A 72,089-nucleotide genomic window follows, 5' to 3' on the forward strand; every position below is an offset into this window, starting at 1 on the left:
AAATAAGTCATATTTTTGGTTCATTTAATAGTTAAAACAAATTTACATGATTGCAATCAGTTGATAAAACATTGTCCTTTACAATTATAAAAGCTTGCATGTCAGCAGACTGGGGTAGATCCTGCTGAAATCCTATGTATTGAATGAATAGAGAATCGTTTTAAATCGGGAAAAAAATAGTTTTTGAATTGAGTATCGTGTTGAATTGGAAAAAAAAAAGATTTTGAATCGAATCGTGACCCCAAGAATCGATATTGAATCGAATCGTGGGACACCCAAAGATTCGCAGCCCTACTGTTTAGAAATGGTCACATGTACCTTACTACCTTGCAGGTTAAAAATAATAAATAACTATGTCTGTCTATCTGTGTTGGCCCTGCAATGAGGTGGTGACTTGTCCAGGGTGTACCCCGCCTTACGCCCTATTGTAGCTGAGATAGGCTCCAGCGCCCCCCGCAACCCCAAACGGGATAAGCGGTAGAAAATGGATGGATGGATACATCATAATATTCATACTAACATTTAATATAGGGATTAGGGCTCTAATTGCGGCGCATGCTCCCAATTGGGGAGCAAATTGTCAGCTAGCTACTGTATTATAAAGTTAAAGTACCAACGATAGTCACACACACACTATATGTGGGGAAATTATCTTCTCCATTTGACCCATCCCCTTATTAAGGACAAGTGGTAGACAATTAATGATTAATCTACTTGTTCATTTACTGTTAATATCTGCTTACTTTCTCTTTTAACATGTTCTATCTACACTTCTGTTAAACTGTAATAATAATTTATTCTTCTGTTGTTTGATACTTTACATTAGTTATGGATGATCCCATACGGACCGGTACTTTTCAGAGGCGGTATAGTACCGAATATGATTCTTTAGTATCGCGGTACTATACTGATACCAGTATACCGTACAACCCTACATTGAAACAATTAAAGTTAAAAAGTTAAAGTCCCAATGATAGTCACACACACACACACTCGGTGTGGTGAAATTATCCTCTGCATTTGACCCATCTCCATGTTCACCCACCGGGAGGTGAGGGGAGCAGTGAGCAGCAGCGGTGGCCGCGCTCGGGAATAATTTGGTGATTTAACCCCCAATTCCAACCCTTGATGCTTAGTGCCAAGCAGGGAGGCCAAGGGTCCCATTTTTATAGTCTTTGGTATGACTTGGCCGGGGTTTGAACTCACAACATTCCAGTCTCAGGGCGGACACTCTAGGCAAGGCAAGGCAAGGCAAGGCAACTTTATTTGTATAGCGCTTTTCATACACAAGGCAGACTCAAAGTGCTTCACAGACAACAAAGTGAAATGAAAGAAAATAAAAGCAAAATTAAAATGCAGACAATAAAAATAAAAACAGTGCAGACGTTAAAAGTTAAAAGATTAAAAGATTTAGCTGAAAGCTAAGGTGAACATAAAAGTCTTCAGTCTAGTTTTAAAAGTAGTGAGAGTTGGGGAGAGTCTGACATCTTCAGGAAGTTTATTCCAGCTATGTGTTGCATAGTGACTGAATGATGATCTCCCTTGATTTGAGTTTACTCTTGGAACCGCTAACAGATTGGTCTCAGAAGATCTTAGTGATCTAGAGGGCGTATATCTAAGGTTATTATTATTTGAAATTCTTAATATTGCACAATAACAAGATACCAAAAGGACCAGTTTAAGTTTTAGTGAGGGGTCACTACTCCTTCTCTTCATTAGTTTGGGGGTCTTATGTCTGAAAAACATTGAAGACCCCTGCATGAATTGTTTACGTGGACCCTAACTTATTCGCGTGTTACCGTTTAGTGGTCAATTGTACGGAATATGTACTGAACTGTGCAATCTACTAGTAAAAGTTTCAATCAATCAATCAATGCATTAGTTGTTTAAAGGCCTACTGAAATGAATTTTTTTTTATTTAAACGGGGATAGCAGATCCATTCTATGTGTCATACTTGATCATTTTACGATATTGCCATATTTTTGCTGAAAGGATTTAGTAGAGAACATCGACGATAAAGTTCGCAACTTTTGGTCGCTGATAAAAAAAAGCCTTGCCTGAGCAAGTAGCGTGACGTCAAAGGTTGAAAGGCTCCTTAGATTTCCCCATTGTTTTCAATGCAGCGAGAGCGATTCGGACCGAGAAAGCGACGATTACCCCATTAAGTTGAGCGAGGATGAAAGATTCGTGGATGAGGAACGTGAGAGTGAAGGACTAGAGTGCAGTCCAGGACGCATCTTTTTTCGCTCTGACCGTAACTTAGGTACAAGCTGGCTCATTGGATTCCACACTCTCTCCTTTTTCTATTGTGGATCACGGATTTGTATTTTAAACCACCTTGGATACTATATCCTCTTGAAAATGAGAGTCGAGAACGCGAAATGGACATTCACAGTGACTTTTATCTCCACGACAATACATCGGCGAAACACTTTAGCTACGGAGCTAACGTGATAGCATCGGGCTTAACTGCAGATAGAAACAAAAAAAAATAAGACCCCTGACTGGAAGGATAGACAGAAGATCAACAATACTATTAAACCATGGACCTGTAAATACACGGTTAATGCTTTCCAGCCTGGCGAAGGTTAACAATGCTGTTGCTAACGACGCCATTGAAGCTAACTTAGCAACGGGACCTCACAGAGCTATGCTAAAAACATTAGCTATCCACCTACGCCAGCCAGCCCTCATCTACTCATCAACACCCGTGCTCACCTGCGTTCCAGCGATCGATGGTGCGACGAAGGACTTCACCCGATCACCGATGTGGTCGGCGGCTAGCGTCGGATAGCGCATCTGCTATCCACCTCGAAGTCCTCCTGTTTGTGTTGCTGCAGCCAGCCGCTAATACACCGATCCCACCTACAACTTTCTTCTTTTCAGTCTTCATTGTTAATTAAACACATTGCAAAAGATTCACCAACACAGATGTCCAGAATACTGTGGAATTTTGAGATGAAAACAGAGCTTTTTGTATTGGATTCAATGGCGTCCGAATACTTCCTTTTCAACGATTGACGTCATGCGCATACGTCATCATACATAGACGTTTTCAACCGGAAGTTTAGCGGGAAATTTAAAATTGCACTTTATAAGTTAACCCGGCCGTATTGGCATGTGTTGCAATGTTAAGATTTCATCATTGATATATAAACTATCAGACTATGTGGTCGGTAGTAGTGGGTTTCAGTAGCCCTTTAACATAGTGTTTCCTAACCATAGGGCCCAATGTTGGGCCGAGAGCTCCCCCAAGTGGGCCGCCAAAAAATATCTGTTTCTCAGCTGTGGTCCGTATGGGCAGCAGGGGTACTCAGTTGTAATACACTTTTCCATCACTTGTGGCAGTAATGACAATCTCAAACAAACAGAAGAAGTCTGGAACTAAAGTCATAGAGAAGTTTCTTCAGCGCAACAAATATGACTGAAGTGGTGAAGCTGTATTTTCATTTGCACTTAAATTTTGTTGACAGTTTAAAAAACACATTATCATTAATTTAGTTGGAATTTATTTTTTGCATTGCATAATTGTGTGCAAGTTTTAATCAGTTTCTTCTTTTGCGGTATATTTGATTAGTATCTATTTTGTAATCAACCTGACCCTAAGCCTTGATAATCTTCGTGATTAACATATGCTTTTATATCATTTGACAAGGTTTAGCGTGTTAAACTGTAAGTAGGTTAGATATAATTATTGAATAAGATTAAAATCAAGAGTAAAATTACTAATTCAGTGAAATATTTGAGTGGGCTTTGGGCCCCTCTGTAGTGAAAAGGTTGGGCCCCGAGGTCTAAAAGGTTTAGAACCCCTGGTTTAACAAATCATATCTAGTTTTAAAGCATGCAATTACATTTTGTTTTCCCAGAAAATTAAAGTTTGTAGCGTAATACTGTATATGAAAGATGCATATAGTAGATATAAAATATTTATTCCTTTCATCAGTGTCGATTTGTACTTCTCCCCATATTGCCATCATGTATAATATAGCTCTTCAACCAAATATGATTAGTCATCTATATAATTAGAAAGTTGACACAATAAACACACTATTTAGTTGTGAGTGGTTGATTGGCAACACTAAATTGGCCCTAGTGTGTGAATGTCAGTGTGAATGTTGTCTCTCTATCTGTGTTGACCCTGGGATGAGGTGGCGACTTGTCCAGGTTGTACCCCGCCTTCCGCCCGAATGCAGCTGAGATAGGCTCCAGCGACCCCGAAAGGGATAAGCATTAGAAAATGGATGGATGGATGGTAAAATAGTTGAAATCCCGCTCAGAATGTAATGAGATTATGAACCACTGCAATACTGAATTGCTATATGGCTGTGAAAACTGAGCATTATTATAGTTGTAAAACATTTTTGTGCAGTGCTTTCAACTAAAGGGCCTTGGATTGAGCAGGCATACAGCCAATAAACAGTCTGAAGCAATACTGAAACCATAACAAAATCTCAACACCCAGGATGTCTCACACAACTTAAACATCATGTTTGTTAAACAATTTGAATTTTTTATTGATAACCTGTACATAAACCTTCATGTAACCACACAGCAGTGTTTATATGTACAGTTATTAAAGTATGTGACTGTATATAGATCAGTGGAACAGATAAAGTGCAACATCCAGAGGTGGCAGGTTGATGTGTTTACATGAAACATTAATATACAGTATATAAAACAGGGATGCAATAAATAAAATAAATATAGATTTGTTATTCAGTATTATTGTCTTAAAACAGGGCCAAATCCGTGCCAAAAATGATACCAAACCGACCCGCGAGTTGACCCAGTGCCATTTTTTGCAGCATATGCCTAAAGATACTATGGAGAAAATGTTATGGTAGATTATTACTTGGATTTTACTGAGGTCACGTCCGGCTCTTGTCCCGCCCAATTAAATATGTGTGGTGGTCAAATTAGCTCTGTTCTCAACGGGTACTAGGCGCCATTTTGCCTTTCTCGAACAATAAAATGCCCTATGCTTGCGTTGTTTTCGGCTGTACGAATCCTTCAAATTGCGAAAAAGATAAACATTTCTTCCTCGGGCGGAAGAGTGCATGATTTTACGAAACGACGACGAGAAAAGCCTGCAGCTCACACTCCAGTCCAAGGTAGCAGAGTCGAAGAATGCATGAGTTTGCAGTGATCACTTTGTTAAAAGTTTGTTTGATATACTTTTGACGTTTATTATTTCGAATTCAAGTATCATTTTGATATTATTTGTTTTAACCACAGGTTTTGCTATGAGTGTTTCGAAAAGCACCAACTCGGCGAGTCTAAAAGAAAGCAAGTGTGAGCAAAACCTGAAAGAGTTAAGTTTTTACCAAAAACAGCAATCATAAATGCATCTTCCAGCACATACACCATGTTGATATCTTGTTATATTTTGATAAAGACAGGGAAAAATATGCTACTCGTAAACGGCGCGTGCAACAGCAACAAACATTCCAGTAGACGCAAAGTTAAATCCTGAAATGCAGCCTTACCCGAGCAAAAACAATTCATATTTATCCGGTAGAGTCTTGATACCAATTTCCCTGACCCAGCCACACACAAAGAAGTTGTAGACCTCCATGCTTTTCCAAGTTTCTATCTGTTTTGTCGCGTAAAATGGGGTCTGAAGCACAATAGTCTAATATGTCTGGGAAGGCGACCAACGTATAATCCTTGATATCACTTGACAAATCTTTTTTTGATTAAGTATAAGGATAGATTCAATTGCATATTTTGCATTTTTGCTCGTAGATTTAAGCCTCTTTTGTGCTCAGTTCGCGCGCTGATTGCTGTACCACAGCCATCTCGGCTGGGTTGGCCACCACCGCCTTTCACTTCCGGGAAGAAGTCACATGTCGGAATTAAAAACAACACAGTAAAAAATAAAAAACTGGGATCTCTCACGCCATAATTTTACAACAAAATTGACAGTGTTTTTTTTTTACACAGAATTATTGTACCACTGTTATTATTATGGTAAAATTCTGGCAACTGAGCTGCCAGTTTTTTTGTTTTCTTCTACCATGATATCTATGATTGTTTTTACAGTGCATTACTGTAAATGGAAAAACGGTAGCACTTATGTTTTAACAGTAAAATCGAAAAATGTTAGTATTTTACAATATCTACTGACTTTTTTTTACAGTGTAGAGCCTTGTCATATATGCATATAGATGATCTTAGACTAGCTTTTTACCAGTTTGTCTAAAATGCAGAGCACTCTTGTAACCCTGACACAAGCAAACAAAAGTCCATTGGAGAGGACACTGGTTTTCAAGACAAAATAAGAAAAATATGCCCGGCCCCCCCGGGTCGTTAGCTTTCTGGAATTTTGGCCCGTAAAACAATTTAGTTGAATATCCCGGTCTTATAAGTATGAGAGTGAGGATAGCTCGTGCAGCAACAGAGCGAAGGACGGACGATCCACTGGTTTCTAGGATTGAAAAAGATGGGGAAAAGAATCAGTGCATGCATATTATTATTTTCATGTGTTTTGTAGCGCACATTGGATTCATGCTCCCACCTCTTTCCAACACCATTCCATGAGCATAGAAACAGACTCTGGTGCCAACTTGGGCTTTAGCAGCCTCATGCCAGCATTTAGGGACTCCACCACCTCAGCGTTGGTGCGGTTCTCATAAGGAATGCGACCCTCTGTGTACACTTCCCACATGAGAACACCTAAAGTATAAACAAACTGATTTCAATGTGATTTTAATAGATGGTCATCTTGGAAAAGTTATGTCAGTGTGTTCTAAAGCTATTAACTACAGCAAAGTATGGTGCACAGATGTGAAACTCCAAAGTTGAGGGCCATTTCTGGCCCGCCACATAAAACTTGCAAAAGCTTGGAAATAATGTGCATCAATGAAGCACTTAAATGTTTTTGATCTTTCAATTCTGACAGGGAAATATGAACTTCAAGCAGTTGCATATCTTGTAAACTTAATTATCGGATCATTAATCCAAGTTATTCCAAACATTTTTCGTTATCAAAAATAAATACAAAAAAATCTGTTTGTCACCTTGATTTTTGATTAAAAAGCGAGTTATCAATCATTCTGTTAAAATAATCAAAAGCATATACATTTGTGTAATTATATCATTCAGTTATTATACATTTATATTCATATATACAGTATTTCCTGTCACAATTGGCCCTCTAAAAGGTAGCCATAACTGCAACGCGGCCCGCAATGAAAACAAGTTTGACACCTCTGAATTATAGTGGATCCCAGCATATTTACAATTCAGCATTTGCATACTTACAAATGATCAGATATATATATATATTTTTTTTTAATGTTTTTTCTCTGAAAATAGGCAGGTCTTTTTACACATAAACATCTCATTCATTCTAAAAACGTGGTAGTCAAGATTAAAATATACAGCATAATAAAACAGCATACATAACGTGACGTACAAGATGCAGGGCCCCTGTGGTAAGGAAGTTTCTACAGTCAATTTATTTACAATCTGACCTCAACACTTACAGTTGTAACTGGAATTATAACAGGCAAGAAATGTGGAATTTGTAGACACATCTTGGAGAAACGCCTACTCCGATGACCCAGCGTCTGCTAGCCTATTTAGACGGAAATGGAAGCGGCCTCACAACAGACGGAAGCATGGTTAGCGCCAGCATTATGACCAGGCTAAAGGCCAGACCCTACATTTGATTCTATCTGTTCATCTTCAATGATTGATCTTAACGTGCATCTTAGTTGTAGTTTTCATTACCAATTTGGAGGTGTTGAAATTGCCTTGTAAAATTGCTAATGCTAATGAGTAGCATGTTTATGGCAAAGCCAGTGTAAATTAGAATCAAGCTAGCACATTTTTAAAAAGTGGAGCCTTACTTTACGTTTGAGCGTTTTCTATCAGGCATACCTACTTTGTCGGCATTGAAAATTAAGGAAGTTTGGCTAAGTCCGCTCTCAGTGCTGCTTAAATGCTTGTTTGAGTGTTGAGTGTTTGACCCTGTATCTGGACGTGACGTCATGGGCAACAAAAGGTATCAAAGTATGGCACTATTTGATTTTACATGATACCTGGTAGTACCAACGGAATTTTGTCGGTACCTATAAAAGTACCAAATTAGGTACCCATACCCAACTGCGGTGCCTCGATGCAGCAGTTTACAGTAATCCAAGCTTTATTAAAGAGTCAAAAATAGACATCTTTATCGGTGCCTCAATTATTTTATTTGAACATAACCTCCGTGAATAACGGGGCTCTACTGAAAATGTCTGAAAATTGTTTAAAATCTTGTAAGTGACCTCATTTATTTTCTATTACGACTAATACATACAGTATGTCTGCCATAACAATATGAGGTCAGACAATCCTTACCAAAGGACCAAATATCAGACTTGCTGCTGAACTTGCAATATCGGATAACCTCTGGTGCTGACCACTTGACGGGAAACTTGGAACACAGGGAACTTGTGTACTGATCATCAAGCACATATCTACAATACACGGGATAAGGATGAATCAAACAGGTAAGACAAATTGTGTTTTATCGTAACAAAATGAATTTTGGCAAATACTCCACCTTGTCATGCCAAAATCTGACAATTTCACCACATATTCCTTTGAAACTAAGCAATTCCTGGCAGCCTATAACAGAGAAGAGGGGAGATTAGGGACATTCTGCAAAACACAAACGTCCCAAAAAAATATATTATTTTAACACTCAAAACATGCATGTCGGGATAATTGGATTCATACAGTTAACTGTCCATTGGTGTGACTGTGAACTCAAAGGCAACTGGGATAAGCTCCAGATCACTAATGACCTTACTGAAGACAAGCAGTGTAGAAAGTTGATAGATGGACGGCATTATTTTACCAGATCTCGGTGGATAAAGTTAGACATCTCCAGATAGGCCATCCCTTCACTGACATTCAAACACATCTCCAACATTGCATTCTGGGATAAAGCCCCCTTTTTGTTTCGCAGGTAGTCTGACAGACAGCCATTGTCCATGAACTCCAACACCAAACACATAGGAGAACGCTGGGTGCATACACCATAGAGCTGGACTAGCTTTGAGTGGCACAGTCTCCTGATTGGACATGCACAATTACACATGACATCAGATGATTATTACTTATGAATAAGTGCATCGATAATCTCACTTACATCATGATCCTTGCCTCTTCTTTAAATTCTTCATTTGACATGCACTCTTGTTTTATGATTTTCAGCGCCACCTTCTTCTCCCTCCATCTCCCTTGCAGCACCAATCCGAACTGTCCCCTGCCAACTTCTTGACCAAAGTCCAGTTCTTCAGGGTCCACCTCCCACTCATCTGTTGAATATTTGAACATGTGTTTTAAAAAGCTAATCGCAACAGATGTTTAGTGCATGTAGTGACCATACAAATGAGGGGTGCTCAAAAATCGATTCACATCCAAGTTGCAATTCTTATTAATTTCGATTCTAAATCTATTCATAGTTAAGGAATCAATTGAAAAAAACAATCAATATGTAAAAGTAATTCTACAGTAAGGTCCAGAAGCATTTAGACTGACATTTGATTTCTTTAAATTAGATATTTGCCTAGTTTACAGTGTGTACAACCACATTGGATTTGAAAAAAAAAAACTACAATATATATATATATATATATACACACACACATACTATATATATATATATATATATATATATATATATATATATATATATATATATATATATATATATATATATATATATATATATATATATATATATATATATATATATATATATATATATTTTTTAAGAATTAAGAATTAAGAGTCAAGCCAAGTGGAGCTTTTGTTAACGTGCCCTGTTTTAAAAAAGGTTTTATGATATTGTTAAACCAAATAAAATGTTGCGAGAATCGGTTCGAATGGAGAATTGTGTTGGATCGAGAATCAATCCTGAATCAAATCGTTAACTCATGCATCAGAATCGGATCGAATCTGTTACTTTCTGTTCTCGGGGCATTTCAGAAAACACCAGCGAGGGTAGTGAGCAAAAAGACTTTAATCTCACACTTGGTTATGACAACAAAAAGAGAATGATATATATATATATATATATATATATATATATATATATATATATATATATATATATATATATATATATATATATATATATATATATATATATATATATATATATATATATATATATGTCTTAATTAGATTATCCAAAAAATAGTGCTCGATACCGTGGTAGAGCGTAATATGTATGTGTGGGAAAAAAATCACAAGACTATTTCATCTCTACAGGCCTGTTTCATGAGGGTTTTCCTCAATCCTCAGGAGATTTAAAATCTCCTGAGGATTGAGGAAAACCCTCATGAAACAGGCCTGTAGAGATGAAATAGTCTTGTGATTTTTTTCCCACACATACATATATATATATATATATATATATATATATATATATATATATATATATATATATATATATATATATATATATATATATATATATATATATATATATATATATATATATATATATATATATATATATAGCGTGTGACAACATTGTAATAAAAATGCATTGGTCACTTATTGACTTGTAAATAAATAAAATACTGTTCCCATATAATTTCTGCAAAAGTAGGACACCAGGACCAACTGAAAGCTTAAAACCACTAGAGGGCAGGAAAAGCAACCTTACCAAAACCTAAGTGTAGTACAGTAGTAGGAACTTTTTTTTGTTCTACATTTTTTTATATTACCTTGAGACGGACCAGCAATTGCCTGGGAGCAGCCACCTGCTTGAGTGACAGGATGTCTCAGACGTGTTATCAGACCTGTCAAATAACAAACACACACACACACACACACTGTACGATAAGACACTTATAATATCAAATCATGATTATTTTTCCCCCCAAAAGTCTTAGATATGAGCGGCATTAGTAACCCAACATAGCTCTTTGAATATTGCAAGTAGAAAAGAAAATCATAGCAATTACCCGCAGCGTTGTGTTGGTGATAGTGGATCAGCTCAGGAATAGAGTGAAACAGGTACTTCTCTGCTAAATAAAAAGTAGGCTCTCCTGTCTTCGTCTGTCGAATTTGGTAATGTTTCACACCTGGATTTTTCTCCCTGTTAGAGCTAAAACGATATGTTTAAGAGATGCATTCCTTTTTGAGTTATTACAAATTTAGGGATGTTAAAGGTCAAATTTACCTAGATGCTTTGGTGAAGACTGACACTGTGTAGACACCAGTCTGTCTTGAGTTCCGAACCATGAATGCACCCTCCTTTGCCTAGAAATGTAAAACACACAAAAATGAAAATGAAAAATTACATCAATTATTTACAGGTATTAAAAGTCGATATTGTTTATCATCACACAACAACATTTGTCACAGTCAACTTGAACAGTCATTGAGCAAATGTATAAGTGGTACTAAACCAGTCTGTTTGCTTGCATATTTGATTAATTCCGCGGAAACAAGTGCCCACACAAGGAGTCCCACTGTTGATGACTCAGTCTTTACTTTTTTTTTTTGCACAGTACGACTGCAAATGAAGTGACCACGGGGTCAAAAAACGTTGCAAGTTCCAACACGTTGATAAAAAAGTGAGAAACAATATTGAACAGTATTTTCAATAAAGGTAAACATGCATTTGATTAGTCATGTATGTTGCATTATTTGTTGCATGTAAAACTATAATTGTTATGTATAAAATGTTTAGTTAATAATTTTGGGTGTATTCGTGCATTCCGCCTGAATGCAGCTGAGATAGGCTCCAGCAACCCCGAAAGGGACAAGCGGTAGAAAATGGATGGATGGATGGATGGAATTTTGGGTGTCTGGAACAGCTTCATGTGATTTACATTATTTGTAGGACTGTCAAAGTTAACGCGTTAACACGTGATTAATCACAAAGAAATGATCACATAAGTGAAATATATCCATTTATATAGCGCTTTTTTCTGGAGAGACTCAAAGTGAAGTAAATGAAAATGCAGATTAATCACGCAATTTATTTTAACCGCACATAATAGAGATAGGCTCCAGCGCCCCCCGCGACCCCGAAGGGAATAAGCGGTAGAAAATGGATGGATAGATAATGGTACATGAAAGGCGACGCAGGTTACTACATACTGTCAGTGTTAAGGTCAATGCATACGTCAGTGTAAAGATTAGATTACATTAGATTAGATTTCTTTATGTTTACCCGCAGGTAAATGTGGCTCGCAATGAAAGACTTTCATACAAAACAGTATAATAAATAATTAAACAGTAAAAAAGCTACACAAATTGTCATCATCCCCATCATCATTCTCTGCTGCCTCATAAAGTGCATTTAACATGTAAAGTGGTATTTTCAAGTCTGTGGCATAAAGTGCATAACTGGCACTCTTCATCATATTTTCATCATCATTATCAACATAAGCAACATCCTCAGCATCAGCATGATCATCACCAATATCAACATCAGCAACAGCAAAATCATTATCAACATCAGCATCATCACCGACACAACCATCATATAAGGATCACCTAGTTCTGTTAAGATGTATGATGGCTGCAGGCCCAAAACTAGACCTGTTAAGAGGATTGAGGAGACTCCACAAGTGGGCTCAGTGGCAAATTTCACTTCAAAAAACACACCTATGAGGCTTTAGATAATCCTGTTACCAAGTTTTGAGCATATAACCAACCTCCAAGTAAAAAAATACCTCATATACCAAGTAAAAAATGTTTAAAAAAATAAAATTGTGTATGACATTCTGACAATTAAATAGCATTTGTGTCAACATATTGGGCTATATTTTGAGAAATTATCCAAGAAGGTAATTTACTTAATCGTTTAACAGCAGTAATTATTCCTCTGCCTTATTTCAGTTTTCATACGACTCAATCTTTGTTGGACTTTTTGGAGCGGATCACTAACAAAAACCGAAGTATCACTCTAGTAGGAACAGTTTTATAAAAATTGCACATGTGATCATTTTCAGATTTTTTTATGTGGTTGCTATTATTATCGTGTACTGGAGAGGAAACACACCAAGGAAAATGTTTTTGTATAGCCATCATCGATCTAAATAGAACTAGAAAAGGGAAATTCCAAAGTGTGGGATATGTTTGATAATAAAGCGCCAAATAAGGTAATGTGACTGTTCTTTTACTGTTTGCTATTTGGCCCTTTGACTTGAGTTGCACATTTCATATCCGTGCAAATTATATTAAAAAAAAACCCAACTACATTGGCTAACTTATTAATTTGATTTGCAGGTCAAATGTAGTGACTTTTTAATCTAGTAGATGGCACACAGTGTCTGTCCAGTGTCAATACAGCTAGTGAGTGTGTCAAACACTCACTGAGATATAATTTACACATCACTACTATTCACTAACTACTAGTCCAAGATGCCAAGATCAGCGTCAGGTCTGTGGGAGAAAAAAATCATCTATAACCATTTGCTCTTGCATAAATTGTCTGTATGATCGATTCTTAGTTGCTCACACCTTTTGAGAAGCAAAAACCAGTCAAGACTTGTGCAATTCTTGGGACATGTGTCAAATAAACAGACTATTTAAAAGGCTGATCACATGAGACAAAACATCAGGTATAACGACAGCCTAAAAAACAACTGCATGTGTCCAGGCTAGAGCTGTCTTTTAGTTAATTGGGTATGCTTTAAGTTGCAAACAAAAATTTGAGTAAACAAGCATCCCGCCATTTGGTGTAGCAAATGTCACTACTTGCTAGAAGTCCGTCGTATAGGGGGAAAGGTGATGACACTTCTAAGGACCCACAGCCCACACACAGGCCCCAGCAGCCTCTATGACAATATGAATTTAATTTAATTTAGTGTTGCCAATCCGCCTATCCACAGGTGCATGTCTTTGGGGGTGGGAGGAAGCCAGAGTACCCGGAGGGAACCAACATGCATGAGAACATGCAAACTCCACACGGAAACACCCCAAGCCCAGAAATCGAACCCAGGACCTTCTTATTGTGAGTCCCAACCACTGTATCAAAGTGCTGCCCGTAGGATTACTAATATTTCATAATATACAAATGAATACTCTGATTTGTTAAGTGGATAATCATAAAAAAGGAAACAAATTGGGTGTATTACACCAGGCACCGTCAAGAACACTGAAAAACAACAAAATTAAAGGTGGCAATGACTGGGATTGAAGAGTGTTTTGTCGATGTCTGCTACCCATCGATGTCTGCTCCCCAACACTACTTAGCATGCGCGCAAACACAAATGTTTCACACATTTGCCTCGAACAAAAAGCAGCGGCCTTGTGTACGAGTAAGTAGTGATTTTAAATTATGTTTCTTTCATGGCATTTTCTGTACAGCAAGCATACAGACAATTACAGCGTGAGAAAGTTCACATTATATGTTAATATTCATCAAAAGCTCAAACAAAAAGCAGTTGCCTTGTGTACAAGTAAGCAGTGTTTTTGATTTATGTATCTTCCATTGTATCTTCTGACCAGTAAGCATGAAGACAATTACAGACATTTTTTTTCCCAGAGGAAACAGACAAATTCGACAGAACAGGGGCCCACAACGATTTTCTATCAGGGGGGCCAACATTTCTAAAAATGGCCCTGATTGCTAGCATTAGCTTATACCTAGAGATTGACACAACTTTGTTTTCCAAGTAGGGGAAGGAAGAAAGTGAGTGTGAAGGGCAGTGTTGAGATAAAGAAATGGATGATAATTATTGAATTAAAGAACAAAATCATCAAAAACATGACAGAGCGTGTCGCTAGCTAACTTGGCAAAGTGGTTTGAGTGTATTACTGCTCGTCAGAACCATACTGAAGCAGAATGACTTGATAACAGCAGCAGCAAAGCATGTTAAAATGATATCCAAACAGCATGAAAATATGGAGAAGCTCAAAGGAAATACTGTAGAAGTCCACTCTTCGAGGTAAATTCAGTATATTATTTTTACAATATTTCATAAAACTCTTGTAGTTGTTTGTACTACATTTTATTGTATTGCTTTCATACAATATTTCTTATCTAGAAAATGTGTTTTTCGTTTTTAAAAAGCATGTCACATATTTAAATTGTGCTGTTTTCAATAAAACTGATTTCAAATCATTTCAATGGGTGGCGTTGATTTGAGATACTCATGTTTGAGTTAAGATCATAAATTGAGGTACTACTGTGCTTCAGGGAGAATATTTCTTGCACAATTAATCTCGTCCCTCATGCGTGCACAACTTCCCTGCAGAAAATGCATCATCGCAGGAACAATTGTGGTTGCACAAACATTGTGCATCCTGGGAAAACGATCCGCGCATTAACATGCGACCCCGACGTGACAGTAGCTAGCACGTCGGCTGCTGAGGTTCTGGCGCCACTCACGTCCGCCTTCTCGATAGCCACGGATGTGGCCATTCTGTGGTCGCCCGCCTCGCTGCTGCAGCGGCATTTGATGTTAATGCGCGGATCGTTTTCCCAGGATGCAGACGGAACTCCGGAGGCAGTGTGCAGGTAGGAGAATGATTTATTCTTCATGAATCAGGAAAAAATACAGAAATACAGAAGAGTGTGCCGATTGCACCGGATGCTAAGGAAATAGCTAACAGGAAAAGCTTAGCATGGAAAACAAGCAAACCAATGGCAAAGCTTAGCTCAGGAATCAAACGGAAAACACACGTAACGTATTGCGTAGCACAAACAAGACAGCCAGACTGAGTGTGGAGAAAAGCAGGAGTAAGTAGCTCTCTGATTAGTGCCCGGGAGCAGGTGAGCATCCCGAACATTAATCACAGGCAGGTGAAAATAATCAGCACCCATGGCAACCAAGAACACATAAACCCTGTGGTGTTGCAACAGGACTAAGTGAGTCAAACTAAAATAAAACATGATCCGGGCAACGGATCATGACAACAGCACTTTCGCAGTCGTAACCCTAATTATTAATCTGTGGAGACGGCATGTAAAAATTATTCATTGTAATTGTTTTTACCTCTTTGATTAATATGTCTTCGGCTTCTTCTCTGGTCATGTTCTTGCTGTACCATCTTTGAAAAGACACAATGAAAAAAAAAATCACCTTTAAAGTCATTTCACACAGATTTTCCCAGCCCATGTTACACACAGGAAGAACACGGCTCATGTAGAAACAACTCAAATGAGAATCAGAAGAAGTGGAAAACACAGACATCAAATGAGACTTACTCAAATCTCTCAAAGTTGTTTCCTGAATTTTCGATTACGTGTGTGCTGGGCACTAAACCAGTGTTCCTAGTGACATGGAGGGAAGATTGAATCAGTCTCACAGATAAAATGATAAACAACACAATATCTGAATAGTTGTGTGTTACCCCATTTTATCTTGCACCTTCCACCAGTCAGGGTGGAAGGTGTCAACCAGCGTGTACACCTTGTCTTTCTGAAGTGCCAACTCTTTGTTTGTAAGTGGTGTGTAGTTCTGCAATGCAATGACCGTCTTTTGCAATGCACCATGCAATTCTGCCTAGTAGAAAACATTGCGAACATGTATTGTGTTGAGCTCTATGATGTATAATTAAATCTATCAATTGTATTTTATAGTTATAATTTTTTTCTATTATTTGATTTTGTATATCTTAAAATGGAACGTTGAGCGAGTTGCAAGCAGCCATTTTAACGCATACAAAAAAAAACATGTAGAATACACACTGCTCAACCTATCAATAATTCAGTACTTCAACAGCATCTGTATATTAATTTTGTTACAATGAAAGGGGTACCTCTGCATCTGGGATTCCAGGAAGTGGCTTTTTTGAGGCTGGGGAGAATTCCAAAACATGATAATTAAAATCTGCATGCTACAGTAAGTTGTTGGATGCTTACGAGGCTTGTGAAAATGTCCAAATTTGGAATGTCAAATCAATTCATTTGAATGACTGGAATTTAAATTGAATTGACTTGAAATGGCATTAAGTTTTATTGCAATTCAGACAAATTCCTATAGCCAAGTAACAGAGATGATTTGTTTCATTTAACAAACGTTTTAGCCTAAATACTAAAAACTACATTATGCTCTCAATTTTGACTACCGGTACTTGAATGAAGAAAATCATTCTGAGGAATCAAGTATTTTTCTAAGTTATAATGCATCAAATTAAATGATCTGTTTTATAGGAGATGCTTTTATTCTTAGTTTAACATTTGTTTAAGGGCTAATTTAAATATGATGTGTACATGAGATCCATAGTAATAATATTTTTATGAAATCTGTAACCTAGTCATCTACGGAATGAATATACTTTAAAGCATGAGTGTGTAAATTCTCAAAAATTACGAATTGGAATTTCATGGAATTTAAATTTGACTTTCTTCAATTCGAGTTGTATTTGTAATTCTACTTTCTGCTTGTAACCTGAATTCAAATTCTTGAAATTTAATTGGAATTTTGGAGACGTTTTCAATCCAATCTGGAATTTTTCCCAAGCCTTTTATTGACCAAATATCAGCTAACAAATTCTAATCGATGTTAATTGGGCAATATGGAGAATTCAACTTTATCACAATAACAACAACATTATTTAATAGTATTTCCTAAGCATGGCTACAATAAGACTATAGTATAAATAATAATACAAACCATAACCCAGTGGATCATATGCATGACAACCCTTAGCCAGTTTATTTGACTGGTGGCAACATCTCCATTTTCCACACATCCAAAATTGTGGGTGGTATTTTTCAACCAACGTGTTATTCTTTGTCTCTAATATCAGCAACAAGAAAAATTATTCATTAAGCACAGGATCTGCTAAAAACTTTCTTTGACAACCTAAACATATTGTTGGAAACCTCCTCACCTTCTTTAAGAGCTTGAACCCACCTCAGACGACAATCATTGTCTGGAGCAAAAATGTAGAGGAAATGGTTGTCATGAAAAACCTGTTGATGTTAATATTTGAGAATATTACGTTATCACACGTTGGTTTTATTGTAAATATTCTGATGTTGATTGTTCATCTAACAAAGTATGGACCTTACCTGAAAGGGGTACTTGAAGGAGCATGGTATGGGGAGATCAGTAAACACTATTTCGACGCACTCAATGCTGCATAACCTGATGCAACCTTTAAGTACAGGTTTTTTCTAAAAAAAAAAACAACAACAACCATAACATCAACTTTTCTTTCTATGCCCACTGAGAAAAAAATTTGTATCCAAATAATGGAATGATGATTTAAATGACCAGCAGTATTATTTAAAAAAAATCTGTATAATACTTACTCCTGGGCGACACTCAGAATACATCAATTCCTGTGTGTCCAGCACAAAAAATCTTTCTTTGTAGTTGCATGGAGATGTTATTTTCTTTTGCTGGGATTTTTTGATCATTGTCCCATTCAGAATCACCCGAGGGAACATGATAACATTGACAACAATACGAGAACAATGAGTGAGACTGCGGCAACGCGACCGATTGTCGACACCGTGACGTTTCCGGTTGTTTCACTCAGTAAACCACATCCTGCCTCCAAGAGATGGGTTAATGCATTCTGCACGCACATGGGTATAGTATGTGTTTGCAGTTTGCATTTGGGTAAGACATACTCATAAACACAGTCATTTTCATAGACTGCACAAATACCAATCACATACCTTTGCAGTCACAATAGGTCAGTGTTTCTCAAATGCAGGAAAATGTTTCATTATTTATGTTTACACACTAGAATGACACACAATCGCGCAGGGAGGTGGCAACATGTCTAAAATCTAATCAACAGCAGTGTTTCCCACACATTCATTTATTTGTGGCGGCCCGCCACGAAAGAATTACGTCCGCCACAAATATTAAAAAAAAAAAAAAAAAAAAAATGTTTGTCCTTTCCAGCTTCTCAGGCAAATCATATAGTTGATGTAGATGCCCATATAGGCTGTTCAGATTTACTTTACAAAAGAGAAGTGTAGGATACTTCTCTTGTTGCCTTATTTGTATTTGACCACTACTGTTTTCTGTTTATTTGTTACTGACTGTGGCAGGACACCTCTGCCTCTGTTTCACTTTATGTTGCTGGTAAATAATATGGTTGTAGTAGTAGACTAAAGTTACATTATTTAGTATGCACTAATTAAAGGGGCAGAGCTTTAAGAGACATTTTAGCTTTTAGATTTTATAAGATATATTTTTTGTAAGAACCACAATTAATAAATATATTTCAGTGAATAACTTATTGTTCAAATCTGTATATAAATATGTACATAAAGTGTTGTAATTATATTGTAAAATGGATGGATGGATGGATGGACGTTTAAAACAAAACGGTTATTATTAATTAGTAAGTATACATTTTTTTAGCCTTTTTAGAGAAAATCATATCATTGTAGTAAATTATGCAAATTACTCGGTGATGTCATGGTGGCCACGCCCATAGCCACGCCCCCACCGCCACAGGTATCTTGGCAGTTTATGGGAAACACTGAACAGGCTCCTTATTCTACCCAGCAGAAGTAATAAGACAGGCACAAGACATTGATACAATGTTGGTTATACATACATGTCCTTTAAAACTGACTTTGAAACAACATTGCAAAATAGTTGTATTTGTAAATCGAGACAGCGTTGATGTCTAACGTTGGATCCACGTTATTGGCTGGGAAATTACCAAATATCAACGGTCAAATCAACGTCACAACCTGACATTGAATAAACGTTGTCAAAAAGCATGTTGTTTCAACGTTTTATTTGTGATGTAAAGTATTGGTTGGAAAATGACCAGAATTCAATGGTCAAATGAATGAATGAATGAAATAAGTTTATTTCGGTCATATGATCAACCATTAACCATTTTGTGTGACAGTACAGTACAAATTATACATATATAACAATCATACACATTTACACACAAAAAGAAAAGAAAAAAAAAAAGCATGACCGAAAAAGGAATAGGCTGAAGCCAAGGCTTATATTTGCCTATCCTATACCTTCACTGAAAATAAGATTACCTGGAACATCAACATTAAAAAGAAAAAAAAAATCAATGGGATGAAAGTAATCGTTGCTATATTTTATAATTTTCAATTATTTCACCTTTCAATGTTTTCTTAAACCTTAACAAAGAAGTACATGTCTTCAACTCATCACTGAGCTTGTTCCACCATTTAACTCCTAAAACTGAAATACATTTGTATTTTGTATTTGTTCTTGCTTTACATATTTCGAAAACCAATATCCCCCGTAAATTATAGTTTACTCCTCTTAATTGAAATAACCTAAGAATACAAGCTGGAAGGCTGTTGTTCTTTACTCGAAACATAATTTCCATTGTTTTTAAAAACACAATATCTGAAAATTTTAACACATTAGAACTTATAAATAATGGATTGGTATGTTCATAGTAGCACGCTTTGTGTATTATTCTAATGACCCTTTTTTGAAGTTTAATTATTGGGTCTACGTTTGTTTTATAAACATTTCCCCAAACTTCAACACAATATGTTAAATATGGAAAAATAAAAGAATAATATAACATATGCAAACATTTCTTATTCAGCATGTGTTTTACTTTATAAAGAATAGCAATGGATTTGGATATTTTTCCCTTTATATATTCAATATGCGGTTTCCAACATAATTTATGATCAATTATTATTCCCAAGAATTTAGTTTCATATACTCTATCAATTTCCACTTGATTTAATTTTAATTTTGCTTCACAGTTTGTCCTTGCACCACTAAACACCATAAACTTAGTTTTCTTATCATTTAATGATAACTTATTAATATCAAACCATTTTTTTAGCTGAATCAACTCAACCTCTATTATCCTCAACACTTCCTTCAAGTCTTCTCCTGAACAATATACATTTGTATCATCTGCAAACATAATAAATTTCAATTTATTAGACACTGAACAAATATCATTTAAATATAGTATAAATAACTTAGGTCCCAATACCGAGCCTTGTGGCACCCCACAAGTTACTCTTCTTGGCTGTGATTTAGTCTTATTAATTTCCACATATTGAGATCTATTGCTTAAATAACTACTTAACCACTGTTGTGAAACACCTCTTATGCCATAGTTTTCCAATTTTTGCAGAAGTAAGGAATGATCGATTGTGTCAAAAGCTTTACATAAGTCAATAAATACTCCAACGGTGTGTTGTTTCTTTTCTATTGCTGTAGCTACGTTTTCTACAAAGTCCATCACTGCTAGGGATGTAGATCGATTACTCCTGAAGCCATACTGCTGATCATTCAGTAGCTCATGTTTGTCAATGAACTGATCAAGTCTATTTACAAATAATTTCTCAAGAATTTTTGCAAATTGAGGTAGTAGAGACACAGGTCTATAATTTGAGACCATGTGTTTATCACCATTTTTATAAATTGGAATAACTTTAGCAATTTTCATTTTGTCAGGAAAAGTTCCAGTTGATAAAGATTTATTACATATATAAGTAAACGGCTTCAGGACACAATCCACCACTTCTTTAACAAGTGACATATCCACGTTGTTACCATCGACAGATTTTTTGTTTTTAAACTTTCTGACCACTTCTAACACATCACTTTCACAAACTCCGCCAAGAAACATTGAATTTTTAATGTCAGATACACGCTTGAACTTTTTCTCATCATTCATATTAAAATGTATATTTTTTGCCAAATTTGGGCCAACATTCACAAAAAACTTATTGAATTCCTCAGCTATTTCTTCTATATTTTCAATAATTGAGTTGTCATCTTTTACCAGATAAGCTGTAAAATCCTTTTTGCTAGATTTTTTAATCATTGTATTAAGCACATTCCAGGTTTCAATGATATTATTTTTATGTTTATGCAGCAATTGTTCATAATAGTTTTTTTGTTGCAGCCTCATGATACATGTCAATCTGTTTTTATACTTTTTATATTTGTCCTCATTTTCTATTGTTCGATGCTTAATAAATTCCTTGTAAAGCCTTTTTTTTTTTTTTACAGGCTTTTACTAAACCCCCTGTTATCCATGGTTTCTCCCTCTTTTTAGTGTTTTGCTTATATTCTCTCAATGGACAATGATGGTCATAAAGTGTCAGAAATATATCCAGGAATGTATCGTATGCTTCATTAGTGTCCTCCACAAAAACATTTTGCCAATCCTGATTTAAAAGATCAGCCTTGAATGCCTTAACTGCTTCTGGTGATTTTATTCTAACAAAGTTATTTATTTGTCTTTTTGTTTGTAAGTTTGTCTCCTTGTTCATTTGCATCACTGTAAAGACAGGCAAGTGATCACTTACATCAGTCACTAAGAGTCCACTTTTTCTATTCCCATCAAATACATTTATAAAAATATTGTCAATCAGTGTTAAGCTGTCCTTTGTTATTCTGCTAGGTTTTACAATTAGTGGAAAGAAACTCAAGCTGAACATAAGATTAACAAAATCAGTGGTTTTCATGTGATCATTAAATTTCATCAAATCAATGTTGAAGTCACCACAAATCAAGATCACCTTATCATTATGTCTTTCATATAACTCAAACATTTTCTTATTAAATTGATCAATGCATGATCCTGGAGTTCTATAAATACAACTAATTAATATGTTTTTGGATCTTTCAACACTGATTTCAATAGTTACACATTCCATCAGATTGTCAATAGCAGTTGTCATGTCAGCAATCAGCCTACATTTGAGAGAGGACATCACAAACAATACAACACCTCCTCCCCTTTTGTTCATCCTGTTTTGCCAAAACATTTCATATCCCTCTAATCCATCCAGTAATTCCTTACTATCACTCAACCAAGTTTCTGAAATTGCTATTATGGTAAACCTTTGCTGTATTTGTTTAAGATACTCTTTAATTTTGGAAAAGTTACTGTAAAGACTCCTGCTGTTGAAATGAATCACAGAAAAGCCTTCCATTTTAACATTTGAATTAAACTGTTCATCAGTATAATACTCACAGTCCACTTTAGAGTCCTGATAGAAGTGAATATCTGGGTCAATGTTATTTTCTAACTCATAGCATTTATGATCATGATAGTCAAAAGACTTGAATTTTGTGCAGCTCATTTGTTCTTCCATCATGTTGCTTGTCCACACTGTTTCTCTGCACACAGTACACAATAAACAAGGAACATTTCCCCACTATTCCACTTGTTTATCATCATCATCTTTTTCATTGAAATCAACGTCAGAACCCAACATTGAATAAACATTGTCAAAAAGCATGTTGTTCCAATCTAATCTAATCTAATCTAATCTTAATAATTCCGTTCAAAGGGGGTTGTGAGAATTGATTTGTCCCCCAGGGTTGTCATGAAAGATATTAACCGGGAAGGATCGCAATTAGGTCATTGCATGAGATGCAGTAGTGGAAGTTTATTTTGAACATGCTGACAAAGTTACATCAAAATCCAAATGATTTACAATTCCCAGTTCAACATGTTCGAAAGGAAGTATAGGAAGCAAATCTTATTTAATCATACTCCTTCATCATATCACCTCCCAGAAAATACTAGTTGGTATGTTCCCATCTGTGCTCTAAATGCAGTGCTCTAAGAAAAAGGCTCAAGACATAAGAACCCCAGAATGAAGTCAAAATGCACCATGACCTCTGCAGACGAACCCAAACCCCGAACTCCAAAGTACACCTGTCCTGCCTCCAGTTCTCCCAGCATAATCCTGCGGTGTTCTGTCATATTTGGCTGCTTCCTTAAAAAAGGCTACCAATAGCGTAACTCGATAGTGGGGTCTATTGAATTATGCTACCACGTCATGTTTGCCGCCAAATTTTGTTTTACGAGCACGACTCGTCGTAGTTCGGTGGTGCTAACGCAACTTTAGTTTTTTTACTGAAAAATTGTTTGCGTCAATGTGAAGTTCATCACGCTGTATTTGTTTTCATGCTTACTGTCCCTTATACAATGTGAACTTTCTCATGCTCTAATTGTCTACATGCTTGTTGGTCAGAAGATACAATGAAATAAACATCACTACTTATTTGTACACGAAGAACACGAGGCAGTTGCTTTCGATGATGAACAAAGAAAGATACAACCAAAGTAAGAATCGACAAAAAAAATTTTTTACAGTTCTAATCATAATTTGCATTTTTAACTCACTTTTTGTGTCTCCCACTACGTTATTACTCTCTCCTACATCGCCCATTGTAATCAATTATGCAAATGAGCCAAAGATGGCATCGAGAAACTTCTAGCAACTTTTATGAGAATCAATAGTTACTTTCTTTAAAGAGGAGTTGGCAACACTGGAAGATCAAAAGAGATCAGAATAGATTGAGGACAGTGAGGACGTAGAACAGATGGAGAAGAGATACAAACTGAAAACACAGATGCAGAGGGTGAGACAGAAGAGCCAGCAGAGATCAAATTCATCCATTTTCTACCGATTGTCCCTGTCGGGGTTGGGGCTGGAGTCTATCCCAGTTTTATTCTAGGCAGAAGGCGGGGTACACCCTGGACTAGTCGCCACCTCATTGCAGGGACAACACAGATAGACAGACAACATTCACAAACTAGGGACAATTTAGAGTTGCCAATCAACCTATCCCCAGGTGCATGGAGATGATTTCAGTTTCTAATTTCTGGTTAATTAAGACTGGCGTTAGGAGGCCACAGTGCACGGAGAACTGAGTGAGGTGAGGACATCAGTCTTAAGTACAAACCGACATTACAACAGGCCAAATCAGTGTTAAAAAAAGGCCAACTTTTTTTCAAACGCATAATGCCACTAAAATTTCACGCTTTTCATTTTATGAAAATTGGCAGCCATGTCTTAGCTGTTTAAAAATATACCAGATCAGTAAATTTCAATAATTGTGAAATAATGAATAGAGAGTTTTTATGTTCTCTACAGCCGACATTATGGAGTATTCTAACGATATAAGTTGATGTACTGTATTGAAAATGCGCACTTAGTTACACTAAACACAGTAGGTTTTTTGGTTTGCAGTTGTAGTACTGTGGAAAAACTTGGTCATAGTCAAGCACTTTGAATTAAACAAAAAGATAGTCACTGAATGTCAAGAACATTCAATAAATAATTTGTAATATACAAACAGTTACAGTCATGTTGTAAATGTATGCATGTTCGAAATAAACTCTTACCATAACCAGTATGTTAGTTAGTTGCGAACATATACAGGAAGTGACGTTTAAATATGGTGCAGTGACGTGTCACGTATAACGACCAATCAGTGCTTTAGATTTTTCCGACATACTGACCAATCCAAATGACGAAATGGGGTCACGAGAATATCTCAACCAATAGAATCCTCGTAGTCATTCTCCATGTCCGCTTTAGGGTAAGCAGTTAGATGCACTCTGTCCTGTCACACAGCGTTCACAAAATTCCAACAAAGTCTTACAGTTGCCTGACATAAAGAGCCATTTCGGAGGTATGTAGGGCTATCTCTATCTCATTGTCGGTCTTGTGGAGTATTCTTAAGTTTGAAGAGCAGGCGTCACTATGTAGCGACAACGACATGTAGCTTGCTGCTAACGCTAGCTGCGTTTACTGAGCCTGGTGCGTTCTAATAATGTTTGGCGCTTGGGAAGAAGAAATGGCCTTAAAGTGTTTTCAGGGCTCGGGGGGTATATTGCTAATCATCCTATATGACGTTGTAAATTACCTTAAACTACTTTTGGAAGTGGCGTACAAAACGCCCGTCGGTTTTACCTAAATGCGGTGAAACACAGTAGTATCGTAATTACAGAACTGCATTGAATGCAACACTGACTTACATCAAAACCATCATGAGTGACTTTTAATTCAAACACTCTTGAGCTTAACGTCCTCAATGTACATTATCCATCTTCTAGCTCATGTCCCTCAGTAGGGATTGCAGGTGTGCTGGAGCCTATCCCAGCTACACGTCGCCACCTCATCGCAGGGTGGCGATGAGATAGACAGACAAGCAAACACACTCACATTCACACACTAGGGCCAATTCAAGTGTTGCCAATCAGCCTACACATAGGTGCATGTCTTTGGAAGTGGGAGTAATCAGCTGAACACTACCTTATTAAATACATTTACAATTGCTTGTATTCCGTTACGTGACTTCTTCCCGCAAGTGAAAACCAGCAGTGGTCAACCAAGCCAAGTAGCATGTGGATTATCTGAGTACTAAAGAGTCTTAAAACTTCCTGCGAAAAGCAGATACGAGCAACAAATCAAACTCTGCACTGGAATAGATCTCTATATTTTCGGAAAAAAAAATTCCGAGTGATATCAAGGATTATACGTCAGTCGCGTTCCCAGATATATCGAACTATGGTGCTCCTGACACCATTCTATATGACAAAACAGATGAAAAGCATGGAGGTCTACAACTTCTTTGTATGTGGTCGGTTCAAGTAAATTGGTATCAAGACTCTCCCGGATAAATATGCGTTGTTTTTGCTCGGGTAAGGTTGCATTTCATGATTCAATTTTGCATCTACTGCCATGTTTGTTGCTGTTACACGTACCGTTTACGAGTAGCGTGTTTTTTCCCGTCTCTATCAAAACATAACTATAGATGTCAACGTTTTTTCTGTCCTGAAAGCTTCTTTATGCTTTCTTTTATTTAGACTCGCTGGGTTGGTGCTTTTCAAAACACTTGAAGCAAACATTTAAGAAATACAAATAATATCAAGATAATACTTAAATGGGAAATAAATAAGATTAAAAGTATGTCAAACAAACCTTTAACGAATTGATCACTGCAAGCTAATGCATTGTTCAACTCTGCTCCCTTGGACTGGAGTAGGAGCAGCATGCTTTTCTCGTCTTCGTTTTGTAAAACATTTTGGATTACCTGTCGAGGAACTCTGAAAAATATGTTATCATTTTCGCGATTTGAATGATTCCTACAGCTGAAAAAAACACAGGCATAGGGCATTTTTTCCTCGTAAAAATGCTAAATGGCACATTGTACCAATTAAAAACAGAGCTAGCTTGACCCCCATGCATATTTAATTGGCAGGACATGAGCCGGACGTGACGTCAATAAAACCCAAGCGATAACAATAGTGTCACCTTACAGCAATATGTGCTAGACAATTTGGGGGTGGTGGAATGCTTATGAATATGGCCAGATTACATGTTGCTTACTTTTTCAGACAAGCATCATGGGAGAACCACAGCAGGTTAGCGCCCTGCCTCCTCCGCCTATGCAGTACATCAAGGAGTACACGGATGAAAATGTCTGCAAGGGTCTGGCACCTAAACCGCCTCCACCTATCAGAGACAGCTACATGATGTTTGGCAACCAGTTCCAGTGTGACGACCTGATCATTCGGCCTCTGGAGACCCAAGGCATCGAGAGGCTTCATCCTATGCAGTTTGACCATAAACGTGAGCTCAAGAAGCTGAACATGTCTATCCTGGTGAACTTCCTTGACCTTCTGGACATCCTCATTAAGAGTCCTGGCAGTATAAAGCGAGAAGAGAAGCTGGAGGACTTGAAACTTCTGTTTGTTCACATGCATCACCTGATAAATGAGTATAGGCCACATCAAGCCCGGGAGACGTTGAGGGTGATGATGGAGGTGCAAAAACGACAGAGACTTGAGACAGCAGAGCGGTTCCAAAAACACTTGGAGCGGGTGGTTGAGATGATCCAAGGCTGCCTTGCCTCCCTGCCCGATGACTTACCACAGATGGAGGAATCTGACAGTGCTGGGAATGGGACCAGGACTGTGGCTGCAGGGAGCAGTGTTGGCCCCTCTGGGCAGGGACCCAGGCTGAAAACAGAACCCATGGAAGTCGAGGAAGCAGGAGCAAGCTGTATGGCAGCTGTTCATCAGAACAAGAGTGCAACTATAGTAAAGCAGGACAAAACATGGGACAAAGACGCTGCCATGTGCAGTATTATTGATAAAATTGCATAGGTTTTCTTTAGTGTGGACTTTTTTTGTAAACCTGAACTGTAAATGTTTTTAAATATGCTATGTTGTCATTGGACTTGAATACCACTTTACTTTAGAATTTATTTTATTTAAGAGAATTGTTTGTATTGTTTCATGGCCTCAGGAAAGACATTTATCCATCCATACATACATTTTCTGTAATTATTGTCCTGTGGAGGAAACAAATAATTACACAGGAATAGGGTGGCCAACTTCCCTTTGTTTGTAATAAATCCAATAAAGATGTGTCCAGATGCAATGTCAAAAAATGATTTGTTTCTAAAATATCAATGTCGTAATTTGTATTATGCAGAAATACAGCATTAATTTGATTCTGCCACATTTCTTTCCATCTCAACTTACAGCAATACAAAAGTCAAAATGAGATCAAACTGCTATATCAAAGGTTATTGTATATTACGAAATGATGCCCTTTCTTAATACTATCTAATTGATATGGCTGTTTTAATTGTGTTTTTGGTATTGTCGTATATACTCCATTGTCCTAAAAGGCGTCACAGATGTTTTACTTATTAAGAAGCCTGATTGGAGCACTTTTAAAAACTTTGCTGAATAATGCAACAACTAGTGCAATAGTAAATTCCATTCAGTCACTGAATTACCTGTAAAACCAAGCATTGTCTGTGATGCATGTTTTTAATACATCCACATATTAGATCAAGGCTGTCAGTAATCAGCGCAGTACAGGGGCTGTTTCAGTCCACAGCTCATATTATATTGCCATCGGCATATTCTAAAATAGAAATATATTTATTATTGATACGATTTATAATTAGATGTCACACTAATTTGCTTGGTCACCGAACATGTACAGTATGTTTTGTTCAGATGGCTTATAGAAGGGGTGTCAGACAAATTTTCATTTAGGGCCACTTCGGGCTGCTTGTAACAGTGAATATATATGAATATGAATGTATAATCACAAACAAATTGATGGGCACATTACCTAAAAATTAGTCAAAATGACAGGCAACATTTTAGGTATATTTAACAAAAATGTGTGTGTGTGTGTGTATAGCAGCCTCCTGTGATAATGTATTATTTGGTCTATAAATGGTAATTGAACCATTTCAAAGCAGGTTACAAAAGCTCCTAATTTGGCTGCTGCCCATTTGGTAACCTTTTACATCATTTGTGGTTGTATTATTTTCTCAAAACTATTACTAATCTACTTGCTAATTTACTGTCAATAACTGGTTACTTTCTGTTGTGACCTGGTTTTACACATCTGTTAAAATGTACTAAGCATTTATTCTTCTGTTGTTTTGGATGCATTATATTAGTTTTGAGTGATAATACACATATGGGTATTGATCTGATACCAAGTAGTTACAGGGGCAGTATGGGTCATATCAATGCTGATATTTAAAAATGTTCAAGATCATTGAATGATTCATTTTTTGGTCAGAGTTATAATCAGACTAAACCACAGGATGGCTGTGTAAAATATCACTTAAACATTTTAATAATGTCCTACTATTTGCTCTGATTTAAACCATTAGTTTTCCCCCCTTAAAAAACATTTTGTAATTTCTGTTATTGTTTACAAACATCCCCCTTGTTCGCCCCCTGGGAGGTGAGGGGGAGCAGTGAGCAGCAGCGGTGGCCGTGCTCGGGAATCATTTTGGTGACTTAACCCCCAATTCCAACCCTTGATGCTGAGTGCCAAGCAGGGAGGTAATGGGTCCCATTTTTATAGTCTTTGGTGTGATATGTACTTATTTAAGGTTCCAATTACTTCACATCAAATATTCAATTTTGAAAAACGCTTTGGAACACTATGTGTTTTCATTGAAAAAAGGGGCCATTAAACATAAAAAAAAAAACATGTCAATGGATATATCTAAAGTTGATCTATAAATATTTAGGTAGTGAAAATAACAAATGTATATTAATACATTATTTTTTGACCTATATGGGTCCCCGGGACTTTTACATTAGATACAATTGAGGGGAGCCTTAATGGTTTTGAAAATGAAACATTTCCAAATGGCCTCAGTGGAAAAAGTTTGGACACCCCAGCATTAGAATAAAGCAAATGATTTGCACAGAGTTGCACAAGTTGCTTTCACTGTCCCTTATTGTTCTTTCATGCTTACGTTTAAAAACAGACAGCAGATAATTGAGCATTTTCCCCCTTAACCTCTACCCCGTTATTACATATATGTTATTTAACTAACAGTACGTGCTGAGCTGCAGGCATAACAAATATGAAAAAAGGTTTTTATGTTAACCCCGCCCCCTTCGCCAATATCCTGACCTGGGAGTCCCTGCACAACGTCGATTTTCGGTGAACAAAATCCCCACTTGCCACAAATGATACAATACACGCCACTGTATACCATCTCAGTGGGTATGTTTTAAATATTCAGTCAAAAACTACGTCCAGAATTATGTTATGAAACTCGAAATTTTTGCGTTTCACAACACACCGCTCAGCCAATCAGCGTTCGCCGTTGCGTCACGTGGTCTTTATTTATGTTATGCAATGGTGTAACACAGTAACCTAGTGGCATTGTGCTTGTGTGCGCTACCTTCATGCTATTCGGGGGTTACCCGCGGACAAACGAACGCGTTTCACGAATATATAGAAGATTGGAGGGAGTCGTTAGCGAGTATGTTGTATTCTTTGGGACGGAGTGGACTCAGCATGCATGTAATCGGCAGGAAAAGACAACGCGTCCAGCCGAGATAAGTTAAGCGTCCGTGTAGTAAATGACACACAACCGAGGGGTAAAGTCTTTTTTAATTTATTTTTTTAAAGGATAATAGTATTTTTCCGCGGCGAGATACTATCCCTCCCCACAATGGAGCTGCTGGAGTGCCCGCTCTGCCGCTTCCTGATGTGGGAGCCGGTGAGCATGTCCTGCGGTCACACTTTCTGTCGGAGGTGTGCGGCCGCCTACCTGCCGTCTAAATGCCCCGCTTGCAAAGAGAGGCTAAAACCGAGAGAAATGAGGAGCATGAAGAACAACGTTCTGCTCATCGGGATCATCGAAAAGTGCTGCCCCGAGAACGCCAGGTTGACGTGCCATCTTCAGGAGAAGCTCCGTGCCAAACAATACCAGGAGGCTTTAATTGCTGCCAACGACGGGATTCAGCAAGGTGAGATAAACATGCAACATCCCTAAAATAACATGTATTTTAGTCATTTCATTGCATAACATTGTCTCTCCAGGGCTTGGTGTTCCAAAGTATTTATAAAACAAAATACAATGAAATACAATATACTGCATATTCTTCCTCATGCAAGCTTGTATAAGCACATTTTCTTTGCATAATTTCCAAGTGTGGGTGGAGTCTGGGGTTAAACACTAACACGCACACACACACACACACACACACACACACACACACACACACACACACACACACACACACACGCACACGCACATACACACGCACACGCACACACACTCACGCTCACACACATTTCTTGTATTTGTTACCTTCTTGAGACCTCCGAAAAATGCGTACCTCTTTAGGACCACCCTTTCTAGATATATAAAGATTTCAATCAATGTTTATTTATATAGCCCTAAATCACAAGTGTCTCGAAGGGCTGCACAAGCCACAACGACATCCTCGGTACAGAGCCCACATAAGGTCAAGGAAAAACTCACCCCAGTGGGACGTAGATGTGAATGACTATGAGAAACCTTGGAGAGGACCGCATATGTGGGTAACCCCCCTCCTCTAGGGGAGACCGAAAGCAATGGATGTCGAGTGGGTCTGACATAATATTGTGAAAGTCCAGTCCATAGTGGATCCAACATATCAGCGAAAGTCCAGTCCATAGTGGGGCCAGCAGGAAACCGTCCCGAGCGGAGACGGGTCAGCAGCGCAGAGATGTCCCCAACCGATGCACAGGCTAGCGGTCCACCCCGGGTCCCGACTCTGGACAGCCAGCCCTTCATCCATGGCCACCGGATTTGTATTTACAACAGTAATAATATATACAAACTATGCAGGTATTTACATTTTTTGTTTGCAATTGGTTTTTAATCTTCATTATTTACTTCAAGTTATTACAGTATGTACATAAAAAAATGTTTTAATTATTTTTGGCCAAAGGGGGCGCATTTCAATTTCTTACACACACTTGTTAGTACATATGTTGGCCAGAGGGGGAGCACTTCAAATTTGTACACACACTTGTTATTTCATATGTTGACCAGAGGGGGAGCACTTTTAAACCCGACACACAGTCAATTTGAAAAATCCCTCCTTTTTGGGACCACCCTCATTTTGATAGATTTCACCGCCAGGGGTGCAAATGAGACATTCTCTATTAGATGCAATGGTTTTCCGTATTGGGACCATGATTTATGTCCTGACTTGTTCAACGGTCCTCATTCAGACGGTACTTTTCCTTGTTGATGTCTCAAGAAGGATAGAAATACAAGAACACACACACGCACACACACACACTAGCTTTAAGTAACAGTTATGAAACCTCTAATTCCTTCCATCCATCCATCCATCCATCCATTTTCTACCGCTTGTCCCTTTTGAGGTTGTGGGGGGTGCTGGAGCCTATCTTAGCTGCATTCGGGCGGTAGGCGGTTTACACCTTGGACAAGCCGCCACCTCTTATTCAATAAATCAATTGTTTGGAGATTTGAAATGCACCTGTTATGTCACCTGAGTATCAAACTTCAACAGTGCTGACGAACACATTCATTTCAAAGTTACAATTAAGTTTGTATAGGAGTGCAAGTTTTAATCGATTAGTTCAATAAGAAAAAAATCTTAGATTTATATTCTGTTGCTCCGATACAAAGGTCCTGGGTTCGATCCTGCGCTCTGGATCTTTCTGTGTGGAGTTTGCATGTTCTTCCCGTGACTGTGTGGGTTCCCTCCGGTTACTCCGGCTTCCTCCCACCTCCAAAGACATGCACCTGGGGATAGGTTGATTGGCAACCACTAAATTGGCCGTAGTGTGTTTGAATGTGAGTGTGAATGTTGTGTCTCTATCTGTGTTGTCCCTGTGATGAGGTGGTGACTTGTCCAGGGTGTACCCCGCCTTCCGCCCGAATTCAGCTGAGATAGGCTCCAGCACCCCCCATGACCCCGAAAGGGATAAAGGTAGAAAATTGATGGATGGATGGATGCTCCGATTAGAGCTGCGGCTATCGATTTTTTAGTAATTGTGTAATCAATCGACTAGTTTGTTCGATTATTAAAGTTGTCGAATAAAACACACTTCATAACTTCAATCGTATTTAAGGGAAACAAGTTCAAATGAACAACAATTTTTCTACTTGCTATAACCTTCATTCTTTTTTCAAATATACGCACAAAGTCAACATTGAAATTGCATTTTTAACATGTGTGCATTAGACTTAGACTTAGACAAACTTTAATGATCCACAAGGGAAATTGATCCACACAGTAGCTCAGTTACAAAGGATGGAAAGTGTAAGGATGGAATGGATAATGGAGGTATAAAGTAGACTAAAAATGTACCGTAGTAGCAATATAAAATATAACATATATGTAATATTTACATGTTATGTATACAGTATATGGGGCAGCACGGTGGAACAGGGGTTAGTGCATGTGCCTCACAATACGAAGGTCCTGAGTAGTCTTGAGTTCAATCCCGGGCTCGGGATCTTTCTGTGTGGAGTTTGCATGTTCACCCGTGACTGGGTGGGTTCCCTCCGGGTACTCCGGCTTCCTCCCACTTCCAAAGACATGCACCTGGGGATAGGTTGATTGGCAACACTAAATTTGCCCTATTGTGTGAATGTGAGTGTGAATGTTGTCTGTCTATCTGTGTTGGCCCTGTGATGAGGTGGCGACTTGTCCAGGGTGTACACTGCCTTCTGCCCAAATGCAGCTGGGATAGGCTCTACATTTTACATTTCTATTAATGCACACATGTAAAAAGTGCAATTTCGATGTTGATGATGTGAATTTATTAGAAAAAAATAAAAAAAGTTATTGGAAAGCAGAAAAAATGTTGTTCATTTCAACAATTTCCCCCTAAAGTACGCATTGTGGCTATAAAGTGTCTTTTATCCAATTACTCATTTAAAGGGGCTGTTTGCAACTTGCTCACAGTTACATTTTTCAAAGCAAAAAATATAACAAAAATATAATTGGCTAGCTTATGTTACCGTTAGTGGTTTAACAGCACACATTTGTGTTAAAACTCTATATTTTTCACAATTACTAACTTTGTGTAATAAAACATTTTCACCGGCCTAAATAAAATGATTGCTGTTTACGGCTTATAAAATACATTAGAACGTTAGCGCACTCTAGGCATCTATATAAATGTTGCAAAAAGCCTCTTTAATTTATAAAACCAATCAAAAGATTACACTCATAAGATTAATGACAGCAACAAAATATGAATCAAAGTTTTTAACTGAATAATTGTTGCAGCCCTCGCTTCAATTCATCATAGTTTAGAGGGACTTAATGATTAAATTAGTCTTTTCTGACTTATGCATGTTGTTACAAAATTGGATACTATGTTAAACAATATCAGAGTATGAAATCATAAAGTTTAGGCATGAGTAGGGCTGCACGATTATGCCCAAAATAATCACAAATATTTTTTTAAATCAATATTCAAATCACAATAATTAATCACGATAGTTCATTATGTTAGGTAAAACAGTGTTGGGGGGTTGTTGTATGCGACACCATCATGTCATTTATAATTAGATAGTCTACTATAAAGGTCAGATAAACAATATTCATTTATTTACAGACAAATATTTGTGTTTTTGTTCAATGTTGTATCAATAGCCAATCCGCCTTTTGTCATTAAATGTTGCCTTAAAGGGGAACTACACTTTTTTTGGAATTTTGCCTATCGTTCACAATCCTTTTTTCGCATTCTAACATATAGAAATCGGCTCATTCTTGGTGGCTGACAATGCAGCTGATGGGAGCAATCCATTCTACCTCTAAATTACTTTCAAAATGCATTCAAAAACCATCAACAACACTTAATTTACGTTCCGTAACCTGTATAATAACCAAGCTGTAGTGTCATTGTTATTGTAAGAGCGAACACAGAGGAACTTTTTTCCTACCATAGTAACACATTGGCGTTATTAGCCGTAAAAGCTAAATACGGAAAGAGATAAGGTAGCTTGTAGGTCAGCACAAAACGCGTTTTGAGTTTGTAATGCACACCACTGTGATAGGACACCAATTTGTACTGACTGTAAAACATTAAACAATCGTGTATCTGTAAAGTATTAGCCTACATTTCATGTTTTGTCTGTACACAGCTAGCTCAATAGCATATTTATGCACTGTAGTGTACGGTGATGTGCTTCATGGATTAAGAACAATATTATAGTGACTTACTCGATGGACAGTTGTCCATTTGGTCCAGCTGGCCGGGGATGTGTCCAGTTGATCTGGGTAAGCAATCCATTAATTCGGTATAGCTTAGCTCAAAGTTCCAGATTTGCAGCGTGACCATGTCGCACTCTCTCGGCTTCCGTCTGCTCCAACGTTTCAGCCTCTTGTTCGTGCTCGCTTCTACAAACGTATAAGCAGCAGTTCATCCTCCGTATATTTAGCTTCAAAAAGATAAGGTTTGGAATCCTCATTTGTCCAAAAATAGTCATCTTCGTTGTCCGTTACCACATCTGCCATGAAAACACACTCACGTTTGATTCCAGAAGTAGAAACTAATTTGTTGCAGGAAGTCGGAAGTGCGCTGCTATGGAAGTGGAAATAAATGCGCCGAAGAATTAGTTCCGGCTGTGCATAAAATGACCAAAATACGGTAAATATTGTACATATTACATATTGTTTTGAACGTGTCTGCTACTACATTATATATAGACTTGCAGTGTGTATATAAAACGTTGCTGTAGGGTTTTGAAGTTGTTTTAGAGCCTTTGAAGGCTACAACGGTGACTTCCATTAGCCGCATCTTTCAAGCGTTTTTTATCATTTTTAAAAACCTAAAAAAAAAAGAAGAAAAGACGTGTGTTCTTTTCATATCACAGATATATAAATAATATACTGTATCTCCTATATGAAAAAACGAACGCCATAAAAAAATAATGCAAGCAGACACCAAAATGCAGGGGCACCGAAAAGGGGGGGTAAAGGAGACGGATTCTAGGGGCCCATGATGGAGGGGGGCCCAGAGAGGCCCCTAATGATGATGAAATTATAATACAGGGGGCCCTGTAAAGATTATTTTCATGGGGCCCAAAATCCGTAGTGGCGCCCCTGCCAAAATGCATCAATTAGATTTTTTTCAATCAGCCCTTTAAATCCATCCATCCATCCATCCATTTTCAACCACTTGTCCCTGTCGGGTCGAAGGGTTTGCAATCAATCAAAGTTTATTTATATAGCCCTTAAAGGCCTACTGAAATGAATTTTTTTTTATTTAAACGGGGATAGCAGATCTATTCTATGTGTCATACTTGATCATTTCGCGATATTGCCATATTTTTGCTGAAAGGATTTAGTATAGAACAACGACGATAAAGATTGCAACTTTTGGTATCTGATGAAAAAAAGGCTTGCCCCTGCCGGAAGTAGCGTGACGTAGTCAGTTGAACATATACGCAAAGTTCCCTATTGTTTACAATGATGGCCGCATGAAGTGAGAGAGATTCGGACCGAGAAAGCGACAAGTTCCCCATTAATTTGAGCGAGGATGAAAGATTTGTGGATGAGTAAAGTGCAAGTGAAGGACTAGTGGGGAGTTGAAGCTATTCAGATAGGGAAGATGCTGTGAGAGCCGGGGGTGACCTGATATTCAGCTGGGAATGACTACAACAGTAAATAAACACAAGACATATATATACTCTATTAGCCACAACACAACCAGACTTATATTTAATATGCCACAAATTAATCCTGCATAAAAACACCTGCGTGTTTGTTACGCTAGCTCCTAGCTCCTCTGCTAGCTCCTAGCTCCATAGAACACGCCAATACAATTCAAACACCTGATCAACACACACAATCACTCAGCCCAAAAGACCGTTCACCTAACCCAAGGTTCATAAAGCTTATATATTTTTAAAAAGTTACGTACGTGACGCGCACATACGGTCAAGCTATCAAATGTTTAGCAGCCAAGGCTGCATACTCACGGTACCTGATATTCAGCTGGGAATGACTACAACAGTAAATAAACACAAGACATATATATACTCTATTAGCCACAACACAACCAGGCTTATATTTAATATGCCACAAATTAATCCTGCATAAAAACACCTGCGTGTTTGTTATGCTAGCTCCTAGCTCCTATGCTAGCTCCTAGCTCCATAGAACACGCCAATACAATTCAAACACCTGATCAACACACACAATCACTCAGCCCAAAAGACCGTTCACCTAACCCAAGGTTCATAAAGCTTATATATTTTAAAAAAGCTACGTACATACGCAAAAAAAAGTTGCGCACATACGGTCAAGCGATCAAATGTTTAGAAGCCAAAGCTGCATACTCACAGTAGCACGTCTGCGTCTTTGTCATCCAAATCAAAGTAATCCTGGTAAGAGTCTGTGTTGTCCCAGTTCTCTACAGGCATCTGTGTATCGAAGTCAAAAGTCCTCCTGGTTAGAGTCTCTGTTATCCGAGTTCTTCCATCTTGACTGCATCTTTCGGGAATGTAAACAAAGAAGCGCCGGCTGTGTACTGTTGTTGCTGACTACGTTCGAAAAATACATCCATTTCGCACCGACAACTTTCTTCTTTGCTTGCTCAGCTTCCTTCTCCATAATGCAATGAACATGATTGCAACAGATTCACGAACACAGATGTCCAGAATACTGTGGAATTATGAAATGAAAACAGAGCTTTTTCGTATTGGCTTCAATGTGGAAGGCATACCCGTGTTCGCCGGGCTACGTCACGCGCATACGTCATCCTCAGAGGCGTTTCGAACCGGAAGTTTAGCGGCAAATTTAAAATGTCACTTTATAAGTTAACCCGGCCGTATTGGCATGTGTTATAATGTTAAGATTTCATCATTGATATATAAACTATCAGACTGCGTGGTCGGTAGTAGTGGGTTTCAGTAGGCCTTTAATCAGAAGTGTCTCAAAGGGCTGCACAAGCCATAACGACATCCTCGGCTCAGATCCCACACCATTATAAATACAATTATTTATTTATATTGCTGAATAGACGATATGTCTATTATTTTACCTGTGTAAAGTTAAAGTTACAGCCAACTTCACATAGGTTATTATTTTTTAATTTTTTATGTTGTTATTTTATACGCTATTACGTTTGGTAGCATCTTTAACGTCAAAGATGTTTATATTAACTGATTGGAAAAAAAAAAAACTGTACACAGTATTTTAGAACATTTGGCATTTGTCTGAACTCAACAGATTGCAGTGTGCCATGTGATATGCATAATAATAAGAATGTATAAAAAAAGATTCCGTAAAGTAACATTATTAAATATATAAAATATATAAAAATACTTAGGTAAAAAGACACAAAAGACCATTTGGCCTTTAAGTAGTGCAATAAAAAATACAAGTAAAATAAATAAAAAAAAGTATCCTTCATCCACATTTTATCAACCATCACAACATTTATCTTAACTAGATGGCCTAATTCTTAAATGGAATTTAACCTTAAGTAGGACTTAATAGTCAATAGTAAAAAACTGAAAAGTAGTAGTCTTATGAATAATACAAAAACATTCTTCTCAAACTAGTTTATCACGGATGATCATCAGGTCAGCTGCATCATGTCTCAAAGTTTATATATTTTCCACCCTTTACACAGGGAAACATAAAAAGTATTTTTATGCTATGCCTCCGGCTAAGCAGGTATGTATGTGTGTTGGAAACGGAGTTTCGATGTAGGCCTTCATCATAATCTGTTTATAATTGTGGTAGAAGCAACAAATAGACATAGCTCACTTACAGTGTGTAGATGTCATGATGACTCGCCGGCTGATGGCGTCAAAAATAAAAGGTGCCCTCGTCCCTGTTCACTAATGGAACAAATCCACACATTTTTGTGTTGGCGCTTCTGGAGAGAATTTCTGTGTCTGATTGGCTCTACATCGTTGCTAAACCCTAATCCCCATTCTCTCTCATATTTGATGCTATTAAAGAGCTGTGATTGGATATATTCAGAATTTGTCTCACCCATCCACAAGATTAAATTAAATATGATTGGATTTCGTGTATGTCAACATTTTTGTCGACACTGTTTTACTTGTTTCTGGGGGGCAGGGGAGGTTGTGTGGTTCTGTTGCTGCTAATATATGGAAATTATTTTTTTCTTCTAAAACTTAGTCAGTGCCAGGTGCGCTTTATAGTCCGAAAAATATGGTAATTATGTCTAATAGTGCATAAAAAATAGACATATATCCATTCATACAATCTATAACTAAAATTTGTTTTCATGTAAAAAACAAAAAATCTAAATTTTTAAGGTGTCGCACCTTTTATTTTGCCATGGAAGGCCGTCACAATCAATCACATGTAGGGGAAAAACTGGTAACGATGACGTCTATCGCGAATATTGATATCCTATATTGTGGACGCCCTGGTGGCCATGAGCCCCTTTTGAAAAACCTATTTTGAGCCCCTTTTGAAAAACCTCTGTTTTATCCGATTAATCAAACAAACAACTCAATAGATAACTTGATTGCTAAAATAATCGTTGCTGCAGCCTGAAGTTTATACTTAAAATACCATCACTGTGTTTGAATTCAGTGTATTTCTAAACTTCATTTGTATGAGATTGAAGTAGCACCATATAACTCAACATGTTGTAATGATCTCTTTGCACTTCAATATTATGTGAAAAAACCAAAATCCTCTAAAAAGTACAGTAGTAGTATGCTCAATAATATTTTTCCTTGCTTGTCATCTTTAGTTCCAGACGACTTGAGTCTGAAGCTGTACAGAGCTGAAGCAAACTGTGGACTGTTAAGTTTTTCTGATGCTCTGACCGACCTTGACTACCTCTGCTGTCTTCGGCCCAACTGGACTGAGGTGAGATGCAGAATTGTGTTGCCTGCACAATTATGTAACATGAGTGGATATCTCCAACCCTTACACAATCTCATAAGAACCAATGGGAAAGCTGTGCTAGAAATAATGCCTTTAGAAATATAATAGTCATTTTTTCATTTGTGCATTATTGATGAATGTAGTGTGGACATCTCAGCACAGCACCATCTCGATGTGTACCCCTCTCATGTAGTTAAAAAAAGGCATTGTCCTGACACTGTAGTGCTACAGACATATCGCAAAGCTCTGCAGTGACTCTGCAATAAAATAATCCACTCATGCAGGCAGTATGTGCTGATCACACGCTTCTGTTTGTCTAGGGCTTCTTTCGCAAAGGGAACATACTGTTGGAGATGGCTCAGCAGACAGAAGCCCTCATCCAGTTTTACCGTTGCCTCAAACTTCAAGCTGACTTTGTTCCTGCTAAGAATCAGATCAAGAAGGTTTGTTCATACCACCATTGAAAGCATGTTTCCTTCGACAACCTGACTTTCTCTGTCTACAATCTTGAAGGACCCATAGTGTCCAGATGACCGAAATTTCATTAACACATTTTCTTAATTTATGTTTTGCTCTGGAAAATGAATCTGGCAGTTATTTCCCATAATATCAATTCGTTTTTGAGTAATCAATACATAACTAACCTGGAATGCCCCCTTTACATGGCCAGACTCGATATGCTGACCCGTCTTGGTGTGACGCAGTGCTTCTCAATTAATTTCTGTTACACCCATCCGAGAAAGAAGAAAACATTTCACGCTCCTGCCTTACTGTCCACCGCGACTATAAATAGTATAATGTGTACATTAAATTGTTATAAGTACGGGTACACCGCTTCATAACATTGTACTGTATCACTTTTTACATTAAAGAAAACAAAAAAAGAAAGATTCTATTTAAGAAGGGCTGGTGTGACGTCATCTACAAAACTGAAGCCCATTTACCCACAAAGACAGTGTGGATAAAGGAATATTATAACTATTATTTTAATCACTTAATTGCATGTTTTTGTAGATGATTACTTAAAAACTGATATGGTTAACATTTTGGGCAAAAAATAATTTTAAAGATTAACTATTTGTGTTTCCTCATGCTCTTTCAGCATTTTTCAAGCATCTTGAGGAAAAAATCAGTAGAAGAGGATGCCGCATAATACAATAATAGCGGCTTAGCTCTTTTTTTTTCCTTTTTGAATGCCGGGTTGAATAAAATGTTGTGTAATTCCGATGATTAAAACTAAGTCAATTTAAATGACCAAAGTGGACTAAAACTAAAATACATTTTTGTCAAAAGACTATGACTAAAACTGAAGTAAAATTGCTGTGAAAATTAACACTGTTAGACATAATTTTGAAGTCCAGGACTATGAAATAAGTGCCAATGTTGTCAGAATTGAGGGGCCCTTTATGTTGCTATTTATTATTATTTTGTGTATATACTGTATGTTTTAGTAAATACAGTTACTATTAAGGCTGTGAACCCAAACTTGGTACCCTAAGGACACACGTGTTGACATAACAACAGTAGTAACCACACCGAAAAATTACTACCCACCGGGGTCTTATTTTGGTGCTAAATTAAAGCAGACTAAGCGACCTGCAACTATAGCTTGCTTGAAGGTTATGTTGTACAAGTAACGTCTCATTACAGAGGCTCACAGAGTCAGACGCTCTTTTTAAACTTTATTGCCGACCTTAACAGCAGAGCTCCATTGCAAACTCGCACACATGTTTCTCCGCCAAGTTCACACCAGCGACACGGCACTTTGTCATTATGCACCAGTCACACTCACCTTAAGGTGCATTCACAAACAGCGTAATTCTGAGCATCAACATGACAACACAAGCAGGTCGTTACCATGACTTTATTTTGGTCAGTTAATACACGACTCTTGTTTTGTTTTATTAAACCTTTATTTAACCAGAGCTAAGATAGGCTCCAGCACACCCCGTGACCCTGAAAGGGACAAGCGGTAGAAAATAGATGGAAATATACTATTAAGATTAAAAACTTATTTTTCAAGGAAGTCCTGGCCAAGAGGCAACAGCTGGTAGAACACAAAGTTACAGCATATACCATAACAACAAACGCAGATGACTGCACATTAACAATAAAACAATTAAAAACAAGTGAGGTAACCTCTTGTGATTTCAGATTGCTTTTAAAAGCATTCAGGTGTATAAACTCAGTCAATTCCAGTCGTTTTGCAACATATTCCAAACATAAAATGCAGAAAATATAAAAGCCTTTTACCCAGCACTTGTATGTAGTATTAACTATCAAACACTGTTATTATGGGAGTCTAACATTTCCACAGCTTATTATAATCATTAGTTTCTGGTGGAATTGTGCATAATGTATACATTTAAAGCACTGTAAAATTTTGAAAATCTTTTCTTGTGTTCTGTTCAGCTGCTGGTTTTGCATAGATAAAGTATCCGTTTGTGTTTCTGACAATCCAACAGTTGTTGTTATATTATCCCCTCTGTAACTCTTATTAAACTACTTGTTAGCTTCCTGGTAATAACTGCTTACTTTCTGCTGTAACCCATTTCTGGCTTCTACACTTCTTAAAGTTACTAAGCATTTATTTATTTGTTACCATGAATTGATTTACGTGGACCCCGACTTAAAACAAGTTGAAAAACTTATTCGGGTGTTACCATTTAGTGGTCAATTGTATGGAATATGTACTGTATTGTGCAATCTACTAATAAAAGTTTCAATCAATCAATCAAGTGTTGTTTAAAGATGGATGAGTGCTTAGCTATTAGCATGCCTGCTCCTGGCTTGCTCTCAGTGTGTGAGATGTTTAGCCTCGTCCTTTAGTGATAATGATATATGATAGTGATACTTAAGATACGAAGAAATTTCATTTTTTGCTGTAATGGAGGTGATTATTAGTTTAGGGGAGCAGCTCCACACTGTATATGGAGACACATACTGTAATTAGCTCAAAGCCGCTTGTCAGCGGTGGGGGACTAAATATAAATACAGTGTCAGCCAGAGGGGATCAAATACTATTTCACGAAAATCGGTTAATACTGATCGTTGGTCGATCTATCGACACATCCCTAAAATGCACCTCTAAAAGTGTTTATGAAAATTGACATCTTTGTAAAACTGTAGGTCCTGGAAGCAGAGGGCATGACAGTGCCAGACGATGCTTTCTGCATCATGCAGGTGTTGGCTGATTACCTAAAAGCACCCTCCCCCATCACGAGCCTTAGCATCACCCAGGGGCCGACATACCCTGAGGGCAAACATCCACATGGCGACGCTGAGGGCAACGAGAGAAGAGAAACACACCAGGTGCGCGCTGCAGATGGGACAATGAAAAGAATGCTTGCATGGTGGGAGGTGTTTGCTTGTAAGTTGTAAAAGTGTTGCTTTCTTTATAGGGCTCCAAAGCGAAGCACGATGGAGGCACTGAGTGTTGCCTGAGCCTCTGCCAGGCTGTTTCCTTCCTCCCTGCCACTGAAGAAGACGAGGAGATGATGACGAGGAAGGAAGATGTCAATAGAAGAGGTAACATATTTTCCAGACTATGGAGCGCACCGGTATATTAGGCGCATACACAAAATTTGGGGGTAAAAATATTTTCCATATATTAGCCGCACCAGACTATAAGCTGCAGATATGTACGTTGCAAAAAGGAGTTATTTACACCAAAAAATTCTGTAAATGTTTATTTAAGTAGCTTAATTGTTTCCTAACAGTGGCTGTAACACGGCAGTAAGACGTCTGATCAAACTACACAGAAGTCATCGTCATGAACCCACTAGCTGGGGAAGCTAGTTGTTCAATCAGCTAAACAGACTCAATAACTCCACGGTGACGTCTTGGTGAATTTACTGAGGGATTTCTTAAACTGAAACAATACAAAAAGAATGACGATGTAAGTTAATAATACTCACACAGACGCTCGCAAACGTGTTAGCATTTTTATTGTTAATGACGCTAGCGTCATTACATTACGAAAGCACGTACAAATATGCATGAAAACACTCCTTCAGACATCACACACGGGACGGTTTAGTAAGTGTAAACAGTTTTAGTTACACTGTGAAATATTTTTTTTAAAAAGCCACCACCGATAAATGTAAGGACAATGCAGCACCTGCATTGAGCGAACTCGTCCAAAAGATGGTGCCATAGCACAAACAATAAAACACCTTTTCATTCTTTTTGCTTGTTTTTTTGGGAAAACTTTTTATTATTGCCGTCAGCAAAGAAAAATCCATAAATTAGCCGCACCGTCCTGTAAGCCGCAGGGTTCAAAGTGTAGGAACCAAAGTAGCGGCTTAAAGTCCGTAATTTACAGTATGACCATCGTCATATTAAACGCAACACAATTGCATACAACTCATAACATGAACACATCTAAGTACCTCAATACTTAAACTTGTTTTTTTTTTTCAGATGCAGGTTTCCACCGCAGAGATAAAACTCTCAGTGTACTCACTGTGTCCGACTTTGAGTGCCCGCTCTGTATCAGGTGAGTATCCTGCAGTGGAACCATTCTGTGATATAAGTATTATCTGAAAATCTCCACAGACAGCATGTTTTTATTTATTTTGCATGTTTATGCTTTGAAGGTTGTTTTATGAACCAGTCACCACTCCCTGCGGTCACACATTCTGTAAAAACTGCATAGAGAGAAGTCTGGACCACAACCTGCGCTGTCCACTCTGCAAACAGCCACTACAAGAGGTAACAATGGCTAATCTTACACACAACATTAGGTCCACCTGCAAAATCTAATGATATTCGATACATGAATTGTATGGAAAATTCTACCTTTACAAAGACAATAATGCTCATTAAGAAAGGCATAAGAAATGCAGTCGATTTTGCTCCAATTGAGATTCAAACCCAGTTTTCCTGATTGTGAGGCATGCATACTAACCACTATATCACTGTACTGGCCATCCTGGACAGTGTAAATAACCACAACAACTCATAATAATTCAAAATGTATGAAGTGATGGTCGTGAATGTTCTTGTTTTGGACTGTTATGTAATGACACATGTAAACATGCTGAGTCATGAAGAAGTGGCAAGCAGTGTGGCTGCGGTGCATTTTTCAGTAATGAGTTGACTTTGACTATATATGTTTTGGTGCTATTGTGATCATGTATGACCATGCATATATTGTTGACCATTTTATAGTAGCTTGTCAAGTTACTGTAGGTCAGAAGTCCCCAAACTTTTTGACTTGGGGGCCACATTGGGTTAAAATAATCATAATAATTGTCCAAAGGAATACTGACAAAAATAACAGCAATACTACTGTTTAATAAAAAGGGTGTGTGAAAAGGCAATTTGCTTCAGAACTGTCAATAAAGGTGACGCTTTAAACACGGAAGTGCCACGCTGCTTTAAAACATGCCACGCCAAATGTGTCAAAACAGCATTACCACTGTTGCTTCAAATTTAGGTAAACATTTAAAAAACAAACATTAAGACCTGCAGAAGGAGGTTAAAGAGTGGCAGGTAATAGAGTTAACAGCTTCCCCTGTGCACATACACAGTAGATACAAGACACGCATACAGCTGGTTGGCCTGTTGAAAATTATTAGAGCAGTCCAAACCGCCCATGTAATTTAAAATAATGCAAGTGAATTGACTGAATTTCATTACAAATTCCCACTTTTTCATTTGTGTTTTATCTTTAACAATGTGTGTTTCACATGCTACATGCTGTGTATTTTTAGCCTTGTTTTCAGTGTTTACTTATTCGTCTTAAAGCACAGGTCAAAATTGGCAACCATAAAAAATGAAGCATTTAATACAATGTCAATAAATCGTTCTATTCTATTGTAACCTAATTATAGATTATGGCAGGCTATATGTAATATGTAAAAAAAAAAAGTAAACAGTTATTTGAGTCTAATAAGAAAAGTCCATGTGTTTAATGCACATTTAAATTTGAATTCTAATATTGTTCTATGGGTGCAATAAGAATCATGTTTAATCATAAGTTGTTATCATAAATGTCCTGTTAAAATGAAGCCAATAATGACATTTGTTTGTTGTCCTTTATTTTGAAAAGTATTGAAATACATAACGATATAAATTTTGGGTCCAAAATATTGGTGTCGGTACAACTCTCGGTGGGACGTATGTGCAAACGTAACTAGTCGCTTACGTGCCCGAACGTAAACTATGGAGTGACGTAGCAAGTGGTGTCCCAATTCTTAAGGAAGATTACGAAGCTCTACCCCTTTTTGCTTCATTTTGAGGGTGTAGTGATAGTGGGTGAGGGCTAGTGGTAGTGAGTGACGGGGTGTATTGGGATTGGGCCTAAGAATGTGAACCACTACTACCTTGATTACTTCCCTGATGACCCCTTTACAGTTTTTCAATCAATCAGAACTATCAAGCTGCTAAAATGCAGCAAACATGTTGAAGTGTGGTGGGAGAATTTTTTTGCATTTTACCCATGCTTGTTTTTTTCCGGACATGACTGCGCGCCGTCATCACGTTGTGACATTGCTGGTAAAACGAGGCGCATGTTAGGCAGCGCACACACACAGAGTACGGTACTTACAAGCAGAAACAGAGTGGAGATAGAAAAGGGAGAATGGATGCATTTTGGGCTTAAAACCTAACGATAAGGTTGAAGCTATAAACACTGATGCGCGCCGCGCTGCAAGATGCGCTTATATAGTGCTTGCTCTTGTTAGCTGTTAGCTAGCTAGCGGATAAATTCTATCCGCAGTCGTGTTTTAGTTTAAATTTATAATCCTAGCCGCTCTGGCGACAAATAACGTAAGTTTCTTACAGGTATTATCCCCGCAGGACAAGGAATAGCTAAACATTGTTTCACTACACACCGTAGGAGGATATTATAGCTAATCGCTAACAGCAAGCAAGCGCTCTTGAATGTAAACAAATGCCATGGGTGGGTCTACCCAGACATCGACTGTAAGGAGGTCAAGTACAAGAGCCGTATGTAGTCGATACTACAATGATTACATCTATATTTTTTAATCATTACAAAATCTTTTGTCTTTTTCATTGTTTATGAACCCAGGAAATGCATCCCTGGACACAGGAGAACTTTAATTATGACCAATGTTTGACCGTGTAAATACTTGGTATTGGATTCATACCAAAATTTGTAGTATCACCCAAAACTTATGTAAAGTATCCAAACAACTGAAGAATAAATGATTATTAAATTTTTACAGAAGTGTAGATAGAACATGTTAAAACAGAGACTAACCAGCTATTAATAGTAAATGAACAAGTAGATTAATAATCCATTTTCTACCGCTTGTCTCTCAAAATTTTGACATAATAATTATCACGACTTGGATTTAGGCGTAATTTGTTCTCCCATGGTGCAAATGATTTGGACCAGACATGGCGTGCAGGTGAATACATATTTAATTTTAACACTCAAAAAAGGAATAAACAAAAGGCGCGCACAAGGGCGGAAGTACAAAACTTGGCTATACAAACAAAAACTCGCACAAAGGCAGAACTATGGACATAAAACAAAACTTGCAAACTATGGCATGAATAAAGAAAACTTACTTGGATGAGAAAAGGGCATGAAAAAGAGCAGCATGGACCATAAGGGTGTGTAGAGAGTGTGATGTCGCCAGGCTGACTTCCTGGCAACAATGGGCTTAAATAATAGTGACATGATTAGTGAAAACAGGTGCGTGACTCAAAACGTGAAACAGGTGCGTGACATGACAGGTGAAAACTAATGGGTTGCTATGGTGACAAAACAAACAAAAGTGCACAAAGAGTCCAAAAACAAAACCGAACATGACTAAAACAAAACATGATCACACAGACATGACAATAATAGAATGGAAGATGACACAAAGGCTCCTAATTTGGCTGCTAACGTATGCAGTAACATATTGTTTGCTTACTTACTACTAAAAGAGAAGTTGTCTAGTATGTTCACTATCTTATTTAATGCCATAATTCTTGTTTGACTGCAATAAGAAACATATCTTTATTGTATCATAACATTTTGTGTTTAAATAAAGCCAATAATGACATTTTTTGTGGTGCCATTTATTTTGAAATGTACCGAAAAGTATCGAAAGACATTTTGGTACCGGTACCAAAATATTGATATCGGGACAACCCTAGTACCAACATATTGATTCTATTCACTCAATAATTGGTGCAATGCTCATGGTCGATGACCAACATTACTGACATCCTCCAATAGATGTCAGCACATTTGCAATGTTTCAACTTTAATTTAAAAAAAATGTATGTGGGATGTCTCACCGGCCAGATTGTGGATGCTGGAGGGCCGTAGTTTGGGTACCCCTGCTTTAGGCCAAAATGTCTTGATTAAAAAAAAACAGGTTCAGAATAATGATGATGGTTTTTTCCTGTGTCTGTATTTAGACTTTCTTTCAACATCAGTGTTTCCCACACATTCATTTATTTGTGGCGGCCCGCCACGAAAGAATTACGTCCGTCACAAATTTTTTTTTTAAATAAAAATTTGTCCTGTCTAGCTTCACAGGCAAATCATATAGTTGATGTAGATGCCCATATAGACTGTTCAGATTTACTTTACAAAAGAGAAGTGTAGGATACTTCTCTTGTTGCCTTATTTGTATTTGACCACTACTGATTTCTGTTTATTTGTTACTGACTGTGGCAGGACACCTCTGCCTCTGTTTCACTTTATGTTGCTGGTAAATAATATGGTTGTAGTAGTAGGCTAAAGTTAAATTATTTAGTATGCACTAATTAAAGGGGCAGAGCTTTAAGAGACATTTTAGCTTTTATATTTTATAAGATATATTTTTTGTAAGAACCACACTTAATAAATATATTTCAGTGAATAACTTATTGTTCAAATCTGTATATAAATATGTACATAAAGTGTTGTAATTATATTGTAAAATGGATGGATGGATGGATGGATGGACATTTAAAACTAAACTGTTATTATTAATTAGTAAGTATACATTTTTTGAGCCTTTTTAGAGAAAATCATATCATTGTAGTAAATTATGCAAATTACTCGATGATGTCATGGTGACCACGCCCATGGCCACGCCCATAGCCACGCCCCCACCGCCACAGGTATCTTGGCAGTTTATGGGAAACACTGAACATGTGATGATAGTTGCTATAAATAATAGTATTCTTATTGTTAAACATATGTATCCGCATATTGACTGCAATTGCATATAGTACTCCATTGTAAAAATGTTTTCCTTAAGTAATTTAATTGATTTGATGTGTGACCATCACATTGTTTGCATATTAAGGTTGTTTAATAGTACTCATTGGGCCCTTCCCTCTGTTCTTTTTACAGTATTTAAAAAATAGAAAGTACAACTTGACAGTGGTGATTCAGCACATCATGGACCGCCTCTTCTCCTCGCAGTTAGATGAAAGGAAACAGATCCACGAGGCTGAGATGGCTGAATTGTCAAAGTAGGTGCTGCTGAGGGAAACACACTCTCAAGTTTCGTTAACATGCCATTGCATCGATTGTTTATACTCTCCTCCGCAGCCTCACAAAGGACATCCCTATATTTGTTTGCACTGTGGCCTACCCTGGCGTGCCCTGCCCGCTGCACATTTTTGAGCCACGCTATCGATTGATGATGCGTCGCTGTATGGAGACAGGAACGAAGAAGTTTGGCATGTGCAGCTATGAGCATGGCAAAGGGTATGCATTGCTAAGCACAGAAACACATGCTTCACGATCTTAACCCAGACATTTTCTTCTATCCAAATGATAAATCTGAGATGACAAGCTTTCAATCAAGTTTGGACTTTCCCCCCCTCACTGTAACGCACACAGCAGTTGGAGATGGAGCATACATAAAAGACGTCTGGCAGTGATGCACAAGCAGACAGTGCACTGGGCAAAGTTTAAACCAGTCGTATGTGACCATGAGGGGGAGGGAAATAGCAGCAGGGGTACCCAATCTGCTGAGAGATCTGTCATGTTTTTCCATCCCTCACAGATGTTCACACTCACAAAAATATAATTTAAATTTGAAATACAAAAACAGTAAGTGGTAACTACACTGGTGTATGAATGTGCAGGACCCCCTTGAAAAAGAGATTCTTAATCTCAATGGGACTTTCGTGGTTAAAAAAAGGTTTAACAAATGATTAGAAAAAAACATTGATATTAATTCTGCTGCTGTTGTGACTCTATTGACTGCAGTTTGGTTGAGTCTTGTTTTCCTTATCCAAACAATTGGCATGCATTCCTTCAGAAAATGTGCAGTAGAAAACGCACTGAAGGACATACAGTCAAACATTCAGAGTCATACATTCAGAGTCATACATTCATTTTATTATGCTGGTTGACTTCCACAATGGTAATGTTAGGGCTGCACAAATCTGGCCAAAATAATAATCGTAATAATTTTTATCAATATTGAAATCACGATTATTTATTATGATAGTTAGAACATAGTGTTTCCCACGGGTCAGCAAAGTATTTGTGGTAATGGGATCCAGGAGGTAAATTACATGACATCTTCATGTAATTTGTAATGAAATTGTCAAAAATCATTGTTTTGTGTTAATTGTTAAAATTAAAATGTCAGGTTTGTTTCATTACATGTTGCCTTTTTTTCTAACAATTTTATATGTTTTTATATTTTTCCCGGTTCATTAAAAAGACAGCCATGTTCTCCGAGTGGCCGACGCATCATCAATTGGACATCTTCGTTTGACCTAAACATACATTTGATTGATTTTAGCTTGAAACATGTATATTAAATTACAAAATACACAAATATTGCGCAGCCTGTCTGCTTTTTAAATGTTAATGACACCGATGATCACACTCGTTCGTTCATGGCAGCTAAAATAGTGATCGTGATTAAAATGTGTTTACGGTACCATAATTGTGCAGCCCCAACAATGTTCTCATGGCAAATCTAAGTTACTTTGTTTCAAGTATTTTATTTGACTTTATAACGGTAAAAAGTTCCATTTTAACATTTTCATCCATCATAGAAGTATAAAGAGAGGTTCGGCAAATAACAGGAATATATAAGGCTGACAGATACTGCACATAAGAGAGGGAACAGGAAAGTGTTTACAAATCAATACTGTCATCGAGTGGCGTTTTATAGGTATTGATAGAACATGTGAAAAATAAAGAGTAAAAACACTTGGTATTGCTTTTACCGTATTTCACAAAATATCAACACCCACTGTATGTCATTGTCCAGTAGTATTGTTTTGAGTTGTTGTTGCTAAAATGTTGCCTATTTGTGTTTGTATATTACTATATGTTGCTATTACTAATGTCATTCTTCTTTCTCATTTGCCTTTCTTAAGTTTTGCAGACTATGGCTGCATGTTGGAGATCCACGGCCTGGAGGTGCTGCCTGATGGTCGCTCCTATGTTGACAGTGTGGGTTGCAGCAGGTTCAGAGTCCTCAAGAGAGGCTTACGTGATGGCTACCATACTGCTGATATCGAGCACCTGGAGGATATCAAGGTCTGGTTCGCTCAAGTTTCTGTTGATGCTAGTAATGAGTGCACTGATTTAATTATATGTGTTTTTTCCCTTTTTTATTTTTTTTTTACAGGTCGAAGGGACTGAATTGGAGCTTTTGCAGCATCTCCATGATAATGTCTACCAGCAGGCCCAGGACTGGTACCAACGCCTTGGAAGCCGCATGAGAGAACAAATCAACAGACAGTACGGCACCATGCCCGACATGGATGAGAACATACAGGTTTGGGGCCGCAACATAACTTTAAATGTACATTCGCTGGTTATTTCAGGAGATACAATACTCAGACAGTTGCATAAAACTGTGAGATACTGTGTTAAAAATAACAGTTAAAATGTCTTATTTGTCCAAAATTATACTTTTACTAAATAATATATATATATTAAAGCTATTGTAAATTTCAATCTAACTATTGTAAAGCTGTGATTGGGTTGGAGTTGTGGTTGCTCAATTTTTATTATTAGATTATCTGTGATTTTTGTAAATAAGATTTTTAAATACATTTTTTATAAGACATTTTATTAGGCCAACACTGGGCATATAAGTCGTGCTGTACGTTAACAGCCAAGAGGAGCTTTTGTAACCTGTAACATGTTTTGAAAATGTTTAACTATAATTTGTATACTAAATAATATGTTACAAGAATCGTGTTGAATCGATTCTGAATTGGATGGTCACCCAAAGAATCCGAATTGAATCGACTCGTTAGGCGCCTAAAGATTCCTACCTCTATTTACATACATTCATATACTGTAGCAATTAGAGGTGTCCTGATGAAACCTTTTGATTTTATTGGAACCTTGAGTATTTGCCAATACCAATATTAATTCGATATGATATCAGCACGAATCCCAGTACATAGTTTTATTATTTTGTAGTGTGGACTGTTAGAAAAGTCTTGATCATGTGAAAACACTCCTATAATAATGGTAGGTATAAAAACATCAACCATTTGACAGGTTTATGTTTTTGAAGTGGAGAGGTGATTTATTTTTTGGCGACACCTAATGGTCACTGTAATTAATTTAAAAAAATGTCAGATGTAAAAGTATAGATGTGTAGATAATGTCTTAAGTGCTCATATTATGACATTGATTAAATTACCTTTTATCATTGTGTTTGACCACAAATCTGTTGACTTTTGAACCAGGTCTTTAATTGACTTTTGAATGTAGCAAAGCTGGAGGATTCCCTTACTGCGGTGGGTAAACTGTTCCACAGTAAGCATCTCTTGTGAGAATTTTTTTTTGGACCAAAACAGGTTTTTCTTATCGTAACAGTACGAGATGTAGATGCTCCACTTGTTCTGTATCTAATGTAGTCATTTAATGGGGGCAGACCTACTCCATGTAGACATATATATAGCGGACAGGCGTTTTTTAATGATAAAAAATGATCAAAACTTGGTAGATTGTATTTGGAAAGAATATTACAATGATGGTAAGTAAAAGGTTTCTTGTCTACAATTTTCAAAGCTTTTTTGTAGAGTGATTCCATTGGTTTCAGATTTGTTGCACCTTTTAGAAACCAGCCAGTTATACAATAACTTATGTGAGAAAGGATCATGCAATGATTATTAGATATGTCTAACTTGTATGCTATTGCTAAGCTGTTGTGTAGCAGCTCGCTCCTGGTAGCCCATAACTTACTACGTTTACTTCTTGTAAATTACTTCACTACAATAGAAGACAATACCTTTCTTATGACAATCATTGGTACTTTAATCTTATTGGAGGACATTTAGATGTATATTGTATACGGTGTATATGAAGCGTATATTGAAGATTTTAAATTCAAGCGATATCAATATCGGGTCGGGACACCCCTAATAACAGTATGGTTCTTAAAGTGTTTATACAGTAATTTGCAGTGAAGTCCTATGGTTCTTAATGTGGTTATACAGTAATTTGCAGTGCTGTAGGACTTCACTGCATCATGCCTGGAGGTATCTGCTCACCTAATATTACTACATTAAATGACCAACATATTAGAAACCCCTCACATTATGATGCAATAAATGTCTGTATTCAACGCTGAAAACAAATTCTTCAAAAGTGTTAAGCATAGGCTCTTCCTCACTTATCAATCAATCAATCAATCAATGTTTATTTATATAGCCCTAAATCACAAGTGTCTCAAAGGGCTGTATCCAAAATGAAAAATAAGTAGGCCATGATTGTACTTGTTTAGATCTTATAGATGGACCTTTTGTAGTGGACCAAAAACATCAAGGTTATTGATATTAAATGAAAAATTTGTTTGCCCCTTTTTGCATCAGGATATACACTTGTTGCTTTCCCTATAAGTGAAAGTTTTTTTTTTTCCAGGCCTTATCCAACGGTCCAGCATGGTGCTGGTGGCTGTTGTCTGTCCTCCAGCTGGACCCTGCTTACCAAACCACTGTCCTCTCCCTCACCTCACTCAAAGATCGTCTGGGACACCTACGCCTCATCCTTGAGTACTTCTCTCAGAGCTAAACATACGACGGCATTGTGGTGGCATTTATTGACATAAAAGCACACACACAGATACAGTAGGTTAAGTGAAGCTAAGAGCCACTGAACTCACTTATTTTGTATCAATGAATGAGTGAGGGACTGTTTTAATATCACAGCTCAAGGCCAAATCATACAGTCAAATACATAAAATAGTTATTGTATTACAAAATATAGAGCTGTTAGTCTAACGTTTATCATTCAAAACACAACAATAAACATCAGCCACTTGCAAGGCCTGCAGATTATGCTAAACCTTGTTTTATTCATCTATCACATACTTAAGCACATTATTTATTCCCTAGCAAATAAGTAAATAAATAATTATTTTGGAAATCTTAAACCTCTTAGTTGGAAACGTTACAAGCAAGTGGCAAGTAAGTTGAAATTTGTTGAAATGATAAAACTGTTGAGAAAACACTCTTGCACTATTTTTTAAGATTCTGGTAACTAATGTAGTAACATTACCTGGAACATTCTACTGGATTATACATTTAAACTTTATATTTGCATTGGATATGCAAGGAATAAAACAGTAACAGATATTGTAAATAGCACAATAGCCTTTGCCACTTTCTTGTGTTGTTTCCTACTATAAGACATTTATGACATAAACATACACTTTAGGTGAATAATTTGGGCTTAACTGCATTATCCGTAGACAAAACGCAGTACATTTTTTAAAAAGAGCACTAGGTGTCACTGTTTTCTCTACATTTTACACAATTGACAGCCACTTGGAACTCAATGCTACAATGCAATTCAAAGTTTTTTAGGATTATGCGCATAAGGTTTTAGATGACTATATGTGGCAAGTTACTGGTTTTGCTTTGCAGAATCATAGCCCCGTGCACCTTTATGGCTTTACCAGCCTTTTTTGGGGGTCATTTGATACTTAAAGAATAAGAAAGTCCATATTTTGAATATTGCAATACTAATTTCTAGATTGATGTTTAAAGGGCACTATCCGAAGACCCTTTTCTTCTGAATGAAAGCCACAACTTGTCTGCTTTAACTGATACTCTTTGCAACTACGTGGTGGGGAAAATAACGTTGCTTCAGTTGCTGAGTTTTACAACCTTTTTGTGTTTGTGCAGACAATGCCAGTGAATCGTTCGTGGCGATTATGTAGATAAGACTTATTTTGTTCTATCTATCATTTTGGGTTATATTCTAATGGCATGGGCTCATTTAAGATGACAATGCCAGCTCTATCTAGAGCGGGGGTCTCAAACTTGCCGCCCATAATTTGTGGCCCTCTCCTTGATTGTTTAATGTAATTGCGACCCGTGCACCCTGCAATCGGTGCCTTAGGCTTTTTGTGGCCCTAAACAAGATTTTATATGTCGCTCCATTTCGGTCTTTTAATATTACTTGTGTAACACGCTAGAGGCTAGGGCTGAGAGCAGCCTGGTGATTATTGTAATACAGTTGTTCCTCGCCACATTTGAAGTTTGTGGCTTGTAAAGGTGATCATGTGGGTGTAATTTCATGTCTAGAGAACTTTTTTGGTGTTAAAACCGTATTTAGAAAGTCAAACTGAAAGTAGGTCTCAAACTGTTTTCACCAAGTACCATCTCAGAAAACACTTGTCTCCATGTACCATCATAATGACCAACATTAAAATACAGTAGCATACCGGTAGTAGGCCTGAGTATTCATTAAAAATAAGACAGAGGTTTTACTTAACAATTATATTTGATGTTTTTTGCCACTGTAACATTACACACAGTTTGAACAGTAACACTGTGTTTGAATATTTAATCAAAGGATTCTCAGGCCTACCACTAGTGGTACGCATACCAAAGTTTGAGAATCACTGCTCGAGCTATGAAAAATATTCCATTTATAATTAATAATTCCAGTTTCACGGGAATTCATTTACCATGACATGACTCGGATCCAATTAACAGCGATAAAATATTTACTGTATTACTCTTGGCAACCAGAAAGAAGTACAGTAGATTAGGCTATGGGAGCCTGAGTGTGCATATAAGAGACACAACCAACAAAATGCAGTTCAAGTTTATTTATAATTAGGTAATGAGAAATAATGTATTATTATTATTTTACAAGTTATGTAAAGATTTGTATTAATCACATTAGAACAATAAACAAAAATACTACATTGACAACTACAATTCAGTTCAATCTAATATGTTCAATAGTCATGTGTTTATATTCCAGGTAGTGTCCAAAGTTTATATAAAAATGGAGCTAAGGGGAAATTAAAGTGTTGAATATCTCCTACTGGAGTGAAGCCAGTTCAAAACTGCTATGCAGCTCCGACATTAATTGAAAAAGTAAACGAAACACAATAAATAGGCAAAAAGATATCCATCCATCCATCCATTTTCTACCGCTTGTCCCTTTCCGGGTCACGGGGGAGTGCTGGAACCTTTCTCAGCTGCATTCGGGCGGTAGGCGGGGTACACCCTGGACAAGTCACCATCTCATCGCAGGGCCAACACAGATAGACAGACAACATTTACATTCACATTCACACACTAGGGCCAATTTAGTGTTACCAATCAACCTATCCCCAGGTGCATGTCTTTGGAGGTGGGAGGAAGCCGGAGTACCCAGAGGGAACCCACACAGTCACGGGGAGAACATGCAAACTCCACACAGAAAGATCCCGAGCCCGGGATTGAACTCAGGACCTTCGTATTGTGAGGCAGATGCACTAACCCCTTTGCCACCGTGCAAAAATGTCTTTACTCCAGCGCCCCCCGCGACCCCGAAGGGAATAAGCGGTAGAAAATGGATGGATGGATGGACTATATCTTTAAGGAAAAAGCTTGGCTACAATATAAACTTAAAAAGTACAGTAGTTTTTAGAAATATGGCTGTAAATCAATATATTAATCTTGAATCCCACTGGATGTTAATTACAATAAAGGTGACAACACAACAATTACAACAAAACAAACGCATTTTGGGCAACACAAAGAGCAACTAACATTAAGCAAGGAGAAGTGTCTCAGAAAATATAAAATGTTTACATTAAATGTTACATTTATAATGACAGCTCAGGGTCACTCTAGCTGCTGGTAGAAGTAGTAAACAAATTTAGCCACACGTTTAAAACGTGGTTCTGAAGTCTCACCCAGACTCTGCCCCCAGGTAAATCGAGTTTGAGATCCCTGATCTAAAGGCATCATCTGGTGATAAGGAGGGGAAACTGTCAAATAAAATGGCCGGGGTCTAACTAGGTATGCACTAAGCTACAATAAGGGGGCACTTTGTCATGAGTCATATTGCTTTGAGTGCCTGTCACAAGTCTTACAGTTTCTACATGGAAATAATGAGGAGATACTGTGTGACTCTGGCATACTTTTTTATCGATTGAGTGCTACATTCCATAGAATGTCAAAGCTGCATGTTATATTGATACTTTGTAAGAAGTGGGTAACACTAAAATTATTATTTCTTTTTTTACTGCAAGAAATGTGCCATAGATTGTGCAATTTGTAGACATTTTCACGGCATCGATGTTTATGTTTACTGCCTTTTGATGTGGTGGACAGCTCTTGTTTGGCACAGAAACAGACTCAATGTGAAACTTTACAAGTGGCAAGCATGATAAACACAAATCCAGCATGTCTCACCAAATGATGAAACAATGGCGCACTAACGAGCAGCTGACTCTTTGGGCCATTTTCAGCATGTTTTATGCAGGCCAAGCAACCTCATCGGTACAAACCCAGGAGCTCCGACATCACTTCATGACAACAGCTTTGCGATCATTCAAAAAAGGGATTACATTTTTAAGATGTGTTTACACACCATTGTCAGTTGGAAATGTGTGACAATCATCCCTTGGCTGCGACCACACACTTGTTTTGCCATTACCTTACACCCCTATTTATCACCTGGTGTCATTGCACTGTACAGAATATTTAATGATCTCGAACAGCGATCACAGAACAATGTCGAGTGGTTTACATGTCTTGGAAACAAAATGCTGAAGATAGAAGTGCGATGCAGCTTTTTATCAGTTTATAACCACTTGGTAGGTTTGTGGCGCTTTGCATTACACTGAAGGTTGGAATTTCCATCTGTTTCCCTGTTTAGTTAGTTTTACTCATAGATATTTACTCAGATGCAACTTCTCTATAATTGGACTAATAGAAAATGTCTTCCAACAAAATCATCCCACCCCATCCTAAATTCACATTGTCTCCAAATACAGATGTCGGAATGTGTTGCAAGGAACTATGGGTGATTCCAATCCAGAGAATACATGAGTTGTTATTGGAAGTGCTCCCTCCTACACTTTTATAAGCATTTATTTTTGACCAACCTACTAAGAGTTGCTTTGAATATTGTCTGTCTGTCTGTCCTTGGGTATTCTTTTTCAATGTTGTTATAAATAAAGCTTTTCAAGGAATCTTATTTTACTAATCTTTCTTTTTTGTTATGTGGTCATTAACCCTGAGGGTGAAAATTCTGACTATTTTAGACCTTCCAGTAATTTTTTTTTGCTGTATTTTGGTCACAATGTTTGTTATTACAACATTATGCATACTTTTTAATTGGAGAAATGTTATAATTTGAATGTCTAATCCTCTCACAGGTGGACGAAAAACTGACAGTTATTCCACAGTACCTCAAAGCCAAACAAGACATAAAAGTATTCGATTTTTTACATTTTCAATCAACAAAAATACCAAACATGTAAGGTTTTTAAGGCTGTCATGCAATTTATTTTGACCGTACATGCTCCTTTATCTGAACTGAAAATGGTGATACAGTCAGTAATGCATCCATATGTCAGTGGTAGATTTCACTCCAAAATACACCCAGATGGGACTTTAGATAAAACTGTTGGCAAGTTTTGCGCAACTAAATGAAGTGCATTTAAGTAAAACATTCTGGCAATAAAATTGCATTTGTGTCCAAATATTGGGGTCCTTTTTGAGTTAATTTATATAATGCAAGCGAGTAATAACCAGATTAATCCAAATTCAAAAGTGGGATTAATCTGATTTTAAAAATGTATAATTTGACAGCACTAATTTTAACCCTTTTAGTCAAACGATGTCACAGAATTTTAAACATGAAATATAACATGCGTTTTTGTATGCTACTTTAAACTTGTGACATTATCTCATCAAAAGGCCTCCAAAAAGGTCAAAATAAAAAAAACAACATTTTTGTTTAGGACTTATTTTTATTGAAGAATTGGAGAAAAAAACAAACCCAAAAAACATGTTTTTACGATTTGTAACAATGCATTAAGTAATAAGTACATATTTTTCCATTTTTACTTAAATATTTAATAATGACACATTTTGTAATAACTTAGCAATAAGTTACATATTGCAAAAGTGCTGGACTTTTTTGAATAAAATGTAACAATTTGATGCATTATGTAATAAACCATTGAAGTTAACACCTTAATTGGAAAGAACTAACTCAGCAAATAAAAACACTTTATCTTCAATAGAATTAATTTTCAAAGTATTTAGGATATTTCATTAGTCCAACATAAATTGAATTAACTTATTGATGTTAGTGAAAAATGTGAATGCAAGCTTATGTTCACTAATGAGTTACTACTCACGTGAAAATGATCAGTGCAATGAAATATTATGTTATCATACTTAAAGAATAAAAACAATAAGACAAATATGAAAGAGAACAAATAATGTATTTGATCAACGACCCGTTGTTTTTAAAAAAATGTTGATAAATATCTCTAAATATTTGATGTGTAAAAAAGTGCCTTTTATTTATGCCAGGGGTTACCAACCCGCGGCTCTGGAAAAAGATGAAGAAAAAAAAAATGTTTGTTTTAATATATTATCTGTAGGATTAATTGTTTGAAATCCCACTGTTTAAGTTATACATGCTTCACTGATGAGAGTATTTGGCAAGCACAGTTTTGTCCTACTAATTTCAGCGACCCTTGAACCCTTGGGACGGCGTGGCGAAGTTGGTAGAGTGGCTGTGCCAACAATCGGAGTGTTGCTGGTTACTGGGGTTCAATTCCCACCTTCTACCTTCCTAGTCACGTCCGTTGTGTCCTTGGGCAAGACACACTGCCTCTGATGGCTGCTGGTTAGCGCCTTGCATGGCAGCTCCCGCCATCAGTGTGTGAATGTGTGTGTGAATGGGTAAATGTGGAAATACTGTCAAAGCGCTTTGAGTACCTTGAAGGTAGAAAAGCGCTATACAAGTATAACCCATTATCATTTAACTCATCGCAGTTTGTTCACATGTACAACTTTCTCCGATGCTGCCACAGAAAGACGTGTTTTATGCCACTCCTTTGTCTCATTTTGTCCACCAAACGTTTTATGCTGTGCGTGAATGCACAAAAGTGAGCTTTGTCTGTTTTATTGATTTGCTGGAGTGCTTATCAGGCATATTTGGTCAACCTATGACTGCAAGCTAATCGACGCTAACATGCTATTTAGGCTAGCTGCATGTACATATTGCATCATTATGTCTCGTTTGTATGTATATTTGAGCTCATTTAATTTCCTTCTATTATGTCCTCTGTGTATTTCATTTATATTTGCATGTCTCATGACACATTATCTTAATGTAATATTGGCTAAATCTCTCAAAGTTGTTTGTGTGCTGTGTTGTTCCAGACCACAGAAAACGTTACGCAAGACAACCTGCCGTTTCCTTTAACTTGGACACACACACCTATACCTTTGGCCATTCTAAGACAGTCATTTCCAGAAGTTATCTCACCCTCTGAGAAGCCTTCATTTTACTAATGATTTTCAATGTTGCAAAAATGTGTAGAATCAAAATTAAAATACAAAATTTCTGTCACCGAAGATTTGTGTCAGCCTTTGATAGTAGGCTAATATAGACACGTACATCATGTGTTGCCTTCATTACAACACTTATATAAGACATTTAAAGTAATTTTGATAGTAGGCTATTATAGCTAATATAGACACTTACATCATGTGTTGCCTTCATTATAACACGTATATAAGACTTTTAAAGTCATTTTGATAGTATGCTAATATAGACACTTACACCATGTGTTGCCTTCATTATAACACTTATATAAGGCTTTTAATTTTTTGCGGCTCCAGACAGATTTTTATTTTTTTATTTTTGGTCCAATATGGCTCTTTCAACATTTTGGGTTGCCGACCCCTGATTTATGCATATGTGAGTACACCAACTACATTTTAGGAAAATGTGTCAATAGTATAAATAACCACACTGTTTATCTTTATTGATAGTGTCTGCAATTTTTATTGATACACTCTTAAATACATTTTAACATTAAATTGGTACAAAATGCGGCTGCTAGACTTTTGACAAGAAGAAGAAAGTTTGATCATGTTACGCCTATACTGGCTCACTTGCACTTAAGATGTGACTTTATGGTTTTACTACTTACGTATAAAATACTACACGGTCAAGCTCCATCCTATCTTGCCGATTGTATTGTACCATATGTCCCGGCAAGAAATCTGCGTTCAAAGAACTCCGGCTTATTAGTGATTCCCAGAGCCCAAAAAAAGTCTGCGGGCTATAGAGCGTTTTCTATTCGGGCTCCAGTACTCTGGAATGCCCTCCCGGTAACAGTTAGAGATGCTACCTCAGTAGAAGCATTTAAGTCACATCTTAAAACTCATTTGTATATTCTAGCCTTTAAATAGACCCCCTTTTTAGACCAGTTGATCTGCCGTTTATTTTTTTTCCTCCTGGCCATGGATGAAGTGCTGGCTGTCCAGAGTCGGGACCCGGGGTGGACCGCTCGCCTGTGCATCGGTTGTGGACATCTCTGCGCTGCTGACCCGTCTCCGCTCGGGATGGTCTCCTGCTGGCCCCACTATGAACTGGACTCTCACCATTATGTTAGATCCACTATGGACTGGACATTCACAATATTATGTCAGACCCACTCGACGTCCATTGCATCCGGTCTCCCCAGAAGGGGAGGGGTCACCCACATATGCGGTCCTCTCCAAGGTTTCTCATAGTCATTCACATCGACGTCCCACTGTGAGTTTTTCCTTGCCCTTATGTGGGCTCTGTACCGCGGATGTCGTTGTGGCTTGTGCAGCCCTTTGAGACACTCGTGATTTAGGGCTATATAAATAAACATTGATTAATTGATTGATGTAATCTTAATTGAAAGACAACATGATTGCTCAGTGGCCTTGTGGTTAGAGATCGGTAGGTCGTGAGTTCAAACCCTGGCCAAGTCATACCAAAGACTATAAAAATGGGAACCATTACCTCCCTGCTTGGCACTCAGCATCAAGGGTTGGAATTGGGGGTTAAATCACCAAAAATTATTCCCGAGCACGGCCACCGCTGCTGCTCACTGCTCATCTCCCAGGGGGTGAACAAGGGGATGGGTCGAATGCAGAGGACACATTTCACCACACCTAGTGTGTGTGTGTGACAATCATTGGTACTTTAACTTTAACTTATTTCATATCCAGAAAAAAGTGCAGCATAATGAGATGACATGTACAAACCCCGTTTCCATATGAGTTGGGAAATTGTGTTAGATGTAAATATAAACGGAATAGAATGATTTGCAAATCCTTTTCAACCCATATTCAATTGAATACACCACAAAGACAATATAATTGATGTTCAAACTCATAAACTTTTTTTTTTTTTTGCAAATAATAATTAACTTAGAATTTCATGGCTGCAACACGGGCCAAAGTAGTTGGGAAAGGGCATGTTCAACACTGTGTTACATGGCCTTTCCTTTTAACAACACTCAGTAAACGTTTGGGAACTGAGGAGGCACATTTTTTAAGCTTCTCAGGTGGAATTCTTTCCCATTCTTGCTTGATGTACAGCTTAAGTTGTTCAACAGTCCGGGGGTCTCCCTTGTGGTATTTTAGGCTTCATAATGCGCCACACATTTTCAATGGGAGACAGGTCTGGACTACAGGCAGGCCAGTCTAGTACCCGCACTCTTTTACTATGAAGCCACATTAATGTAACACGTGGCTTGGCATTGTCTTGCTGAAATAAGCAGGGGCGTCCATGGTAACCTTGCTTGGATGGCAACATATGTTTCTCCAAAACCCGTATGTACCTTTCAGCATTAATGGTGCCTTCACAGATGTCTTGGGCACTAATACACCCCCATACCATCACAGATGCTGGCTTTTCAACTTTGCGCCTATAACAATCCGGATGGTTCTTTCCTCTTTGGTCCGAAGGACACGACGTCCACAGTTTCCAAAAACAATTTGAAATGTGGATTCGTCAGACCAGAGAACACTTTTCCACTTTGTATCAGTCCATCTTAGATGAGCTCAGGCCCAGCGAAGCCGACGGCGTTTCTGGGTGTTGTTGATAAACGGTTTTCGCCTTGCATCGGAGAGTTTTAACTTGCACTTACAGATGTAGCGACCAACTGTAGTTACTGACAGTGGGTTTCTGAAGTGTTCCTGAGCCCATGTAGTGATATCCTTTACACACTGATGTCACTTGTTGATGCAGTACAGCCTGAGGGATCGAAGGTCACGGGCTTAGCTGCTTACGTGCAGTGATTTCTCCAGATTCTCTGAACCCTTTGATTATATTACGGACCGTAGATGGTGAAATCCCTAAATTCCTTGCAATAGCTGGTTGAGAAAGGTTTTTCTTAAACTGTTCAACAATTTGCTCACGTATTTGTTGACAAAGTGGTGACCCTCGCCCCATCCTTGTTTGTGAATGACTGAGAATTTCATGGAATCTATTTTTATACCCAATCATGGCACCCACCTGTTCCCAATTTGCCTGTTCACCTGTGGGATGTTCCAAATAAGTTTTTGATGAGCATTCCTCAACTTTATCAGTATTTATTGCCACCTTTCCCAACTTCTTTGTCACGTGTTGCTGGCATCAAATTCTAAAGTTAATGATTATTTGCAACAACAAAAAAAAAGTTTATCAGTTTGAACATCAAATATGTTGTCTTTGTAGCATATTCAACTGAATATGGGTTGAAAATGATTTGCAAGTCATTATATTCCGTTTATATTTACATCTAACACAATTTCCCAACTCATATGGAAACGGGGTTTGTAGTACATATTGCACCACTGTTACATAATGTGTGGTTCCCAAAACTTAAGGACTTTTATGTCCTGTTTGGCTATAAACAACATTAAAAATCGTCTTTTCCTTCGATGGTCAAAGTGAACAATCAAATGGATCCTTTGCAATGCACATTACGCCATCAGTTGGTTCAGATGGAGACTGACTTGCAGAGAAAGCAGCCTCACAGACACAATCACCATGGCAACGGTTATAATTACTGAGGGAACTGTGTAGTGCTGCAGCTGCAGAAGAGTAAAAAAGAAGCGGATTGATATAATTTATTTTGGCTGGAAAATAAAAATTTGCTTGATTACGTCGGGTGCTGCTGAAGAAAGACTGATTGGCTCATATATGGAATGATTGATTAAACCCTGCTTGCAGGGGAAAAAAACAGTTTTTAATCTAAAACTATCAATTCTCCCAAATTCTCTTCTTGCACAGATTATTTCTAATGTCTACCAGAGATGTTCTGCATTCACAAATGTTCCAGGCATCTCGAGTTATAATCACAACAAACAACATACAAACATATACATATTTTCCACCAGGGGGCACTCTGCAGCTATGGCACAAAAGTAAAGTGCCACAAACTAAATCATATAAACCAAAAAAAAAAAATCTAACATAAAAAATGTGGCTTATCCAGGTTGAAAAAGCCACATATGGAATACATACATTTTATATAACGCATGCCTATGATCTATATTTTCAGTGAACAAGAAAAAAAGCAGCACGTGCTTGCATGAAAAAAAAAAAAAAAAAAAAAGGTCTTACTGGCTTCAATGCAGCATCAACATCAAACACATGACAGTTGAAAAAAACCTACTTAATGAAGGAGACAGCAGCAGCTATGGATCAATTATGTGTATGACTAAGGATGACAGGTGTTTTGTGGGAGTAATGACAAAGGAGGAAGTGTGTGTGTGTGTGTGTGTGTGTGTGTGTGTGTGTGTGTGTGTGTGTGTGTGTGTGTGTGTGTGTGTGTGTGTGTGTGTGTGTGTCTATTCTTGGATGTCCACCCTTCTTGAGACATCAACAAGGAAAAGTGCCGTCCATATGAGAACCGGTGAACAAGTTAGGAAATAAATCATGGTCCCAATACAGAAAACCTTTGCATCTAATAGAGAATGTCTAATTTGCACCCCTGGTGGTGAAATCTATCAAAATTAGGGTGCTCCTAAAAACGAGGGATTTTTCAAATTGACTGTATGTCGGTTTTAAAAGTGCTCCCCCTCTGGTCAACATATGACATAACAAGTGTGTGTAGAAAATTTAAGTGCTCCCCCTTCTGGCCAACATATGAAATAACTAATGTGTGTAAAAATTTAAAGTGCTCCCCCTCTGGCCAGCATATGAAATAACAAGTGTGTGTAAAAATTTAAAGTGCTCCCCCTCTGGCCATTATATGCATTAACAAGTGTGTGTAAGAAATTGAAATGGGCCCCCTTTGGCCAAAATGAATAAAACAAATAAAATAAATATGTATATAGAGACATGCGGTAATAACTGGAAGTAAATACCCACTGGAGAGGTCCACTTGAGAGGTCACTGCAGCAGATACCGGTTCTAAGCCCATCCGATTGGCGAAAGAAATGGGTGCCAGGGGCCATCTCGCAGTGAGACCCACCCCCCTTTTTGGATCTACCCCATCGTCTCCCGAGACGGAAGGATGCCGACGACGAAATAAGGAAGATTTCACAAAAATACAACAACCTTTTTTATATTTGCATAGTATGTGTATATTATTGATGTTATAAATACAAATCTTAATATATCTAGAAAGGGTGGTCCTAAAGAGGTAAGCATTTTTCGATTGGTCACAAGAAGGTAACAAACACAAGAGAGAGTGTGTGTGTGTGTTGCAATCATTTGCTCACAGAGACAGAAGCCATGAAGAAATCATCTCCAGAGGTTATATTTTGGATGAGGACCAGGTTTCCATGCAGGATGAACGTGGGCGGCGGATGGTGAGCGTCAGATTGAGACCGATTTTTTTCCCCCGACATCAGTCCTGAAAAGCGATGTGCGTGAATATGGAATAATTATTCCTCATAATTATGGAAAACCCCTCTGGGTTGGGTCTCTTGAAACAGCCTGTTGGCTGTGTAATATTGAACAGCAAGAGAGCAGCAACACAGCATCTAAGGGGAGAGGAGAGAGGAAAAAAAGCAACTGTTGTCATAGGAACACATTCCGGGCCGCCAGTGCTGAATGTCAAGTGCGGCTTTATGATTTAGCAAAAATTCTCAAACTTTGAAGTGAGGAACAATTTTTTGAGTGCGACAAAGGCGACATTCAAAGGTTTAATTATTGGAGATAGACGACGAGGTGGAGGAAGAGGAAGATTTGTTTACTTTCAGCCCCCTGCGGTGCATGAGTGCCTGACACTGATAAACTTTGCTTGTTTCTCTCCTTGTCGACTCCCTCAGTGGGAAAAGTACACTTGGATGAGTGTGAGGAGTCAGTCAAGGCACACACTTAGTGGCTCTTGCGAAATAACGGCGGTGGCGGGCGCTCAAGGCCCTTCTCTGCCGGCCTAAATATACTATATTGCCAAAAGTATTTGGCCACCTGCCTTGACTCACATATGAATTTGAAGTGCCATCCCATTCCTAACCCATAGGGTTCAATATGATGTCGGTCCATCTTTTGCAGCTATTACAGCTTCAACTCTTCTGGGAAGGCTGTCCACAAGGTTGCGGAATGTGTTTATAGGAATTTTCCACAATTCTTCCAAAAGCGCATTGGTGAGGTCACACACTGATGTGGAGAAGGCCTGGCTCTCAGTCTCCGTTCTAATTCATCCCAAAGGTGTTTGTGGGGAGGCGGGGCCGGCGGACCGACGGCGCCCGCTCCAAGATGGCGGCGAGTTGGCGTGGACGGCGAGCAAGCGGCGAGACGGTGCGCGCCGAGAGTGACGCCGCAATTGTGACCAGGTGCGGGGATCGCGCACCTGGTCACAATCAGCTAATCCCCTCGCAGCGGTTAAAAGGGAAGCAGCCGAAAAATATTGTTCTATCAGGTTCAGGTCAGGACTCTGTGCAGGCCAGTCAAGTTAATCCACACCAGACTCTGTCATCCATGTCTTTGTAGACCTTGCTTTGTGCACTGGTGCACAGTCATGTTGGAAGAGGAAGAGGCCCGCTCCGAACTGTTCCCACAAGGTTGGGAGCATGGAATTGTCCAAAATGTTTTGGTATCCTGGAGCATTCAAAGTTCCTTTCACTGGAACTAAGGAGCCAAGCCCAACTCCTGAAAAACAACCTCACACCATAATTGCTCCTCCACCAAATTTCACACTCGGCACAATGCAGTCCAAAATGTACCGTTCTCCTGGCAACCTCCGAACCCAGACTCGTCCATCAGAAATTTCACGACTGGATTTGTTGCACAGGTGGCATCCTATGACAGTTCCATGCTGGAAATCACTGAGGCCGGCCCATTCTTTCACAAACGTTTGTAGTAGAGATGTCCGAAAATATCGGACTGTCGATATCATCGGCCGATAAATGCTTTAAAATGTAATATTGGAAATTATCGGTATCGGTTTCAAAAAGTAAAATTCATGACTTTTTAAAACACCGCTGTTTACACGGACGTAGGGAGAAGTACAGAGCGGCAATAAACCTTAAAGGCACTGCCTTTGCGTGCTGGCCCAGTCACATAATATTTATGGCTTTTCACACACACAAGAGAATGCAAGGCATACTTGGTCAACAGCCATACAGGTCACACTGAGAGTGACCGTATAAACAACTTTAACACTGTTACAAATATGCGCCACCCTGTGAACCCACACCAAACAAGAATGACAAACACATTTCGGGAGAACATCCGCACCGTAACACAACATAAACACAACAGAACAAATACCCAGAACCCCTTGCAGCACTAACTCTTCCGGGACGCTACAATATACACTCCCCGCTACCCTCCACCCCCTACCCCGCCCACCTCAACCCCACCCCCCAACCCCGCCCACCTCAACCTCCTCATGCTCTCTCAGGGAGAGCATGTCCCAAATTCCAAGCTGCTGTTTTGAGGCATGTTAAAAAAAAAATTATGCACTTTGTGACTTCAATAATAAATATGGCAGTGCCATGTTGGCATTTTTTTTCCATAACTTGAGTTGATTTATTTTTGGAAAACCTTGTTACATTGTTTAATGCATCCAGTGGGGCATCACAACAAAATCAGGCATAATAATGTGTTAATTCCACGACTGTATATATCGGTATCGGTTGATATTGATATCTGTAATTAAAAGTTGGACAATATCGGAATATCGGATACCAGCAAACATGCCATTATTGGACATCTCTAGTTTGTAGAAATTGTCTCCATGCCCAAGTGCTTGATTTTATACACATGTGGCCGGGCCAAGCGATTTATTTATTTATTTACATTTACATTAGGGCACCTGATTCTGATCATTTGAATGGGTGGCCAAATACTTTTGGCAATATAGTGTAGTAGCACTGACCTACATTTACAACTTTCATTTCTACTTTTTGATCCGTTAAACTTGTATTATTTTATCACTAACAGTTGTATTAACTTTATTTTGTACTGAACCTCTTGTCTGCATTGTTTCCAGCAGTGGCGTGCGGTGAGGTTAATGTCTGGTGAGGCACGACTGCATCATCACAGTCGGATTTACAAACATATGAACCTGCAGTGCAGGTGTACCTAATGTTGTGTCCCTGCGGTCGTTCGCGGCTCCTGCAGCGCGAGCATTAATGTTTTTGCACTTTTTGGCTTCTTGTTAAGTGACTTTTTTTGGGTGGATTCGGTCTTGCACGTGGAGGGTTTGGGTGTGGGCTTTGGTTGGTGTGGCCGCGGCGCTCCCGTCGGGCGGTGCATTCTGCACCAGGAGGCGGGGTTATGAGACGAGCCTCTCACAGTGCGTCTTCGCGGCAGTGTTTTATGATTGCTCAGCACTAAAAATACGTTACACACATACAGTTGTTGACAAAATACACTGTACATCAGGGGTGTCAAAGGTACGGCCCGAGGGCCGGATCAGGCCCGCGAACAGGTTTTATCTGGCCCGGGGGATGAATTTGCTGAATATAAAAATTAACCTGAAATTTTTCAATGAAAGAAACTGCTGTTCTTATTGTGTCCACTGGATGTCGCAATAGCAATTCTTTGTATCTTTGTAGATGATGCTACATATGTACAAAACAAACCACATGATGTTTTAGTACATCAGTCGAGGAAAATGATCCAGCTACATAAATAACGTACTGTAATTTGATTTTGATATAGTTTTTTAATCTTGATAGATTGAAAATTAACACCAATGAGTTGATTGATGTACATTTATTCAGAAAATATAAATAACGACAAATAAAGTATATATACTATTAACCGCAACAGGTAATTGTAAAAAAAACAACAACAACAACATTATAATTTGTACAATTTCAGAATGTGCTTGTTCTATTTTTAAACAAAGAAAACAATCTGAAGTTGTCTTTATTTTGAAGTTATCGTGCCGTGATTTTACTAGTCCGGCCCACTTGGGAGTAGATTTTTCTCCATGTGGCCCCCGATCTAAAATGAGTTTGACACCCCTGCTGTACATTATATACCTCAGCTAACTAAACTATAGAAATGTATAATATAATTCATATAGCAATACAGTCTCACTGCACAGCAGCTCAGCAGTTAGCCGAGTCATTGTGCACAATCCATGTTGAGGCACAAATCAGTGACGTGCCTCAACTGGCTGCTGATCACCGCACCGTCTCTTCTCAGTATTTGAACGGCAAATGTGAAAATAAAAATAAAAATAATCTAAAACTGGTGAAGTTAAATGGAAAATAACTTTAGTATAATCACTGGATACATATAACAATTTAGTAATTTTTTTTTTCTTTTTACTTTTTTTTTTTCTGTCCATGATGGCAGGTGAGGCCCCGCCTCCCCTGCCTCTAATGACGGCACGCCACTGGTTTCCAGGGTGTGTGTGTGAGATTGTTTGGTCCAATCAGATTAAAGGCCTACTGAAACCTACTACTACCGACCACGCAGTCTGATAGTTTATATATCAATGATGAAATCTTAACATTGCAACACATGCCAATACGGCCGGGTTAACTTATAAAGTGACTTTTAAAACTTCCCGGGAAATATCCGGCTGAAACGTTGCGGTATGATGACGTATGCGCGTGACGAAGTCAGAGTAACGGAAGTTATGGTACCCGTAGAATCCTATACAAAAAGCTCTGTTTTCATTTCATAATTCCACAGTATTTTGGACATCTTTTGCAATTTGTTTAATGAACAATGAAGGCTGCAAAGAAGACAGTTGTAGGTGGGATCGGTGTATTAGCAGCGGACTACAGCAACACAACCAGGAGGACTTTGTTGGAGCGCTAGCCGCGCTAGCCGCGCTAGCCGCGCTAGCCGCGCTAGCCGCCGACCTCACCTTGACTTCCTACGTCTCCGGGCCGCCAAACGCATCGGGTGAAGTCCTTCGTCCTTCTGCCGATCGCTGGAACGCAGGTGAGCACGGGTGTTGATGAGTAGATGAGGGCTGGCTGGCGTAGGTGGAGAGCTAATGTTTTTAGCATAGCTCTGTGAGGTCCCGTTGCTAAGTTGCTAAGTTAGCTTCAATGGCGTCGTTAGCACAGCATTGTTAACCTTCGCCAGCCTGGAAAGCATTAACCGTGTATTTACATGTCCACGGTTTAATAGTATTGTTGATTTTCTATCTATCCTTCCTTCTATCCTTTATTTTTTTGTTTCTATATGCAGTTAAAGCACGATGCTATCACGCTAGCTCGTAGCTAAAGCATTTCGCCGATGTATTGTCGTGGAGATAAAAGGCACTGAATGTCCATTTTGCGTTCTCGACTCTCATTTTCAAGAGGATATAGTATCCGAGGTGGTTTAAAATACAAATCCGTGATCCACAATAAAAAAAGGAGAGTGTGGAATCCAATGAGCCAGCTTGTACCTAAGTTACGGTCAGAGCGAAAAAAGATACGTCCATCACTGTCTCTCAAGTCCTTCACTGTAACGTTCGTCATCTACGAATCTTTCATCCTCGCTCAAATTAATGGGGTAATCATCACTTTCTCGGTCCGAATCTCTCTCGCTCCATTGTAAACAATGGGGAATTGTGAGGAATACTAGCTCCTGTGACGTCACGCAAGGCTTTTTTTTATCAGCGAGCAAAAGTTGCGAACTTTATCGTCGATTTTCTCTATTAAATCCTTTCAGCAAAAATATGGCAATATCACGAAATGATCAAGTATGACACATAGAATGGATCTGCTATTCCCGTTTAAATAAAAAACAATCATTTCAGTAGGCCTTTAAGGGCCTACATGCAACCTTTTATTTTGAAAAACTCCAAAAAATGTCTGATTTATGAGAAAAATGTGTACTCTGTTAATGTGGGACATTCCTAAAAATCAATTAGACATCAAAAGGAAAAGTCATAACACCCTGCAACTGAATACCTGTAGAAGGTCAAACATAAACCTTTCCAGGTGGCGACTTGTCCAGGGTGTACCCTGCCTTCCGCCCGAATTGAGATAGGCCTCTTGAAGATCATCAAAAGAATGCCAAGAATGTGCGAAAAAATAATCAGAGCAAAGGATAGCTATTTTGAAGAGACTAGAATATAAAACATGTTTTAATTTTTTTCACCTTTTTTTGATCTTCAAGAGGTAGTCACCTGAAATGGTTTTCGCTTCACAGGTGTGCTTGAAGCTCATCGAGAGAATGCCAAGAGTGTGCAAAGCAGTAATCAGAGCAAAGGATGGCTATTTTGAAGAAACTAGAACAGGGGTCGGCAACCTTTACCACTCAAAGAGCCATTTTGGCAGGTTTCACAAATTAAAGAAAATAATGGGAGCCACAAAAAAAAAAAAAAAATTTAAAATGAAAAACACCGCATACAAAGCTTAAATGCTTTGTGCTATGTTAACCAGCGGTCTCAGACACACGCACTGGCACGCACTATAATGTGGAAATTTGATGTTAGGGCGGCCCGCGAGTTTTGAATGAATGGCGCTGGATAGCGTCATACTTGCCAACCCTCTCATTTTTCCCGGGAGACTACCGGATATCAGGGCGTGATGGCACTGCTTTTGGCGCCCTCTTCAGTCTGCCCAAACAGTGTACCTGCTCGACCACATGTACAATGCAGTTTCGGCTTGCTCACGTAAGTGACAG

The 72,089-nt window shown here is 38.1% G+C and overlaps 3 protein-coding genes across 4 annotated transcripts; 2 read left to right on the forward strand and 1 right to left on the reverse strand.

Annotated features, from left to right (window-relative positions):
* Positions 1 to 4,589: 4,589 nt before the first annotated feature.
* On the reverse strand, positions 4,590 to 18,433 carry itk (IL2 inducible T cell kinase). Of its 2 annotated transcripts, XM_062045591.1 has the most exons (17): positions 18,231 to 18,433; positions 17,988 to 18,092; positions 17,807 to 17,888; positions 17,587 to 17,712; positions 16,730 to 16,767; positions 16,322 to 16,473; positions 16,176 to 16,241; positions 15,964 to 16,018; positions 11,190 to 11,269; positions 10,972 to 11,114; positions 10,732 to 10,806; positions 9,144 to 9,312; positions 8,850 to 9,066; positions 8,553 to 8,617; positions 8,348 to 8,466; positions 6,519 to 6,676; positions 4,590 to 6,428 (listed from the first exon to the last, which is right to left on the reverse strand). In XM_062045591.1, the coding sequence occupies exons 1-17, from the start codon at positions 18,366 to 18,368 to the stop codon at positions 6,363 to 6,365; spliced, it is 1,854 nt and encodes a 617-aa protein (XP_061901575.1). In that variant the 5' UTR covers positions 18,369 to 18,433; the 3' UTR covers positions 4,590 to 6,362. The 2 variants fall into 2 exon arrangements, with proteins under 2 accessions (XP_061901575.1, XP_061901577.1); XM_062045593.1 differs by lacking the exon at positions 17,587 to 17,712 and having other exon boundaries at positions 16,322 to 16,469; positions 17,830 to 17,888.
* A 6,762-nt stretch (positions 18,434 to 25,195) lies between these two features.
* med7 (mediator complex subunit 7) lies at positions 25,196 to 28,104 on the forward strand. Its single transcript, XM_062043728.1, has 2 exons — positions 25,196 to 25,353; positions 27,062 to 28,104. Exon 2 carries the CDS (start codon positions 27,071 to 27,073, stop codon positions 27,830 to 27,832), a length of 762 nt encoding a protein of 253 aa, XP_061899712.1. The 5' UTR covers positions 25,196 to 25,353; positions 27,062 to 27,070; the 3' UTR covers positions 27,833 to 28,104.
* Positions 28,105 to 30,356: 2,252 nt separating this feature from the next.
* Positions 30,357 to 58,245, forward strand: lonrf4 (LON peptidase N-terminal domain and ring finger 4). Its single transcript, XM_062045594.1, has 12 exons — positions 30,357 to 30,976; positions 39,729 to 39,847; positions 40,186 to 40,308; positions 42,995 to 43,177; positions 43,267 to 43,393; positions 44,288 to 44,363; positions 44,464 to 44,578; positions 49,179 to 49,300; positions 49,380 to 49,538; positions 51,176 to 51,338; positions 51,430 to 51,579; positions 53,685 to 58,245. The coding sequence occupies exons 1-12, from the start codon at positions 30,679 to 30,681 to the stop codon at positions 53,832 to 53,834; spliced, it is 1,785 nt and encodes a 594-aa protein (XP_061901578.1). The 5' UTR covers positions 30,357 to 30,678; the 3' UTR covers positions 53,835 to 58,245.
* Positions 58,246 to 72,089: the final 13,844 nt, after the last annotated feature.

Source organism: Entelurus aequoreus, linkage group LG04 (genome assembly GCF_033978785.1).
Source record: "Entelurus aequoreus isolate RoL-2023_Sb linkage group LG04, RoL_Eaeq_v1.1, whole genome shotgun sequence".
NCBI lineage: Eukaryota > Metazoa > Chordata > Actinopteri > Syngnathiformes > Syngnathidae > Entelurus > Entelurus aequoreus.

Bases quoted from the DNA above. Each gene is read 5' to 3' on its own strand.
- lonrf4 (XM_062045594.1), top strand. From the start codon at position 30,679: ATGGAGCTGCTGGAGTGCCCGCTCTGCCGCTTCCTGATGTGGGAGCCG. The intron at 44,364-44,463 runs GTGAGTATCCTG...TATGCTTTGAAG, and splicing joins GAGTGCCCGCTCTGTATCAG to GTTGTTTTATGAACCAGTCA. The intron at 49,301-49,379 runs GTAGGTGCTGCT...TCTCCTCCGCAG, and splicing joins GAGATGGCTGAATTGTCAAA to CCTCACAAAGGACATCCCTA.
- itk (XM_062045591.1), bottom strand. From the start codon at position 18,368: ATGTTCCCTCGGGTGATTCTGAATGGGACAATGATCAAAAAATCCCAG. The intron at 16,019-16,175 runs GTAAGTCTCATT...GTCTTTTCAAAG, and splicing joins AACAACTTTGAGAGATTTGA to ATGGTACAGCAAGAACATGA. The intron at 9,313-10,731 runs GTAATATAAAAA...AATATTCAACAG, and splicing joins AATTGCTGGTCCGTCTCAAG to ATGAGTGGGAGGTGGACCCT.
- med7 (XM_062043728.1), top strand. From the start codon at position 27,071: ATGGGAGAACCACAGCAGGTTAGCGCCCTGCCTCCTCCGCCTATGCAG.